Below are 66,879 nucleotides of genomic sequence, written 5' to 3'. Positions count from 1 at the left end.
GGTGGATGGTGGGGTGGGGATTGACTAGAAGGGAGGCATAAGGGAACTTTCAGGCACGGTGGTTATATAACTATGTATATTTGCCAAAACTGAATTGAACTATATACCTTAAAAGGGTAAGTTTTGTTGTATGTAAATTAGACCTCAAGAAACTTTTTTTTAATTCAAAGATTTAAATAATATTTAAAAGATGTGCACAAATATAGACAGGACTGGCAAGAAATTTGGCACAAATGCAAGTGGTTTTATCTTGCTTGGGGCTTGGATGTTACTGTGCGGTGTCACAAGGCCCCATGGTATTTTAGAATCCCTCTTCTGAAGGGTCTCCTGCACGGTCATAAGGACCAGCTTGAGCAAAGATGGGAAGACGAGAGGCGAGGGGCCTGACCCAGCCCGCCTTAGCTGCAGCAGCCCTCGCCTGGTCTGGCAGGCCTTGGCCCCAGAGGGCTCATTCCTGGACGTGGGCCAGCCCAGGCCCTCCTGCGCTCCTGAGCTCCGGCATTTTCCCTCCACGCGCTCCAGCCTCATCGGAGGCTGCCCTCTCCTGTTCACTGCCCGCAGCTGGTACGACTCGGTTAGCCTCCAAGCTCCCGGAACAGAAGGCAGAACCTGATTTTCCCTGGGCTGGGAGGGCTCTGGTCAGTCACTCAAGCAAGACACACTTGAGAAACTCTGAATCTCAGGAGGAGGGGAACTGGGACAAATTCCAAACTTCTGCCACCCTTAGCTCAACTCAGTTTATGACCAACTTCACAGGAAGAGCAGAGAGGTCACAGACTCAGCAAGGCTTGACCAGGAGTCTCTTCTGTGCTGATGTTAACGTCATGCCTCCTCGCCAGGAGGCCCTCTCCTGGAGCCGGGACGCAGGCAGCCAGGCCTCCAGAAGAACAGGAAGTCTTCTTCCCAGGCTCTGCAGCTCCTCCCACACATTGTGTGCATCCCCCCCCCCCCCCCCCAGCAATAACTCTCCAGCTCTAGCACTGGTAACACAGGCCTTTGTCTTTGTGTTTAATGACCCCAAATAGGCTTTATAGTAAGGGTCAGAAATGCCGCATTTTCACATCTGAGCATCACAGACTAAACACAGGCACTACAGACCCAGCCTTTCATGCTTGTCTTGTCCAAGTTGCCCTATACTGAAAAATGCCAGCTCACACTGATGAGAAATGAATATTATCTGGGGCTGGCACCATGGCCTAGTGGTTAAGTTCAGCGCACTCCGCTTTGGCAGCCCAGGTTTGCAGGTTTGGATCCCAGGTGCAGACCTACACCACTTGTCAGCCATGCTGTGGCAGTGACCCACATATAAAAAAATAGAGGAAGATTGGCACAGATATTAGCTCAGGGCTAATCATCCTCAGCAAAAAAAAAAAAAAAAAGAATATTCTTTGTGGCTCCCTAATAGCTCTTTTTGAAATGCTGAGGTTGCAGGTTCTGAACATGAAAGATAAGCTGTCTGGCAGGCCAGGGAAGGCCCTGGTGGAGAGTGCAGCACAGTTTGATTGGTGCTTTCCCACCTAAACTCTTAAAAGGTGGTGACAAAACTCAACACCGAGAAAACAGAAGAGTGCCTTAATCCCCCGCTGCTGATTGAAGCCCTTCTCATAGGCACTTATTTTAGAAATTGTCATTTATCATATTGATCACATGGTCTGTTCAGGTCTTTAATTAAGCAGACATTAGTTCTAGAATCAACGACAGGGTTTTTCCTCTTGTAGAAAAATTGCTGTTTCCTGTAACCCCACATTGTGGAGAATGATTTGACAATGGATTCCTCTCTTCCCTTAGGCCTGCCAATCTTCCAGATAGAACCCCACCCACCCTCTCCCCCAAAGAACACATGCAAAGAAGATGTATCAGCATAAATAATTCATTGCAAACTCTCTAATGTCATACCCTAGTGGCTTGACGATTCACTCAGGAGTGTTAGGGGTGGGGGCAAGGAGGCAGGGCGTGTGATGAAAGCAGAGCACGTGCAGACAGGTAGCGGAGGGGCCGACTGCGCGCCTCGCCTGCTGGTGCCCAGTCTTGGTCAGCTAAGCTCCCTTGGGCAGGAAGAAGCTGGGCCAGACCAGGAATCTTCAGTTCTCCCTTGCTTCCTCATTCATGGCCTTGCGGGGGTGAGGGGGGGGTGGGGAGGTAAGAAGTTTTCTAGCCGCTGGCTTGCGAGTGCTACCAGCTGAGCACGTGGTCCACAGGCTAGATTTGGCTGGGGAAGGCCTCCAAGGACTTGGGCCTTCATTGCATTATCTTCAGACAGGCCGGGATGAGGGCTGGGGCCTTGTCCTTGGGGGGCTGTCCTCCCTCTGGGGCATCCAGGAGCTGCTGCATGTAACAGGAGGTGCCGAGCAGCATGTGGCCTGTGGCCTGCATGCTGAAGAGGGCCCAGCGAAGAGCTTCCCTGGGTGGAATGAGAAGGGACTAGCGTCAAAACAGGAAGAAAACCCCGGCATGCATCCCCCAAAATGCCTCCTCCCCCATGCTCCCTTCATCATCTCATAAACTGTAGAGCGAGGTGCAAACAGGAACAGACGCTGCCTTCCCTCGGCAAACGGGAACAGGTCTACATGCATTACCTGCAATTGTACCTTAATCGAGATGTCCGTAACCTCCTGATTTTCTCGTGCAAAATTCAGGCTCATTTCATGAGGCCTTTTATTTTTGTGATACTGCCATGGACCTGCCAGATTGATCTACACAATATGGCTCTGCCCTTCATGACCTCTGTTCTGGACTCCAAGGCCTGTCTAAGTCATTTGCAGTCTAGCTAATTTTCAGAGTGCTGGATGTGAAGATCTCCATGCCTGGTGTTACAATGTACTGAGAGCAGAGCTTGTGTCCGACAGGCCTGCATTCCCATCCGGTCTCATTAGCTGTGTGAACCTTGGCAAACTGCTATAGATCTGAGCTTCTGCTTCCTCATCTGTAAAATGGGATCCCACCATTTTGATCCTCACAGGGCTAGGAGGTTGAAATAATATAAATCACTTAACATGGGACCTGATGTGGAGAAGAGCAGGAGAAACATCAAGAATAGCTTGTTGGAGGCTTGACTACTTTAACCAAGCTCTTATCCAAATCTGTTTAAAAGAGATTGGTGAGGGTCTCTAGGGGTATCTAGTCCTGGGGGGAACAAAACAAAAATAAAAACTTCATGGCTGGTACTAACCCTTTAGTCCTCTGTTAACCTCCATTCAATAGAGGAACTTACATTATGGTTGACATGGAGGGCGTCAGAAAGATAATTAGAACTATAAACATCTACACAAGAAAATACTTCAAAATTTTAAAGGCTATACCCGAGAAGTATACCCATTTCTCAAGTTAGAGACCTGAGCCTTAAAACCGGCTGTCCATCCATAAATAGGAACGAAATTCTGAGACACGCTATAACATGGATGAACCTTGAAAACATTATGCTAAGTGAAATAAGCCAGATACAAAAGGATAAATATTCCATGATGCCACGTGTATGAAGTAACGAGAACAGTCAGATTCACAGAGACAGAAAGCAGAACAGAGGTTACCAGGCGCTGGATGGGGTGGAGCGTTAGTGTTTAATGGGTACAGAGTTTCATTTTGGGAAGATGAAAACATTCTGGAAATGGATAGTGGCGACGGTTGCACAACATTGTGAATGTAGTTAATGTCGCCGAATTGTACACTTAAAAGTGGTTAAAATGGTAAATTTTACGTTATGTGTATTTTACCACAATTAAAAAAAAAAAAACAAAAAACACCTAGCTAACACCACTCACTCACTACCCTGATTCCAGCTTGCTGTCCTTTTTTTGATACCAGTATGTCTATTGTGTTTAGGTCTGAGAGTCCTATTTCCCCTAAATGGACTGAGTTTAAAGGCTGAAACTTCTTGCTCTAGATTTTGAAATCTGCAAACTGCTGGCAGCAAGCCCAGACCAAGAAGGGCATGACATGGTACAGCAGGAAAATGGAACCTCTAGCCACACCATGAGGCTCAAGCCTGCCACTGAGTGTCGTCTCTGGCAAGCAGAACCCTGCAGCCTCAGGTCCCTCATATGCAGGTTGGGTATTCAGAGAACAAACTCAGAAAGCCAAGAAGGTCTAATATGCTGTAGCTACACACATTCCGGCAGAACTCTGGGGACCCTGAGCAGGATTTCTCAGACGCCCCCTGAGAACGAGTATCACCCGTGTCTCCCTTGGTCCTACAATTGTTTGAACTATTGCTATGTGCCAGCATTAGTCAAGGTACTGGAGGCAAGAGAAATTCTTGCCCTCTTGGAGCTTGTTCTGATCGCTTATCTCTCTATCTTTAGCTTAGAGCATAGGCCAGGCACACACTGGGTGCTCAGGAAACACTAAATGAGGAGGAGTAGGATCTGCCAGAAGAAACTGGTGAGACACCATGCTCGGCTGCTCACTAGCTTTGTGGCTTGGGCTGGCTGGATGCCCCTGCCTCAGTGGCTTCATCCATCTAAAGGGGTGAGAATTCTCTAGAGTCCCACTGGAGCAGCTGAATTGGGGGAAAACTACCATAACAGTACTTGTCTCAGGATTTAACATATTCTCATGCTTGATTATACTTTCAAAAGTAAAGTAGAAAGTTAAAAAAAAAGTTCACTAGACAATACAAATGACTATTGTCATAGACACGCAAATTAATTCTGTCCAGTGGAAGGACAATGATTTCATCCTTCCTGCTCCCTTGGAAAAATCCACTTTTGTGTCTATAGATTTATCTCAGCACTCTCGATGGACTTATATATGGGTGGGATTTTTGAATTCTCCTTTGAACTGACTGCAACCTCTTACTGGTTCTCTCATTAATTAACGAGTTCAATAAAATCTTTGATACATGTTTGCTTTTTAAAAGTCGATTAGAAGACTACTTAGGAAAACTTACTATTTTAGGTGGAAAAAAATTAGCTGTTATAGTGGAAGGTAATTAGAAAAACTAAGTGTATCCCGGTTCCACCAGGAGGAGTATGTGCACCCCTTTGGCATCCACTAGTGTAAGCTGAAGTTCAGTCATAACGTTCTAGACCAATCTAACTGTCATGCTTTGTCAGCATCAACACCAGTCCCAGGCCCTAGAAGGCTGAGGTCCATGTGAGCAAGACAGGGGCTCTCCCATTGCTGGTACCCACCCTGTCCCCAGCTAATCCCAATTCACTCACTTCACGATGCGCTTGGCCCCGTAGCAGTGCAGATCATAGGAAAGGGAGTATGTGCCGTAGAGAGTCGCCTTCACGTTCAGGCAACCAATAAAGTCCTGTGGGTTCAGCTTGTACAGGTCGAAGGTTATGCAGGCCACGTCGATCTTCTTGGCAGGTTTATGGGAGAGAGAGAGTTGGTACCTAGTGCCCTGCATCAAGACAAGCAGGTGTTTGGCACTCCTCAAGGACTTCTCCCAGACTCCCAATGTGCTCTCCCCACAGGTGGGACCTCACCTGCTCTGACGGGGGCTGCCATTTCTGCCCCTTCTGGAGGACCATGAACACTGTGTTGTCCGCCAGGGCTTGGAAATACTCTTCTGTCTCTACAGTTGTGCCATCTTCCTCTAGCACCAGGGAGAAGGGCTTGTCTGCCAGCGTCAGGGTGTCCCGGACCTGGAGGATAAGGGCAGTGATGCTTCTGCCATCCCCCTGCAGCCACAGAACTGGTATGGGGAAGACTCACATCCCACCACCTCAGCTGCCAAGGAAAGAGCAGGTGGGCTGGGATCTATGGGATGGGACTGGAAGCAAGGCTCTTGCTGTGGGATCACCATCCAAAGACTGTCCCATTACGGTACCTCTTGGTACCTGGCTTCATGGTTAATATTCTAGAACAGTGCTGTCCAATAAAAATATAATAGGAGTCACATATGCAATTCTTTAATTAGATAAATAATTGATATATAATTCACATGCTATAAAATTCACCCCTTTAAACTATACAATTCAGTGTTTTTTAGAATATTCACGAAGCTGTACAACTACCACTACTATCTAATTCCAGAACATTTTCATCACCCTAAAAGAAACCCAGTACCCATTAGTAGTCACGCCCCATTCCCAAATCCATGGCAACCTCTACTCTGCTATGAATTTGCCTATTCTGGACATTTCATATAAATGGAATCACACAATATGTGGTCATTTTAGACTGGCTTCTTTTACTTAGTATGTTTGCAAGATTCATCCATGTTGTAGCATGATTCATTCCTTTTTATGGCTGAATAATATTCTATTATATAGATGAACCGCAGTTTTAACCCATTCATCAATAGATAGACATTGGAGTTGTTTCCATTTTTTGAGTATCATGAATAATGCTGTTACGAACATTCACGTACAAGTTTCTGGGTGAACATATATTTTCAGTTTTCCTGCGTATCTAACTAGGAGTGAAATTGCTCAGTCATACAGTTAACTCCATGTTTACCCTTTTGAGGAATGTCCAAACTGTTCTCCAAAGCCGCTGTATTGCTTTCTGTTCCCACCAGCAACATATGAAGATTCCAGTTTCTCCACATTCTCATCAGTGCTGGTTATTGTTTGTCTTTTATTTTAGCCATTCTAGTGGATATGAAGTGATTTCAACTCGCATTTCCCTAATGACTAATGACGTTGAACATCTTTTCATGTGTTATCAGCCATTCGTATATCTTCTTTAGAGAAATGTCTACTCAAATCCCTTGTCCATTTTTAATTGAGTTGTCTTTTTATTGTTGAGTTATGAGTTCTTTATATATTGTTGGTACTTACTCTTATTAGAATGTGATTTACAAATATTTTCTCCCATTCTGTGGGTTGACTTTTCATTTTTAGCTAGTGTCTATTGCTGCACAAAGTTTTTAATATTGATAAAGTCCCTTTTTTTTCCTTTGGTTGCTTGTGCTTTGGTGCCATATGTAAGAAACCAAGGTCACGAAGACTTATATCTATGTTTTCTCCTAAAAGTTTCATAGTTTTAGCTCTACATTTACTCTTTGATCCATTTGACTTAATTTTGTACATGTGAGGTAGGGATCCAACTTTGTTCTTTTGCCTATGGATATCCCATTGTCCCAGCACCATTTGTTGAAAAAAGTATTCTTTCTCCATCGAATAGTCTTGGCAGCCTGTCAAAAATCAATTGATCATAGATACTTGGGTTTATTTCTTGACTTTCAATTCTGTCCCATTGATTCACTTGTGTTATGGGCTGAATTCTATCCCCTCAAAATGAGTATGTTGAAGTCCCAAACCCCAGTACCTCAGAATGTGACTGTATTTGGAGATCAGGTCATTAAAGAGGTAATTAAGTTAAAATGAGCTCATTAGGGTGAGCCCTAATCCAATAAGACTGGTGTCCTTACAAGAAGGGGAGATTAGGACACAGAGACACAGTGGGAAGACCACGTGAACATGAAGATGGCCATCTACAAGCCAAGGAGAGAGGCCTCAGAAAAAACCACTTGGCAACATGTTGATCTTAGACTTTTGGCCTCCAGATTTGAGAGAAAATACATTTCTGTTGTTTAAGTACCAGTCTGCAGTGCTTTGTTATTTTAGCCCTAGCAAACTAATACAGGGTGTCTATCCTTATGTCAATACCACAGAGTCTTGATTACTGTAGTTTTGTAGTAAGTTTTGAAATCAGGAAACGTGAGTCCTCCAACTTTGTCTTTTTTCAAGATTGTGATCGCTATTCTGAGTCTATTGTATTTCTATACAAACTTTAGGATCATCTTGTCAATATCGACATAAAGAGTAGCCGGGATTTTGATGGGGATCGCATTGCAACTGCAGATCAAGTTGGGGAGTATTACCATCCTAACATTAATAAGTCTTCCAATCCCTGAGCACATTTGTCTTTCCGTTATCTAGGTCGTCAATCTAATTTATTTCAACAATGTTAATTTTCAATCTATAAATCTTACATTTTTGTTATATTTATTATTAAATATTTTATTCTTATCGATGCTATTATAAATGGAATTGTTTTAATTTCATTTTCAGATTGTACATGGCCAGTGTACAGAAATACAATTGATTTTTGTCTATTGATCTTATATCTTGAAACCTTGCTGAATTTGCCAATAAGCTCTAATTGTATGTGGGGGGATGTATGTGCGTGTGTATTCCTTAGGGTTTTCTCTGAACAAAACCATGTCATCTGCACATAGAGACAGTTTTACTTCTTCCTTTCCAATCAGGATGCCTTTTATTTTATTTCTTGCCTAATCACCCTGGCTAGAACCTCCAGTACAATGTCGAATAGAAGTGGCAAGAGCAGATATCCTTATCTCATCCCTAATCTTAGGGGAAAAGCTTTCAGAATTTCACCATTAAGTATGATGTTAGCTGTGAGTTTTTCATAGATGCTCTTTAGCACACATAATGTAATTTTAAATTTTCTAATAGTCACATTAAAATAAAAACAGGTGAAATTGCTTATATTTAATTCAATCTAAAATATGATTTCAACTTATTGTCAAGGTAAAATTCATGAGATTTTACTTTTTTTATATAAAGTCTTCAAAATCCTACATGTACTTTATACTTAAGCACATCTCAATTTCAACTAGACATACTTCGAGAGTTCAGTAACCACATTTAACTAGTAGCTACTACATTGGATAGTGCAACTCTAGAGCTAAACAGATCTAGGTTTGAATGCTAGCTCCCCTGCTCCATTATTCTGAATTTAAGCAGGTTATCTCATTTCTCTGAACTAGTTTCATCATCTATAAAGTTGAGGCAAGTACAGTCTTAGAGTCCTCACAATGAGTAAATGCAAAAGTGTATGAGATGACAGCCTGGGTTTAAATCCCAGTGAATAGAGATGGCCTCTGCCTGCAGATAATGGGAATAGCAGTAACTACCTCAAGGTCATGATTATAAGAAATGCTATAAGTCACCTGGCAGAGAACATGGTCCATAGTGTGCGTTTACAGAACTTTATACAATACTGATTAAAATGGAAAGAGAGGGGCTGGCCCCGTGGCCGAGTGGTTAAGTTCGCGCTCTCCGCTGCAGGTGGCCCAGTGTTTCGTTGGTTCCAATCCTGGGCGCGGACATGGCACTGCTCATCAGACCACGCTGAGGCAGCGTCCCACATGCCACAACTAGAAGGACCCACAATGAAGAATATACAACTATGTACCGGGGGGCTTTGGGGAGAAAAAGGAAAAAATAAAATCTTTAAAAACAAAACAAAACAGTGAGGTTATTTAATAAATAAATAAATAAAATTGAAAGAGACCCATGACATGTCATAGAATAAAAGTTCAGGCTATAAACTACATAATCCCATTTAAGTAAGTTATATACAAGGATAGATTATTTAGGACATTCACGACCACATCAATAGTTATCTTGGAATAGTAGAATTCTCATTTTACTTTTTTGCTTGGATTCACTAGAGAACATATTTTCCTGCTTAAAATCCTTCAATAAAGCCCTGAGATGAGCAACACACCAATAGCAATGAACATACCTAGCTCTCAGACCTTGACTTCTGAATAGCATTCTCCATTAAAATGAAGTGGACCTCCTTAGGAAAAACGGCCAACTCAAGGGCCAGGGCAGGAAAAGCACAAGACGAGCCTACAGTACCTGGTTGTGCCCCAAAGTCAGGAAGCACTCAGAGAATCATGGGGACATGGCAAAAGGCCACAGAGGCCGGCCTGAAGGCAGTCCCACTGGCCAAGTCTGGGACAATGTGAGCGTCAGCAAATAATCTGTTACCATCCTTATATCCTATTAAAATAGGAATATTTGGGTCGCTTTCAATATACGTAAACGAATAAATTGAAAGTAAGATACAGAATGACATATTTACTTATTACAAAGTACCTCCCTGGAAAATAAACACAAAGGGAAAAATAACTTTACACAGGGAAGCCTGACTGCACCTCCTTATTCAAACAAAGTTAAACAGTAACGTGACAAATCAAAACTGTATGCAATTTTGCAGTGACAACCTATTTTGATCAGATTCCTGCCAGATACACAACGTGAGTCAAGGAAATAGACAATTGCAAACTGAGGGACGATAAACAAAATAACTGGTTTATAATTTTCAAAAGAGCCAAGGCCATTAAAGTCAAGGAAAATTGATGAACTGTTTTAGACTGAAGGAGACTAGAGAGACGCACAATTAAATAGAACATTTGGTCCTGACCTGGATCCATTTTTTTTTTTAAAGATTGGTGCCTGAGCTAACAACTGTGGCCAATGTTTTTTCCTCTTCTTCTTCTCCCCAAAGCCCCCCAGTACATAGTTGTATATTGTAGTTGTGAGCGCCTCTGGTTGTGTTATGTGGGCTGCCACCCCAGCATGGCCCGACGAGCGGTGCCATGTCTGTCTGTGCCCAGGATCCGAACTAGTGAAACCCCGGGCCACCGAATGGGAGTGTGCAAGCTTAACCACTCGGCCACGGGGCTGGCCCCTGACCTGGATCCTTTTGCCATAAAGGACGTTATGGGGAAAATTGGAAACACTTGAACAGAGTCTCAGGATTAAATCGTCATGTAACACTGTATGTTTCCCAGTTTTGATGGTCGTGTTGTAATTATATAGGAGAATATCCTCGCTTGCAGGAAAGACCACTGAAGTATCCAGGAATGATAGGCATCAGGTTGGCAACTTCCCCCCTCAAGTGACTCAGGAAGGCTTGTGCTGTTCTTGCAACTTTTATTAGTTTGAGATTGTTTCAAAACTAGTTTTTAAAAAAGCCTCCAATGGCTTACTGTTATCTTTTAAAATGAAACCCAATTGTTCCCTGCCGTAGCCAATGCAGAACTTCGTACTCTGATCCCCTGCCAACCACATCACCTCACGCTCTCCCCCTTGCTCTCTCTACTCCTTTCTTTCTGTTACCAAACTTGGAAAAGCAGTCTAGATAGGCTCACGTCCTCCTGTTCTATCGGCAAGATTCACTTCTGGCTGTATTCCGTCTGGGAAAGATGGACCCTCACAGCTGTTCCTCCCGCATCCACTGGAGTTAGGACACTGACTAGGAGTTCCCAGACTCAGTGGCTACGAGAATCTTCTGAAGAATCTGCTAAAAATGACAATTCAATTCCTGGGCCTCACTCATGACCTAATCAGTCTCAGGGGGTTAAGTCTGGGAAGCCAAGCATAACAAGGCCATTTTGATGCAGGAGGTGGTCCCCAGACCTCAGGGTAAAAAGCAGTACTCAGTCTAGACTCGAGTGTGAAAGAGCCCTTTTTTTTTCTTTTTTCTTTTTCTTTCTTTCTTTCTTCTTCTTCTTCTTCTTCTTCTCTCTTTTTTTATTTTTGGTGAGGAAGATTGGCCCTGAGCTAACACCTTTGCCAATCTTCCTCTTTTTTTTTCCTCTCCAAAGCCCCACAGCATAGTCGCATATCCTAATTGTAATATGTGGAATGCTGCCATAGCATGGCTTGATGAGCAGTGCTAGGTCCGCGCCCTGGATCCAAACCAGCAAACCCCAGGCACGAACCTAACCACTATGCCAATGGGCCGGCCCCTGAAAGAGCCCTTTTGATTCAAGGCACAAGAAATGTAGTCAGGCACAGCCAGAAGCCTCACAAGGGATGGGAAATTGGTTCCCGGGAGAAGAACAGACCTAATTCAGAGAAATGGGGCGGAACCAGGAGTAAAGGGTTAGGTCAGCGATGATTTCTATGTTTCCTCCAATAACTGGAAACCTAATGCAAACATTTGATCTGTACCAGGCACTTGGGCTTACAGATGAGCAGGGGTCCCACCTCCTGGAGCTGGTAAACTAATGGGGCAGTGAACCACACGAGTAAGACTCAGCCAGATTAGATGAGGCTGTAGGAGGGGCAGTGGGAGGAGTTACCCCCAACAAGTGCAGAGGGAGCACGGAAACGGGGAAGAGTATCATTCTTGCCTGCTGTTACCAACATCCACAAGAGCTGTGTGTCCTTGGTCTCCTGCTCTGGAAGCTTACCTGATCAATAGTTTGAAGAAAGCCTTCCATAGCTACTAACAAAGCCTTACATGGAAGGCCAGCGTAGGAGACCGACCGGAGGAAAACGGCCCTGGCTGAAGGGAGGAGGTGGGGAAGAAATCTCTAAAATCTTGCCCATTTCCCCAACTTCCCCACGCACTTCTACAAGTTTAAGAACTACTGGAAAAGGGAACCTAAGGGTCCTTTCAGTGAGAAAAATATGCTCTGAAAATACCACTGACCTGTTGTTAGTATAGGATGCCAATATACTGCCCTTCCCCTGTCACCAGACAGAAATCACTAATCCATTGGACAGCACTCCAGCCAAGCGCTACCACCCCAACAGAGCTGGCATGAGAAAAGAAATCTTTTCACCATCCAAGCCATGAACTCCACCCCTGCTGAACTCCCAGCTTGTGACCTGGAGGACAGAGGCAGCCGGCAGGGCCAGTTCTCGGCCAAGTCTCCAGTGGTTGGGCTTGCTGAGGGCGGGCCCGTCCCTCACCTTGTGGAGGAGGTCCTCGAGACTGTGCGCCATGATACCCTTCCTCACACTCCGGTCAGCGGTGCTTACTCTGTAGGGCCGAGTACTGGGGGCGGCTGGGCTGGGCTCGGACAACAGCTGCTGGGTCACCACCGAGGTGCTCACTGCCGTACACCTGGGGGCAGTTTGGAGCATCAGAATGAGCTGTCTGCTCCCTCCAGCCCTCTGTGGGGTAACTCACTCCCCCATCCCTCTAGGCTGAGCTCATCATATTCCTCCTCCCTTACCACCCACCAAGCCTGCTCCAGGTAGTCTTACTCAAAGGCCTGCTAGATCAGTGCATCTCAAACTGTAGCGGGCATGTAAGCCCCCTGGGGATACTGTTAAAATGCGGATTCTGATTCAGTAGGTCTGAGGGGTCTGAGATCCTATATGTCTAATAAGTTCCCAAGTGATGTTGACTCCCTGGTTGACACTGACCACGAGGAGTAGCAAGGTGATAGGAGACCCACCCCACATTTCCCCAGTTACTGCTTTCCTCTCTCGGCCTCACTGTTCTCACCTGCAGAGTGAGACGACGTGGCGAAGCTGAGGTCAATGTAAGGTGGTTTTGAATTCTGACATACCCAGTGTAGAAACAAAGGAGTGGAGGAAGCCTGGGTTTTGGAGTCAGACAGACTCAAGTTTTAATCCTGGCTCCACTACCCATTTGCTAGGTGATTGAGAGTGTCCACTCTGTGCCTCAGTTTCCCCATCTATTAATTTGGTATAATAATCTCCATTTCCCAAAGCTGCGGTGAGGTTTAAAGGAGATCAAGAACAAAAGCATCAAGCACAGTGTCGATCTCTTTCTACTCAACGTGTCATGTTGGTGGAGTGGGTACCATCATTAACACCACCTGAGGACTTGTCAGAAGTGCAAAATCTCACGTCCCACTCCAGACCTCCTGGAGGAGCCTCCACATTTTAACAAGATGCCGAGGTGACTTATGTGCCCATTGAAGTTTGAGAAGGTCAGCCCGACAGCCCACAAGCAGCTCCCTTTCCTTCTGCCCTTGGCTTTCCTCACCTGGAGAGGGACTTGGGGTAGAGAAGGCTGAGAGACTTCATGGCATATTCCATCCTCGTCAGCTGGACCTGGGAAGGAAGCAGAAACAGCTGTCTGGGGTGGGATGGGAGGGTCCCCTCTCTCTCGTCGTTTGACACAAGTCAAACCCTCCCGCACCCAGCAAGCCTCCGGTCTGGTTGCCCCTCTCAGCTCACACACACTTTCCGCAGCCCTTCTTCTGTCCAACCCTGTGCACACCAGCTGGGACCAAGCTGGAGACCCCTCAGTGCCCAGGCTCCGCCCCTCTCAGCAGCTGCTCCTCCCTCCCCAGGACTACTCACTCCATGTTTCTCTGACCCTGGTCTGGTCACACTGGCCAGGGATCCCAAGTCAGGACTGAGGAGGCCCTGCCTGGTTAGTTCCCATCCCTGGGAGCAGAGTCCACTTTATGCTGGCAGGAAGTGAGTCATACCACCTCACACTGCTGGGGACCCTTCCCTCACCTGTCGTCCGGAGACCTCACAGGCCAGGCTCACAAACCACACAGCCCAGTCCAAGCCTGCCCTGTCCTGTGGGTCCTTGAGCCACCCATACCCCTCCTGAGGCTTCCCACTGACCAAAGGGCCTTTCTGCGATGATGGAGACATCCTATATCTGTTCTCTCCAGTACCGGAGTTACTCGCCCCATGTGGCTACTGAGCACTTGAAATGCGGCTAGAACAACTGAGTTGGATTTTTAATTTTGCTTTATGTTAACTAATTTAAATAGCCACTATGGCTTATGGCTACTGGCAAGCACACTGGACAGCACAGCTCTAGCCGACAGCCCTGCGCTCATCGGCCACTTTCTCTCCTAACCCTCTAGGCTCAGCTCCTGCAAGCTCCAGGCCTTTGCGCAGGCAGCTACCTTCACCTTCAACGCCTTCCCCTGGCCCGGGGGAAACGCCAGCAGTCTCCAGGCCCCAGTTTTACTGCTTTCCACTTTTTGGGAAGCCTTCTTAGACGGCTCACAGAATTTCCCCTTCATCCTGTCCTTCCTACTTCCTATCCAAGTGCGCCTGGCTGTCTGTTTCTGCCTTAGGCCCCAATCCCTGGGCGCCTCGCCCTGAGATGTTCTCCCTATTCCCAGCACAGAGCAGCCGGGCACAGAGCAAGGGGCTCAAGGAGCGGTCATGGAACAAAAGCCCCCTCTCCAGGCAGGTAAAACCACTCTCCCCTCCTAACAACCTGAGGGACTCCCCAGCCCAGCCCTATCTGTGAAAGCCCCTCCCTCACTTAGCACTGCTCAAGCCTGCCTGCTTCAACCCCACTCCTCACTCCCTATCTGGAGCAAAACTCGGCCAATGCCTGCCTCATCCTCTCTCCAGGAGCCAAAAAAATCCCCACAACAAAAAACTCCTTACCTCCCCCTCACAGGCTCCTAACCTCCTTATGATCCTGCCTGCTCAGCCCAGCCCTCCCTCCATTTTATTTCCAGCTCCCAGGGAAGCCCCTCCTCCGGCCTCCAGCCCCATCTGGGGAAAAGAGCATGCACAGCGAGAGCGGGGCATGGCCTTTGGGATTTCAAGCCAGCCTCACTTCCAGAAAAAGCCTGAAAGGAGGGGAGGAGGCACGTTTCGAAAGCTCTGGGACAGGGTACGGCCCAGGATGTGCTATCAGGGACAGAGGGCACAGAAAACAGGCAGATGTAGTTGTGGTCCAGCTCCACCCCATGTTCACTGTTTGAATGCAGACAAGTTGTCTAACCTCTGTGACCCCAGTGTCTCTCACCTGTATAACAGGGATGACGAGTCCTGTGTTAAAGGATTGAGGTGAGGATTCACGATAATAAAAGGGCTTTGCAACAGAGACAATATAGAAGTGAATATTGGTGTTATTGATAATATAATCATTTAATAATAGCACAGACCAAGACTAGCTGAAAGGTATAGTGGTTAAGAGTGTCAGATTTAAGACTGAGCAATTCTACTCATAGATATATGTATATATATCTCCACGAGAAATGAAAACATATGTCCACACAAAAGGTCGTAGCATTATTCATAATAGCCAAAATATAGAAACAACCCAAATGTTCATCAACTGATGAATGGATAAAAAATGTGGTAATCCATAAATGGAATATTATTTGTCAATAAAAGGGATATATGCTACTACATGGATGAACTTTGAGAACATCATGCAAAGTGAAAGAAGCCAGTCACAAAAGATCACATACATGTTTGTATGATTCCACTTGTATGAAATGTCCAGAATAGGCAAAATTATAAAGACGGAAAATAAACTAGCGGTTGCTTAGAGCTGGGGCTGGGGAGTGGGAGGAGAATGGGAGTGACTGCTAATGGGCACAGGGTTTCTTTTAGGGGAGACAAAAATGCTCTAATCTATTAACCCAATCACAGTCTATTTTGGTGATGGTTACAACCCTGTAAATATACTATAAACCATTGAGCTGTACACTTGAGTGGGAGAATTGTGTGGTATGTGAATTATATCTCAACAAAGCTGTTTTTTAAAGAAGAATTCGTTTTTCTTTTAGCACAGGATTTTTCACACTAATGTATCAGAATGACTGGGAGGGCTTGTTAAAAATCAGAGTGCAGGGGCCAGCCGGGTGGCAGAATAGTTAGGTTCCTGTACTCCGATTCAGGGGTCTGGGCTTCAAGGGTTGGGATCCCAGCGTGGACCCACCCACTGCTCATCAAGCCATGCTGTGGCAGGGTCCAATACACAAAATGGAGGAAGACTGGCACAGATGTTAGCTCAGGGCCAATCTTCCTCACACACAAAAAAAAAATCAGATTGTAGGGCCTCACTCAAGAGTCTCAGTCTGGGGTGGGCCCTAAGAAAGAGTGTTTCTAACAGATTCCTAGGTGATACTAAAGCTGAGGCTACTTAGGGACTCCACTTTGAAAACCAGCAGTCCAGCACTTGCTGCATGATGTAACTCTTCTAAACCTCACTTGGATCTGACGAATGGGGATTAAAAACAGCTCCCATCCCACTGGGTTATCATGAAGATTAAATGAGATAATCATGAAATGTACTTGCTATAGAGCTTAGTGCATCCTTCAGGCTCAATAAATAGTTATTATTATTATCATCATTAAGATCTAACTCCTTTCCTGGAGGAGCTTCCAGGCAACCATTACTCATTCATTCAGCAAATACTTATTAGGCACTTACTGTGTGTCAGCTCTCCCAGGGGCCAAGAATACAGCAGGAAACAAGACAGCCTTGGCCCACACTTCAGGAGGCTGAGATTCCTGGGGTAGTGGGGAACTGAGACTATGAACAAATATGCAAATAAACAAAGTAATTTCAGATAATGATGTTCTGGGAAGAAAACAAAACAAGGTCATATAACAGCAAACGGCTGGAGAGCTGGATTGACCTGTGGGCTGAGAGGAGGTGAGCTTTCGGCTACACCCTGACCGGTGAGAAGCCAGTCTTTTGAAGTCCTGGAGCGTCTTAGTCTGTTTGGGCTGCTCTAAGAGAAAACCATAGAGCCTGGAGCCTGGAGCCTGGCAAGTCCAAGATCAAGGCACTGGTAGCTTTGGTGTGTGGTGGGGGTCTGCTTCCTGGTTCATAGACACCCATCTTCTCTCTGTGTCCTCACATGGTGGAAGGGGCAAGGGGTCTCTTTTATAAGGACACGAATCCCACCTCCTAAAAACCCCACCTCCAAATACCATCACATTGGGGTTTCAACATATGAATTTTTAGGGGGACATGAACATTCAGTCTATAGCATTCTGCCTGGGACTGGAAGCCAGTCTTTTGAAGTCCTGGGGGGAACATTCAAGGCAAAGGAAACATCAGGGCAAAGGATTTGAGAAGGGAATGAGCAGAGTGAGGAAATAGGAGCACAAATTGCTAAACTTTAAGGCAGTGCAAGAGCCAGAAGAAAAGTACAAACAAATACTTTAGGGAGGAAGTTCTGGGGAAAGGGTTGGGGCCCCTCCCTTGGACATTCACTCCTTAAACATTTACTGAATGTCCAACGTGTGCTTGCTGACCCATGATAGGCCAATGGATGACTCAGAGGCAGCCTGGCCCTGAGGAACTCCCGTGCAGCATGAAAAGCAGACACAGAAAAGACAAAGGTAACCAACCACAAGCTAAAGCTGGAGGGCATAGGCCTGGGTGGAGGACGGCTCAGCGAGCCTGAGGATTCTCATGGTGCTTAGGAGAAGAGGATCCTTCGGGCTCAGTTGGAACTTATTTATTCAACAAGCATTTCTTGAGCTTTTACATTCCGCCAGGCATTATTGGGTTGCTGGGGACACAGGTGACTCCTTTCTTGTCCCTCTCTTTAGGGAGTTCACATTCCAGTGGGAGACGCAGATGTCTGAGTACGGTTCTCAAACTCTGAAGTGCATAAAAATCATTTGAGGGCCGGCCTGGTGGTTCAGTGGTTAAGTGCGCATGTTCCACTTTGGTGGCCCCGGGTCTGCCAGTTCGGATCCCGGGTGCGGACATGGCACCACTTGTCAAGCCATGCTGTGGTAGGCATCCCACATAGAAAGTAGAGGAAGATGGGCACAGATGTTAGCTCAGGGCCAGTCTTCCTCAGCAAAAAGAGGAGGATTGGTGGCAGATGTTAGCTCAGGGCTAATCTTCCTCAAAAAAAAAAAAAATCATTTGAGACACCTTAGAGTGGAGAAGGACTCTAGCTGTGATTCAAAATTGAGAAGCCAAAAAAAGAAAATATTACACATTTAACTACATAAAAAAATATTCTGTGTGTTAAATTTGTAATACCATGAGCAAAGTCAAAAGACATACAATAAATAGGAAGAGTACACCTCAACTAATATCATAGACAGGAGCCAATCTCCTCTCGGTCTCTGTCTCTGTCTGCCATTCCCTTTCTCCTTCTCTATCTGCATATAAATTAAGACAAACAACACAGTAGAAAAATGAGCAAAGAATATGAACATAGGTCAGGGAAATGAAATACAAACGACCCCTAAACATGGGAAAAGATGCTTAATCTCGCTTATAGAAATAGAAATGCATCTTAAACTACACTAAGATGCCAATCTTCACCCACCAAACTAGCAAACGTTGGCAAAGCTGTGAGTAAACAGGGAGTCGGACACAGCCACACACTGCTGGTGAGAAGGTAATTGAGATAACCCCTGTGGAAGGCAATTTGGCCACATCTATCAAAATTACAAATACTATCTATTTTTTTTTCCAGCTTTATTGAGATGTAACTGACATATAACATTGCATAAATTTAGGGTGTAGAATGTAGTGAATTTATATATGTATTGCAAAATGATTACCACAATAAGGTTATTTAACATGTCCATCACCTCACATAGTTACAATTTGAGGGGACAAATCTACTCTCTAAGTAGATTAATTAGAGAGTAGTTACAAATCTACTCTCTAAGTAACTTTCAAATATGCAATACAGTATTGTCACTATAGTCACCATGTTGTACATTACATCCCCAGAACTTATTCATCTTATAACTGGACGTTTGTACCCTGCAACCACCTTCATTCGTTTCTCCCATTCCTCACCCCCGACAACCACCAATCTGTTCTGTTTTTATGAGTTTCATTTTTTTAGATTCCACATATAAGTGAGATTATATAGTATTCGTTATTCTCTGACTTCTTTTGCTAACATAATGCCATCAAGGTTCATCCCTATTGTCACAAATGGCAAGATTTCCGTCATTTTTATGGTTGAATAATATTCCATTGTGTGTGTATATATGTATATGTGTGTATATATATATCACATTTTCTTTATTCATCCATCAATAGACATTTAGGTCTTTTTCATGTTTTGACTATTGTAAGTAATGCTGCTGTAGATATAGGGGTGCAGATCTCTTTGAAATAGTGATTTCATTTCCTTCAGATATACACCCTGGAAAGGAATTGATTACATGGTAGTTCTATTTTTAATTTTTTGAGGAACTTCCATATTGTTTTCCATAGTGGCTGAACCAATTTACATTTCCGCTAACGTGCACAAGGATTCCCTTTCCTCCACATCCTCACCAATACTTGCTGTTATCTTTTTGATAACAACCATTCTAACAGATGTGAGGTGATATCTCATTGTGGTTTTGATTTGCATTTCCCTGCTGATTAGTGATGTTGAGGACCTTTTCATGTACCTGTTGGTCATTTGAATATCTTTGGAAAAATGTCCATTCAGGTCCTTTAGCCATTTCTAATCAGATTATTTGTTTCTTTGCTATTGAGTTGTATCAGTTCCTTGTATATTTTGGATATTAACCCCTTATCAGATATGTGGTTTGCAAATATTTTCTCCTTTTTAAAAGGAGTTGCCTTTTCATGTTGTTGATTGTTTCTTTTGCTGTGCAGAAGCTTTTTAGTTTCATCTAATTCCACCTATTTATTTTTACTCTTGTTGCTTGTGCTTTCGGTGTCCTACCCATAAAATCAGTGCCAAGACCAATGTCAAAGAAGTTTTTCCCATGTTTTTTTTTTTTTTTTTGTAAGCAAAAATATCTATAATTATTAGTAGGTTTAGCAAAATCTTCAAGTACATAAAGTTGTATATTTAAAAAAATTGCCCATGCCTATTAACCACAGAAAGCATATTACAAATTCTGATTTTATCCAAAAATCTATGAGAAGACAGCCACCAGAAATGGATGGTAGTGGGCAAATAACAGGAAGCCCAGAGCTTAATTCTCTCCTAAATACTATCTATTTTTTGATCCAGCAATACCACTCCTGGGAGTCTAGACTATAGATCTACTTGCCCATGAGTGAGATGGTATCTGTACAAGGTTACCCACTGAAGCTACGTTTGTAATAGCAAAATAGTAGAAATGATCCAAAAGTCCTACAGGAGGGGCAGGTGAAATGAATTATGTTATATTCACATAATGGACTAGCACTAGGAAGCTACAAAAATATAAGTGAGGATGCTCTTTATGTATTGATCTGGGGAAAACCAACAAGATATATTGTAAGTTAAAACAAGAAGCAAAGTCTTTAATTGTGTATAATACACTACCCTCTGTATTTCAAAAAAAGGAAATTAACATAACATCTGCTTGTATGTGCTTAAAGATACTCTGAAAATATATACAACATTTTAAAAAGTGTTTCCCTGGTTGGGTGGAATGGGGTGGACTGGGTGGACACTAGAATGTCTCTCAATTCAAGTTTGTCCTCTGTTCATGATTAGATTCAGGTTAAGCATCTTTGGCAGGAATATCACATAAGTGATGCTGTGTCCTCAGTGCATCAGCATGCAAGAAGTGTCAAGTTGGTCTTCTTAGTGGTCAAGTTAACGTTAATTACTTTAAGGGGATGCGCACCAGACTTCACTGTAAAGTTACCGTTTTCTCTTTGCAATGATTAAGCAATCCATGGGGACAAACCTCGAGACTGTGTGAATGATGTGTGCTCTTGGGAAAATCACAGGACCCTTCCAAGCATCAGTTTCTCCATCTGTCAATTGGGCACAGCAGCATTTTAAACGCGTATTAGAGTTAAAGAAAGTGAAAGCGCTCCAGAGAATCGGTCCCGCACAGACGGCAAAAAGACGCCACCGCCGCGGATTAATTTCTCCCACACTCCAAAGCGGGAGAGGCGGGACAAGGTGGGGCCAAAAGCAGGAGAGCGCGCAAGTGCGCGTGCGCGACCACAGAGTCGGTCCTCCCGAGACAGAGAGGCCGGAAGTTGTCGCAGAACCGCGCGGCTGGGAGGTTGGCGGAACTGAGGCGGCGCGAACGGGGTTGGGGGCAGTTTGGCGCGGTAGTAGCTTCGGGGGGTCTGCGAGAGGGGCTGCGGGGTTCTGGGCGGGGACAATGGCATCTAGGGCGGGCCCGCGAGCGGCCGGCACCGACGGCAGCGACTTTCAGCATCGGGAGCGCGTCGCCATGCACTACCAGATGAGGTATGACTCGAGGCGAGGAGCACTGAGGCGTCCTCGGCCGGAGCCTGGGGGGCTCGGAGAGCGACGCCGGCCCGGCCTCGCGCGCTCCCTCCCCAGCCGGGCCCCGCATATGCCGAGTCCCCTCCTCCCGTGGCGGCCCGGGGCCTGTGCCCATCCCTGGGAAGCCGGGTCGCCCCCGTGCGCTCCACTCTTTGACCCGCCCGGTGCCCCGAGGGGTCCGGCCCTGCCCGGCTCCGGAGTCGCGGCGATGCTGGCCCTCGGGAGCCTCATTGCTGGTTGAGCCCCGGTTTCCTCATCTGCAAAGGGAAACGTAATCCACCTTTTAGGTTTTGATGAAGAATGAGTGAGCTAAAAATTTGTGTAGAGGACGTAGCGTAAGATCGAGCACAGAATAGGAGTCTGCCCGGTACGTGGTAGCTGTTACATTTATATTTTGGACCCTAAAGTCCAGCCTTTCCCTACCTAGAGTGAATTTTATGACCACCCCCACGTAAGGGGTATTTCTGCATTCATTTATTCGCTCAACAGATATTTACTGAGCTGCTACCCATCACGCATTGTGCTAGGCCCTGAGGATACGATAATGAGCAAAAGCAGACCTGGTCTTTGTATGCACGTTTTACCTTCAATAAAAAAGTTTGTTAACAAACAAAACTGGTCCCTGCCTTCATGGAGCTGGAAGTCGAGAGGCGACTCATTTTTCTCCTACCTGCCGTTCCACGCTTTCTATAATGAATATTTTTAAAGTAAAAATTAAAAAGATTTTCCTTCCTTAAATCCATTGGACTCTCCCAGAATGTTTTTCACATCTTTCTCTCCAGAGTTTTAAAGAATGACAAGCCCTTTGGACCCTCACTTCATTTTTATCCTTAGATCCCTGCCTAAGGGGACCTCACAACCCAAGCAAGAGTTGTCATGCCTGTCCAGAGCAGGAACTCTGCCCTCGGGGTGTGAAGAGGATCCATTCGGGACCTGAGAATTGGAAGAATAAGAGAAACACATGCATCCTTTAGATGACAAATCTGTAGCTGGAGAAGTGTGAGCAGCCTGAGCTTATTTCCTGGCTGCCAGTGCCTGTTTCCACGAGGCTGGACTCCTATGGGGCAAAGTCATTTTTCTAAACACAGCTCTGAGATACTCTTCTGCCTTTAAACAGACACTTTCTTACTCTTTACAGCTTCATATCCCACTGCTCCCGTCCCCCTACCATGTATTCCTGCCACACTCACCCGCTTGCTTTCCTGGAACACGAGTGCTTTTGCCTTTTTGCCTGCATACTGTTACCTCTGCTTAGAATGCCCGTCTCCACCCACCCCTCAGAGCCTAGCTCAAATATCACCCTCCTCTGGGTAGCTTTCTCAGACATCCCATCCGCAGAATTGATGACTCCTTCCTGTGATCCATGTATTTTGCGACACATATTTACTAGAGCTTTTCCAATCTGTTTTCTAATTATATTTTCTTCCTCTGTTCCTTGTGCCCAGCCTCCAGGCAGGGGCTGTGTCGTATTCACGTTTGTATCCCATTGTCCAGTGTAGTTGCCTGGCATATAGTTGGTGGTCAGAAAATTTTGAATGAAAGGTACTTCTCCCTCTGCTCTGCCCCACAGTGTGACCCTCAAGTTTGAAATCAAGAAGCTGATCTACGTGCATCTGGTCATATGGCTGCTGCTGGTTGCCAAGATGAGCGTGGGACACCTGAGGCTGTTGTCACATGATCAGGTGGCCATGCCCTATCAGTGGGAGTACCCGTATTTGCTGAGCGTTGTGCCCTCTCTCTTGGGCCTCCTCTCCTTCCCCCGTAACAACATTAGCTACTTGGTGCTCTCCATGATCAGCATGGGGCTCTTTTCCATCGCTCCCCTCATTTATGGCAGCATGGAGATGTTCCCTGCCGCACAACAGCTGTACCGCCATGGCAAGGCCTACCGCTTCCTCTTTGGTTTTTCTGCTGTCTCTGTGATGTACCTGGTGTTGGTGCTGGCAGTCCAAGTGCATGCCTGGCAGTTATACTACAGCAAGAAGCTCCTAGACTCTTGGTTCACCAGCACACAGGAGAAGAAGCGTAAATGAAGCCTGCTTGATGGACTGCTCTGGGGTGACACCTGGGCCTCCCGTTGGGTGGAGTGAGGGTAGAGGAGCTGTTCTGAAATCTTTGGTGATTTTGGCAGCTGTGCTGTTGGCAACTAGTGCAACCTAGGGCCAAGTTCTGGAAAACCCCTCCTGTTGGCCATCAGCTGAGGCGGAAAAACTATTTTATTCCTAGTTGGCTGGAACTGGGTGATCAACAGCTATAAAACAAACTTAAGTTGGTTGAAGTGAGGTCCTTCGGGGTTTTTATTTTAAGACCAAGCCTCATCCTTGCCTCTTTTTGGTCATTCTCTCCACTTCCATCCATCACCCCTTAGCCACCGAGACTGAAGGAGAAATGGAATAAATCAAATTCTACTTCAATCTCTAGGTCATGGGGCAGGAACCATTTGGGAGGCTGCTCCCCCTGCAGGCTGTGGTCTCTACTGCGAAGCATTTTAATTACAAAGAACCTCAATAAAGTTAAAACTGCCCTGTCCACCCTGTGCCTTGTGTTTGGGATTTGATAGTGTGTAAGAGGTGCGTTGCTTGAGTGGCCTTAAACACCAGGAGGTAGGTAGAAGCGCCCGGGGAAACCTGGCAGTGGCCTTAGAGAGCTGAACTGGGCACAGGAAACCCCAGTCAGTTGCAACCCTACAGCTGATTGGCAGAAACTACCATGGGCCACACACTTAATCTCTCGACCTGTAAAATGATCCGTTCGCGTCCATGCAGCTTGGGTCTGGCCTCTTTTGGTTGGATATTCATGTTTATCCTTCAGTGTTAACAGTGTCAGTTATGTGTCTAATACTGTATGACAGTGTCCAAAAGGACTTTTTTTTTTATTTGGCACCTGACTAACAACTGTTGCCAATCTCCTTTTTCCCCCCACATCCCCCCAGTACACAGTTGTGTATTTTAGTTGTGGGTCCTTCTAGTTGTGGGATGTGGGACACCGCCTCAGCATGGCCTGACAAGCAGTGCCATGTCCGCGCTCAGGATCCGAACTGGCGAGGCCCTGGACAGCTGAAGCAGAACGTGCGGACTTAACTATTTGGCCATGGGGTCGGCCCCCAAAAGAATTTTAAAGTACCCCTGCATACGGGGGATTTGCAATCCGGGTGACACATGATAGAGGTGTGACACAACTGATGAATATAGAATGTAGTGGTGTGGAGCAAATATGTTAAAAATAGAAGTGGGAAAGAGATCTGAACTAAAGGCTCTTTCACACCTGCAAGTATGACAACAGTAAATATTTGTTGTGTGAAAGATGTGTGTCTTTTTGCTCTTACCCACTTGACGTTATTTTCTCTGGATGATGCCCAGATCGCTGCCCTCTTCAGAATTACAGTCATTTTTTTTGTTCTATAAACATTAAGTATGTACTCAGTCACCCTTGGGTACTGGCAGTACTTCTAACTGCAAAACCTCTTCCTCTAGATGTTCTGATTATCATCTCAGATTCAGTGTATCCCAAACTTAACTCTTTGCCTTCTACCTCATATCCATTCCTCTTCCCACATCCCTGTATGCAAGCGAGTAAACCAAGAACGTAGCTCTGGATCATCAAGTCCCTACTACTGCCATTATTTTTTGTACAAATACAATTCCTTAATCTCTTTCAGACATTTCCAAAGTGTGATCCCAATGTACCAGCCCTGCCTTATCTCCCAGTACTCTCACTCACACACTATCTCAGTCAGCAGAACCTCTCATGAATCCCCACATTGGTTCTATGTTCCCAGTTTGCTTAAAAATTTCCCTTTGTATTTTTATACTCCTTTCTTGCTTATCCTTCAAGACTAAGGTCATATGGTAATTCTGGGGCCTTCTGGTTCCTTCAAGTAGTGAGAGTTCTTTCTTTGATTTCAGGTGGCATTTTTATTTTGCCTCTTTTATTGACAGAATTATTAGTCTGCATATCTTTTCCTCACCCCTTGCTCAGTGCCTAACATGTAGTGTACACTATGAACTTAGTGAATGAAGTAACTTGTCCTACTGTACACTACAGTCGGGATGTATTTCACCGAGAAAAGACGTAGACTGAAGCAGAGGTAGGATTGAGAGAGCAGAGAGGAGCAGGTGGAAATGCCTGGGTGATGGAGTTAGTGCACCAGGCACGGGTTGTTAATTTTCGAAGAATTGAGATGCCAATAATTATTACACACAAAAAAGTTAAAAATTTTTTTGACTTTTTTTTTTAAAGATTGGCACCTGAGCTAACAACTGCTGCCAATCCTTTTTTTTCTTCTCCCCAAAGTCCCCCAGTACATAGTTGTATATTCTAATTGTGAATGCCTCTGGCTGTGCCATGTGGGATGCCACCTCAGCATGGGTACCATGTCCGCACCCAGGATCCAAACCGGCAAAACCCTGGGCCGCTGAAATGGAGTGTGCAAACTTAACCACTTGGCCCCAGGGCTGACCCCCAAAATTTCTCATTATTAGAATCATACTTTACAATCTTGGAGTTCTTTTAAAGACCTTTAAATTATGAAAATTCTTGTCAACACACATACAAACAAACCATTTGGTATATTTTAGTTGTCTGCTTCTTGGGTTGTTGAGAGTCCTCTTTTCTGGGTTTTTCCAAACATTTTTTCTGGCCTCGTGATTGTAGCATTCCCTGAAGCAAACAAGATCCCCTTTGATAAAGTGGGAAGAATACTGTATTTGGATTAGAAGTCTGGGGTTCAGGTACCAACGTGATCATGTGCCTAAGATCATATGGCCAAGATCAAACCTGCCTATTTCATAGGATTGTTTTGAAGATCCAATAAGGTGAAGTATTGTGAAGGTGCTTTGTGAATTATGTAAAACTAGATAAATGTGAGAAATGGTTATTACTCCCTGAAGCTTACAGAAGTGGAGAATGAAGGTGTTGGAGGGACCCTTAGCATCTAGTCCATGAGAAAGGCGGTATGGTGGAACGAACACAGCTCCTGATATCAGACTGACTTAGGTTGGAATTCTAGCCAGGCATTTTGCTACCTTCTGTCTTGAGCAAGACACTTGAGCCTCTGTTTTTGGTCTGACACGTGGGGATCATGGTAGCTACCACCCAGGCTTCTCGTGAGGATTAAACAAAATAATGTACATGAACAGTCTAGTACACAGTTGGTGCTTACTATCAAAAACCTTTCCGTTGATGAGCAGTGTTGGCATCCCCCCCTCAGATTAGGGTTCCCTTTCTCTTAGGCATAATTTCTTGCCTCAGAATTCTGGAGATTGATCTCTTTTGGAAGAGCAGAAATGAGGAAGGGATACTTGTCTACTCTTAGTTTACACTGGGCTGATTGGTTGGACCTTCCTGCTCAGGGTGCCCTAACAATAGCCACAGTTGCCCATCAGACCTTAGGACTCGGCCATTACAGGCAGAGCCTGGCGATGCTGCACGGTCTGAGCAGGGTCTGTGCATGGGTAAGGCTCGGACAAGAAGAACGGCTGCCCAAGGCCCCCACCGTGTACTCTGTACCTGAGCATGTGCAGGGAGACTTGCCAAGACCTCCTGAGCTCCTGGCTTGGTCCCCAAGTAAAGGTTATTAGAGCATGGAGTCTGGGTCAGCTCATTCACACACAAACCACAAGTGAGACAGGCCTTAGTCACCTTTCAAGAGGGCAGGGCCTCTGTGCTGCAGGCCTGCCACACACCTCTGTTGCCTTTACTCCAGTTGGCCACCTCCTATTCCAGCCACAGAGTTACTCCCACCTTGTCAACGCTTGCCAAACAATCTCTGCTCTCCTAGAAGTCCAACCACTGAAAAACTCACTTTCAGAAGACCTACTTTCCTCTGTTCTTTCCAACTTCCAATTTCTTTCTCCACATTGTTCACCCTACCAGCTACATCACACCACTACATCTAGTACTTCTTTTTTTCTTTTTCCTTGAGGAAGATTAGCCCTGAGCTAACTACTGCCAGTCCTCTTTTTGCTGAGGAAGACTGGCCCTGAGCTAACATCTGTGCCCATCTTCCTCTACTTTATACGTGGGACACCTACCACAGCATGGCTTTTGCCAAGTGGTGCCATGTCCACACCCGGGATCTGAACTGGCAAACCCCGGGCCACTGAGAAGGGGAACGTGCGCACTTAACCACTGCACCACCGGGCCGGCCCGTAAATCTAGCACTTCTGTGGACCACCAGAAGCCCTCTGACTTCCCACAGATCTTCCCAAGCAGTGTGTTCTGGCAGAGAGCCAGAAAGACATGGGAGTGAATCCTAGCTCTTGATTATCATGTTTGGATAAGTTACTTAATCTTCCTAGAGTTTCCTAGACTGTAAAATGGTTTAATAAGACCTCTAGGGTTGTAGTACTAACAGAATGAGATACTGTGGGCAAAGCACATGGCCAGAGCCTGAGAGCAGGAGCTCAGCAAATGTTGATTTGATGCCCTCCCCTTCCCCAGGGTGTGCTGGAGTTCGCCTGCCCTGCTTTTTACTGTAAATCCTTTTTGGAACAGGCTCCACAATAAATAAGTAAACCAGCCAGACAATAAATAAAACACAGACCTCCTTTTCTCTCCTTTCCCTCTTTCTTCCTCATCTTTCTTCCTTTTCCTTTTCTACAGGCTCCTTTTCTTCCCTTTCTATTCTTATTATTCTTTTCTTTGTGTGTGTGCATCTCTCTATTTGTTTCTTTCCTGCTTCTCCTACCATACCTTAGCCAGGGTCAGGGAGCAATTAATCAAATATTTTCACTGTGAGAGTCAGATCAGAAGATGTAAGCAGTCAAGAAAGAGGAGTGTTGAATGGAACCAAGTTTCTCGCTTCATGCCCCCAGTTTTGGAGAATGCATGATCTGTTTAGATCTAAACCGCTGTGGGTTAGGTAAAAATCTGGGGGAAGACTCCCTAACCTATCTTTAGTATGGCCAAACCACCCTTTACTCCCTTCACACCTTACTGGTTTGTTTTCAGTGACGCGCTCCAAGGCCAAAAGACAACTGTGTCAGGCTGGCTTTTTTGGGTTCCCAGGAGCAGAGGGAGATGAGGCAGTGGGAGGAGAGACCTTAAGAGAATTGAACTGTGAGAGGCTAGCAGAAGTGGAGTTTCCTGGGCTAGAGACCTTGACCTTGGCCAAATCATCTTCCTCTCTGCTTCCTTATTTCTTTTTCTTTTCTTTTCTTCTTCTTTTTTTTTTTTTTTTTTTTTTTGAGGAAGATTAGCCCTGAGCTAACATCTGCCACCAATCCTCCTCTTTTTGCTGAGGAAGATTGGCCCCGAGCTAACACCCGTGCCCATGTTCCTCTACTTTATATGTGGGACATCTGCCACAGCATGGCTTGATAAGTGGTGTGTAGGTCCACACCCAGGATCCAAACCGGCGAACCCTGGGCCTTTGAAGCAGAGCACACAAACTCAAGCACTATGCCACCGGGCCAGCACCTGCTTCCTTGTTTCTTTGTGAAATGAAAACAATAATTCTCACCCGTCTCACAAGGTGGTTGGGAGGATCAAATACGAAAGTGCTTGGTGAAATGTGAAACAGATAAACTGCTACTTAGATGGAAATTATTATAATTTATATTTATTCAATTACAGAGCACTTATTTCATGACGTTCACCCCTAGCTATTGGAGAAACATCAGGAAATAGAAAGGGTCCGTATCTTCTAAGGAAGTCAAAAGCTAGAGGGTATTTTTAGGATAATGGGTAGGATGGGGTCTTCAGACAGTGGCCTGAAGACTTGGGAACTAGAACTGAGCTAAAGAAGGCTAAGGTCAGGCTGCTGGAAAGTGCAGATGGACAATGACCGTCTCAAGATGCCTCCGCCTGGTAGGTGTGCACCAGATTTCCTACTGTGTGTGTCGCCAAGGTGAGAGCTGAAGCAGCTCAAGTGCTCCATGAGCAGGAGGAAGCTGTGGGATGATGGGGAGGGTCCCCACAAAGACTGGAGCCTCGTCAGCATCGGAAACCACAGGAAACCAGGTCAGTGCGTGGGGCCCGCTCCCTCAGCTTCAGGGTTCAGCTATGAGCTCTGGGGCTTCTTGAGCAGACTGTACTGGTCCTCGAAGCTGGAGGCCCCCTTAGCATGGAGCCCTTTGCCTAGAAGAGCTGGAACTGGCCAATGGTTAGAGAGAGGAAGGCTGAGCTATAGTCCTGAGAGCAGCCAGATGGGGAACTGGGATGCATATGGGGGCATGTGAGGTTTATGTGCATCCTATAGTGCTTTCTTGTTGTTCTGCCCGACTTTAAACGGTGCCTCAGTCACCTCTGTCTCCAGCACCCAATACAGGGTAGTGCTTAACGGCTCTGTTAACTCTCTAAGTGAGGAGATGAAGCATGTGTCCAGGGGAGACCCAAGTCCAAGAGCAGGTTAACGGGCATGTCAGATCTGCACGGTGTTGCAGGAGGAGGAGGGGTTAAGAAATGGGTGCAGCCCGCCATCCCCCGAACCCAGTGCTGGCCTCTTTCCTGTTATTTCTCTGCCAGAGCAGAAGCCCCTCGCCCACCAGGTGGGGCCAGTAGGGTTTTCTGGGGGGCAAGCGTCCCTCAGTCCCTCCGCTTGAAGGAGAAGGAATGCGGCCTGGCAGGCTGGTTAGGATCGAGGAGGAGCTTTAGGGCAGGGCGGGGCAGGGGCAGGCTGAAGCGAGGACTCCTGCTGGTACTGCGCTCCCTGCTGCTGCACAGCAAGGCTCTGCCGCCCACCTTCAGGCCGTGCAGCCATGTTCTGGGTGCCCTGACCCCACGGAAGCCCATGGGGAGCCCCGGACTGGCTGCCCTGCTCCTGCCTCTCCTCCTGCTGCTCACTGGCCTCTCTGCCTGCCCTGGGATTGCCTGCCCCTCCCTGTCCCACTGGAGCACCCGCTGTCTGCTGGCCTCCCACATGGTAAGGCCCCGCCGCCGAGTGGGAACACCTTCCTGGCACGGGCTGGTAAAGCTCCCCACTCTCCTGCCTGTCCTTCCCTACCTCTCCAGTCCCTGTGCTCTGGGGGCAGCCTCAGTGTGTCCTCTACACGGTCTCAAAGGGGTAGCCAAGGTCTTGGTGCACTGAGAGCCTGGGTAAGGTGGAACTGGGAAGAAAAGAGCCAGAGGGGTTGGGCTATTAGCTTATGGGCCTCGGAATTAGATGATTTGCGAGACCTCCTTATGAGAATCCCTACTAATTATACTTCTCTCCTTTCTTTTCCCTGCTGGGCCCTGTGCCTTCAGGATGACAAGTTCACTGGTGAGTCTCATTGTTTGCCTCATTCCTCTTTTCCACATCCCTTTTGTTCCAGATCCCCAGGGAGCCTTCCATTCTAATTTTTGGTTCCCAACCTGGGAAGTAGCATAGTATCAAGGAAAAAGCATGGGGTTTAGAATCAAGGCAAACCTGGATTTGCATTAGAATTCTGCCACATACTGCCCGTGTGGCTTCTGCACTTAACCCCTCCGACCCTCAGTTTCTGAGGGTATAGCAGCGCAGTGGAGATGATTGCACGATGAAGACTGTTGCTGCTGAGCTGTGGGGAGGGTTAAATTAGAGGCGCAGGTAAATCTCCAGGCACTCCCCCTAACTGGTCCCTCACTCCTGTCAGTAACACAACAATGATCCTTCATATTTTATGGTGCATTCTACTCTATAAAGCATCTTCCCACACGTTATCTTACTTGATCTTGACAGCAGCCCCACTTTATGAATGAGTAAGCTGAGGTTTAGAGAGGTCTGTAACTTGCCCACGGTCACATGGCCAGGATGTAAGTGGCAGAGTTCAGCCTCAAGTCCAACTTGTCTGAGGCAGGAGGGACCTCCTTGGACCCTACCATTTGATTTCCTTTTCATCTTTCACAGGAAGGGCTGCCTATATTCCTTGCCGTATCCGGTTGGCCCTCCCCGTCTCTCGAAAGCCTTTGTGTGCTGGACTCTGGCACTGCGCCTACTGTTTGTGCCTGCGTCTGGTGTCAGATCTTTCAGGTTTGAGAAACAGCTCTTTGGGCCATTCTCAGTGGAGATGTGAATTCAGGGGCATTTTGGGGGGGGGGGGGGGGGGGGGGAACCAGGCTCAGGCAAACTGGGACTTATACCAGAACAGATGTTTTTCCTGTTGTCAGTCTCAGCAGAGACTCAGGTCATCCTCATGTAGCACACCGTGACTGACAGTCGTGAGTTCAGTCATATCATTCTGTGATGGTGTTTCTCATTTCAGCTGGTATACCAATTCTTGGGATCAAAATGTTTTAGTTCTACAAATTTACTATTATTATCTTCTATTTGTAAAGTAAGATCTTTCTTATTCAACTCTGTATTTTCATTGCCTAGCTCAGTGCCTGCCCATACACTGCTTAAAAGTTGGCAGTTTCTAATTTTTCACTGTTACAAATAGTGGTACAATGAACGTCTTTGTGTATATATAGATATACATATAGCTTTGTCTTTACTTAAGAAATTAATCCTTTTTTTGATTGTATCGCGACTTTCAGGACTAAAGAAGTTTGATGTCATTACCCTCCTTGATCTAAAATGACTTGCTCGCCAACATTAGGCCACATCTCCAGGTAGGGGAGTGGCAATGAAGGTAAATGTGTCCTCTTCTGCGCAGGCCGTCAGTGGGGCTGGTTCCACCTCCTGGTGCAGAATTCCCACAAGTCTTACAAGTTCCAGTTCTGTAGGAGACACAAGATGCTGGTATCTGCTCAGGTACCCTTCCAGCCTGGATCAGCCCTGCCCTACACCCTATGGCCCTCTCCTGTCTGGCCTCTCATTTTATTCTCCAGTCACACGAGAGAGATAGAAACTGTGGAGATGAAGTAGATTGTTCTGTCTGTTACAGAGGTAGGGAAACTCAGGCCTAAACGTTGAGCAATTTGCCTGTGGAGCCCCAGCTTCCAGAAACAGGAATAGAAGGCAGAGTTCCTGATTCCTGGCCTAAGGCCAACCTTGATCTCTGCCTACAGAGGGAGCTGCTGAGTAGCTGTTGCCTGTCTAAGAAGGGCCATCACACCTCCGGCCCCTCCCCAGATACATCCCACAAGGGGCTGCGCTCCAAAAGGACCCAACCTTCGGATCCAGAGGCAGTGGAAGGTCTCCCCAGACCCGGCTCACAGAGGCATGGAGGTAGGCATGGGGTGTGATGGGGGTTGGGTGCAGCCAAGTAGTGGCGCCTGCGCTAAGCCTGAGAGACAAGGCCACCAAGTCCCCCTTCTCCCCAGGGCCCGAGTTCTCCTTTGACTTGCTACCTGAGGCACGGGCTATTCAAGTGACCATTCCTCCAGGCCCTGAGGTCAGCGTGCGTCTTTGTCACCAGTGGGCACTGGAGTGCGAAGAGCTGAGCAGTCCCTTCGATGCCAAGGTATGGAGTGCCATCTCCCTGTAAAAAGCCAAATCACAGAGCGCTAGAGCAGAAAGAACCTACCCATTGAACAGATGGGGAAACTGAGGCCCAGAGAGAGATGGGAGTTGTCCAAGCCCTCCTTACGAGTCTGAAGTGCCTCGCATTAAGACTTCTTTGGACTAGACAGAAAACGCAAGGGGTCTTGTCCCCTAGGAGGAGAGGAGAGGCAGGGGCAGGCAGAGACCTGGAGCAACGCTGAATGCCTAGCAGAGAAATGAATACAGCACTTCCCCCTGTGAGAGGACCCTCAGTGAGATTCAGCTTGCATTAAGAAGCCTTTTCAGTTCCCCCAAGAGGTTCTTCTCTTTGAGAAAATGAAGTGGTCACATCTGTCTTGGTTCCTTTCCATCTCCTCCCTTTGTTGCTGCCCCTCAGAGAATGAGATGTCCCCCATGCTCCCAGTCCAGGCTCTGACACCCCACTGTAACCTCCAGTTGTCACAGATGCCCGTAACAGTTGGTACCGTTGGCAGGGACTGCTGCTGTGCCCAAGGCCCTCAGCTCTCTTCATTTACAAAATGGTGATAATACTGCCCAAGATCACTCTGGTGCTAGCATTTAATTAATTGAGTTAATGCTTCTAGAACCTAGCACCCTACCTGGCATACAGTAGGGGCTCAATAAATGTATATTCCTTTCCCTATCTCCTCCCTCCCCCCCCCAACTCCATATAATATGGAGACATTTAGAGCAAATAGTGAGACTATAGAGCAGAGACCCCCTGAGAGGAAATTTCTTAGCAAGAGAAATAAGTCTCATGTAAGAGGTGGCTGTACCCTTTCTCAGGCATCTCTTCTCTCCCTTTGCTGCTTCATCAACAGAAAATTGTGTCCGGGGGCCATGCTGTAGACCTGCCTTATGAATTCCTTCTGCCCTGTCTGTGCATAGAGGTGAGCAGAGGAAAAGCTGTGGGTTGTCCATGCTGCACCCCTAGGCCCCCAGATAGGGAGGTTTGTCAAGCATATCTCCAGTAAGTCAGGTTTAAAAAGAATTGGGTATTAACGAGATGCTTGGGAAGACTGATGCCAGCTTGGCTGTGGTCAGAGATGGAAGGGTCCTCCTGAATATGGGACATAATTGGGGGTGATTCCAACCTCAGCCCCATCCAAACCCAGCTTCCCTTGGTTCAGACTTGGCCTCAGCCCACAGAGGCAGAATAGACAACTGCCTTCAATGTGTGTTCTGAGGAGTCACAATGGGGGCACGTGGCCACTGCAAAGTTCTACATGGCCCCCAAAATCTTGACTCCCCCCTAGCCTTCCATGGCAGTCCTCCTTCTCTCCTTATAAGTCTGAGATGCCTGGCTTTAAGACTTCTTTAGATAGAAAAGGCAGGAGGCCTTGTCACCGAGGAGGAGACAAAAGAGAGGGTTCAGGTAGAGCTCTGGAATTGGTTCTACGAATTTACTATTATTATCTTCTATTTGTAAAGTAAGATCTTTCTTATTCAACTCTGTATTTTCATTGAGATCTGGAGGAACAAGCACCTGCCAGGGTGGACGACCATTGGGCATTTGGGCAGTCCTGGGGAAGGGGCCCACACAGGGCACTGGGCACCCTGGGAATCGCTGAGACTGGAGGCTAGGGAAGCCAAAATTTGAGGAATGTGGATTTCACGATCTCCCTCTTTCCGGGGATAGGTTCTCCTCTCCAGGGAGAAAAGGACTCAGCTTCTCCCTTACTGATCTCGCTCCTAAACTCTGGAGTCCCTCCTCCAAGTGTCAAGCAGCACCCATCCTTGCCCACACCTCACACTGCTCCCCCTCCTCAGTGCCCTGCCAGCTCAGGCAGCGTGCATCTGGGTAAGGTCAAGTCAGAATGAGTTTCAGGTCTGAGTGATATAGGAAAAGCCATTCCTCTGACCCTCCGTGCCCGCTCCCCTGTCCCCCCAGGCATCCTACCTGCAAGAGGACACCGTGAGACGCAAAAAATGTCCCTTCCAGAGCTGGCCTGAAGCCTGTGAGTGCTGCTCGTATGCATTCTTGTGCATGCACAGCCTATCCCTGTCTCTCTCTTACACACATACATGCACACACACTTCACACCCGTGTCGGAGGAAGCCCCAGAAGGCATGTAGGCACTTTCCCTGGAGTCAGTGGGTGAACAGGGCTACTGTATCTACCGACCAGTCTGCCAATAGATCAGTATTGAACATTGTACAGAAATATGAGACCCAAGAGGTAGTGTCCTATGAGAATGGACCAGAAGACCTGGGGTCACATCCCAGCTCTGCCACTGATTCTTCTCTGAGCCTCAGTTTCCCCATCTGTAAAATAATGATACTTGCACTGCCTTACTTTCCAACTGTTTATGAAGCTTGAATTCAGTATTATCTGTGAAAGTAGTTGATGACATCTAAAGTGCTGTACGCACATCATTGTCCCCAAGTTGAAGAGACTGGCTGCTCGAACATGACAAACGAGTAGCACAAACGCGGCCTGCAGCCCAGGGCAGGGTTGTAATTAAGGACTCGGCTGTAGGGCAGGAACTCAGGAGAGGGAGAAGCCCGTGAGGGCTGTCGTGAGCAGAGAAGGTCTCTTAGAGGGGGTGGCACCTGAGCTGGGCTCAGAAAATGGGTAGGATTTAGAAAGTGGAGAAGGGAAGGGACGGCATTCCTGGTTCTGTGAAGAACCTAAGCAAAGGTATGAACGTTTCAAGTTTGGGGAGCAGCAAGGAAGTGGCCAGAATGGAGCCCAGGAAGGGGAGGAGACAGCTAAATAAAAGAGGTAATAAAACGGGCTGGGGAAGGCACATATGTTTATTGGGCACCTAGAAGGCCAGCAAGTACCTGGAAGGTGTGGGGCACCTTCACAGAGTTGTCTCTTGATGCCCTGGAGATGGGGGTGGCAAAGTGAGGCTTCCCCGAGGCAGGGCTCAGGCCTCCCCAGGCCTCACTCTCTGTCCTGCCTCCTGCCCAGACGGCTCGGATTTCTGGAAGTCAGTGCAATTTACTGACTACAGCCAGCACAGTCAGATGGTCATGGCCCTCACACTGCGCTGCCCCCTGAAGCTGGAGGCCTCCCTCTGCCAGAGGCAGGGCCGGCGCACTCTCTGCGAAGACCTCCCCAATGCCACGGCTCAAGAGTCTGAGGGGGTGAGACAGGCCTCCCCAGGGCCTGGGTGGGTGGCACTGGGGCCCAGGGCCCTGCTGCCTCACTGACTCCCTTCTCCCACCACAGTGGTATGTTTTGGAGAAGGTGGACTTGCACCCCCAGCTCTGCTTCAAGGTACGAGCATGGGCAAGAGGGGATGGGTAGGGGTATGGATGGCGCCTGGAGCTTGCTCACTTGCCATTCTTGGATTTCTCAGTTCTCTTTTGGAAACAGCAGCCACGTTGAATGCCCCCACCGGACTGGTAAGCCAAAAAGTGACCCCAGCTGGGACCCCTTCCCACCATCTCACCCTCACCCAACTGTGACCGAGCCAGACTCTAGCCCTGCCCTGACTTCTCTGTCAACTGCAGCCCAGCTCCTATTACCTCCCACAAGCAGGATCTCTCACATGATGCCCTTTCCCACTCCCTGGCAGCCCCATCCTGGAATGTGAGCATGGATACCCAAGCCCAGCAGCTGATCCTTCACTTCTCCTCGAGGACGCATGCCACCTTCAGTGCTGCTTGGAGCCACCCAGGCTTGGGGCAGAATGGCTTGCTGCCCCCTGTGTACAGCATCAGCCAGGTATGGCCTAGCCAGGACTTGGCCCCCACTTGGTCCTGTTACTCAGAGCACAGCAGGTGCAGGCAAACAACTCTCTGACTTCACAGCATCTGGTTATTCCTTGACTGGATCTGCCTTTGTTCACTGGCTCCTCTGCCAGTCAGTGGGGTCTTTGCTGGAGCAGTTTCGAATTCCTTTTAGTTTCTGAACTTACAGGGATAAACAGAGATAAGTGACTGGTCCTCCCACATCCAGCTGTTCTCTGGCCCCCCAGAACTGCTGCCACGTATTACCTTGATGCCCTCTCTTGAACTGAGCTGTCCCCTCCCACCATGCTCCTGTCTGCCTCCACAAGGCACCTGGCAGAAGTTCTCTGACCGTCTTGGGAGGCAGAGCCCCTAGAAGCTGAAGTGCTCTTTGCACAATACTGTAAACGACTGACAGATTTAAGTCTATCATGTGAACTAAGAACACTTTGACTAGCAGACTCTCTTCCGTGTATCTGATATAAACCCACAAACATGTCCACAAACCCACAGCACCAAGCTAAGCATGACTAGCTCTTTTCACTTTTTTCTTAAATGCTCACTTGCAGCTTATTTGTTTTGCATTCCCTGAGGCTCCCAAGCAGGGGTGGTAGCAAATGCTTAAGATTTAAGACAAAGTCATGTGGGATAACCTAAAATTGAGAGCTAAATCCGTGGACTCCTTCGTTTGTGTAGCTGGGAGAAGACCACCTCCACTGAGTTCAGCCATGATTTGAGAGCCACTGCGTCAGCACCTGCTCACAGTGGGCTGGAGAACGGGGTCTGGGACGGGGTGGGGTAGTGCTAGGGGATGGAGGGTGTTCCCAAGGATGGAGACTCTGATCACCTCCCTAACCAGCACCCAGAACAAAGGGTGGAGCCGCATTCTGCCTGTAGACAGATGGCAATCAATTCTGTCCAATTCAGCATGCATTTATTGAGTGCCTACTCGGTGCTTCCCCTGTATTAGGCCCTGGGAGATACAAGAAAAGTATATAACACAGTCTTTGCCCCTAAGGAGTCCACAATGTGAGAATAGCTACTACTACTAAATGAATACACGCTGCACTGTGTATTACAAAGGGTGTTCACATGCGTGTTCCCATGTGATGCTCTCAATAACCCAGTAAAGTAAGGATTATTATCTCATATACAAATGAAGAAACTGAGCTCAGGGAGGAAGGTAACCTATCTCTACGCAAAGATCACACACCCAGGACCACAAAGGCAATAGTTAAGCCTGACTTTATTAACCGTGGTCTCTTGACTCCACAACTTAGATTCTTTCCAATGGACAAGCCACCCCTTCGGATGTGCAGGACAGAGAAGGGAGGCAGCGTATAATTAGCCTCCCTGGTTTGTGAGCTGCTGGAGGCCAGAGACGACGTCTGCGCCCGCCTTCTTTCCTCAGGGCTTGGCCCAGAGTAGGCGCCCAGAGTATGTTTGTTGATGAGTGTCTGATTGCCTGATTAATGTGTATCTGTGCAGCAGTTCAGACCTGGGAATGATCAGCAGGATCTGGGAATGAAGCCAGGGAAGGCTTCAGGAGTGGCCTTGGCCTTCAGCCTGGGTAGGATTTTGGTGGGGGTGGGGGGTAGAAAGGAGGAACAGCATGAACAAAGACTCAGAGGCTCGACCGAGCCAGATTTGCTCTATGGGGACGGTCATTCTGTTGTTTGTTCCAACAGACTCAAGGCTCAAGCCCAGTGACACTAGACCTCATCATCCCCTCCCTGAGGCCGGGGGGCTGTGTCCTGGTAAGGACTCCTGCCCTCAGTCTGTACACACTCCCCTAGCATCCACTCCACAGGCGGGAAATCCAGTCTGCAAAAACGTTTGGTTCGGCCTGCATGGTGTTTGAAATTGGAATTGTTTGCCACCATTTAAATACTGGGAGATGTCATATTTTAAAAAGCTGATTTCTCGCTTCTCTTGAAAAATCAGAAAACCTGGTGTTCTGTGTTTGCACTCAGGCATGGTGACAGTGGGCTGGAGCTCAGTGGTGGCTGATTACCTCAGTCGGGGCCTGTTCCCGCCGGGTCCTCATGGACACCGTGGCCAACTCTGAGTTTACTTTTGGGGTTTGCCACTCTTGACTTGTTCTGTGCCCAGCCAGACCTGCACCAGATGCAAACCCTGTGCTGGAGAAATTCCCTATCCGGGGGGCCTCCCCTTCTCATCCCCAAGCCTCTTTCAACTTCCCCTGTGAGGAGAGGCTACCCTGGCTCACAGGGGTGGGGCACTCTGTGCCCTCAGGTGTGGAGGTCAGATGTGCAGTTTGCCTGGAAGCGCCTCTTATGTCCAGATGGTGAGTTCTTGAGGGGGGAGGGCACTTAGGGCAGAGGTTGGGCGCCGGGGAGCCTGGCTTGGCCTCACCCTGCTTGACTCAGTCTCTCATAGACGCCTGGGACTCTTGATCTTGGCACTGCTGGTCCTCACCACCCTATTGGGCGTTGTTCTGGTCCTCACCCACCGGCGCCCACTGTCAGGTAAGCTCACTTGGGGAAACCTGCTGGATTCAGCCCAGCTCCTAGGCTAGTTGCCCCCCACCGCTCCCGTGCCCAGGCTCCCTGTGACTGCACCCAGCTCTCTGCTACCCCCAGGGCTGAGCCTCAGGCCCCCTAGTGGGCAGGAATGGTTAAGGCAGGGCAAAGGTCCCTCTGTGCAGGTGTTTTACTATACTGTCTCTGGGCAAGAGGCTAGTGTGGGGCGGAAATCCAGACTGCACCGCACCTGCCAAGCCTAGCGCCCTGGCCCTCACCCCTTCCGGGGCGCCTTTATCTAATTAGCCCAAAGGCACCTTACAGGCTAAAACTGCTTGGATACCCACCTCCAGCACAGATCCAGAACTGCGGCGGGCCCCCTATGATGTAGCCCCAGGGCCGGGGAGGAGAGGGCTGGGCTGTCCCTTAGCCCCGACCCTGTTCATCTGTGGCTCCCGCCCCCAGGCCCGGGCCGAGCGCGGCCGGTGCTGCTGCTGCACGCGGCGGACTCAGAGGCACAGCGGCGCCTGGTGGGAGCACTGGCTGAACTGCTGCGGGCAGCGCTGGGCGGCGGGCGCGACGTGATCGTGGACCTGTGGGAGGGGACGCGCGTGGCACGCGTGGGTCCACTGCCGTGGCTGTGGGCGGCGCGGGCGCGCGTGGCACGGGAGCGGGGCACCGTGCTGCTGCTGTGGAGTAGCGCCGGCCCCCGCCCGGCCCGTGGCCCGGATCCCCGCGCCGCGCCCCTGCGCGCCCTGCTTCGCGCCGCCCCGCGCCCGCTGCTGCTGCTCGCTTACTTCAGTCGCCTCTGCGCCAAGGGCGACATTCCCGCGCCGCTGCGCGCCCTGCCGCGCTACCGCCTGCTGCGCGACCTCCCACGCCTGCTGCGGGCGCTGGACGCGCGGCCTTCCACCGAAGCCATCAGCTGGGGCCGCCTTGGGGCTGGGCCGTGCCTGCGTGGTCGCCTGGAGCTGTGCCGCCGGCTGGAACGCGAGGCCGCCAAGCTTGCTCACCAAGGCTGAGCAGAGCCCCGCCACACCGGAGGATGTCCACGGCCGCAAGCCTAGGGCCTCTACCCTGGAATCCTCGGGGTGACCCCTCAGGACTGGCCAAAAAGACTTACTTTCTGCCTCCCAGCCTGGGGGCAGAGCACCTCACTCACTGTCCCAGCCGGTCCCCACGTGTGTCCCGCTTCCTCCTCGTGCTTACCCTGCCTCTCAGAACCCTCAGGGAGAGAGCTACTCTCTACTGAGACCTTCTCTGCCCCTAGTCCTGTTGGGGGTGGGGGATCTTCCCACTTCCTCTCTCCCAAGTTCCAGAAAGAGAGTGATCTGCACGTGCTCCAGTCCAGGTTGGAGAGGTAGCGGAGGTAGGAGCTCTGGCAGTTCTGAGCCGGGGGTGGCTCCAGGTTGTGGGGGAAAACCCCTTTGGGAGCCAGGGATCCCCCTTTCCCAGACCTGGGACCTGCCCAGAGGAGGAGGGAGGGAGGGCTCAGGACCCTGGGAAAGAGGCTTTGGCCCTGGGCAAAAGTGGGACAGTGGAGACCAAGATGGGAGAAAGATGAATAAAGATAACCATGAGGGCTAAACTAAGAAACGCAGCGTGCTTCTCTGGTATGCCTGGGGTGCTGAACTGGGGGAAGGGTCAGTACCACCCTGCCTGGGGTTGTTATGCATCAGTGTGTGGGCTCGAATCCTCCATGTCCACATCCACATCTGTCATGTTCTCACCAGCAATGCCTCTGAAAAGGCAAAGGAGGATCTTGATCCTCACCGTGACTCATCGAGAGAAGAGAGGAAAAAGCAGGTTCAGAAACGTGCTGTGTGTCCATCATCACACAGCCAACCCGTGGCAACAGCAGAGAGGGGACCCCTGTCTGCCTGGCTCTGGTCCTGCGTTCCTTCCTCCTATACCACATTTAAGCGTAGGCCAGGAAGTGGTGAAAAGCCCACTTTATGGTGCCCATTGTCACTGCCTGTAGAGCTCCTCTCCCACTGAGGGTCACTGAGGCCCAGGGAGTATGTGTGAAGGGACCTGGGGTGCCCAGTAAGAGGGGACCCAGTGAGCCCTAGGATCCCAGAACCTGTGTCAAAGGGTCACGTGGAAAGCAGAAATGCCCCAGGATTGCCCAGGCCCGGGGGTGCACTCGTCAGAGCCCTCCTCCTAGGGACTCCCAGGGTGAGTAAGAGCTCCCTTACTCAGCCATGTTGCTGCCACCCACTCCAGGGGCCCCTCCCAGTCAGATGTCAGCAGAGGAGGAGGAGGAGGAGAGGGAGTAAAGGAGGAGGTGAGACTATCACCCCAGTCCAAGGCTGCTGGCTCCCAGGCCTGGTGTTGGTGGGAGGGACAGGGCGGGGCAGGAACAGCCGGCTTCGTGCCCAGAGCCAAAACGAAAGCACTCGGCTGGGACTGGGACGGCAGTCAGGATTCCCAGGAAAGGGAGCGCGCAAGCTAGCCAGCCCTGGGACCCTGAGGCTGGGGACGGATTCCCGCCCCTCTTTCCTACAGGTGGGCGGGCGGGGCTGAGTGGGAGTAGAGGTGGGCTGTCTGCCCCCCCCTCCGGGGGGGCAGGACACAGCCTCAGGCCTGGGTGCCGCCCGGCACCTAGAAGATGCCCATGCCCTGGTTCCTGCTGTCCTTGGCACTGGGCCGAAGCCCTGTGGTCCTCTCTCTGGAGCGGCTTGAGGGGCTTCAGGACGCTGCCCGCTGCTCTCCGGTGAGTCTGGGCCCTGGGAGTGTTGGGGAAGGCTCAGGGTTCAGTCTGCGGCCCATCAAGGCCCCAGCCTGGCTCCTGTCACTGCCACTGCCGCCAGAACCGCCCTGGCTGGTCTGTCTGGTGCTGATGGGGTGAGAGAAGAATGGGCAGGGGGCAAGAGCTGGGTCTGTCTCCTTCTTGGAGGGGCTTGGAATAGTGAGCCCAGAAAGACGTGGGTGGGGGTCTCGGGAGGGAAAGATGGTTAGATTTGGGGGCACAAACTGACTCTCTTTTACCTCCTTCCTAGGGCCTCTCCTGCCACCTCTGGGGTGAGTAGCCCTACTTTTAGAGAGAAAAGAACTTCCTTGGTCGGTGGAAGGGAGGAGGGCTGCCCCAGTCCCATGTTCTCACCACCCACCCTCAGCTCAGGAAAAGCCCAAAGATCTTTGGTCCTCTGGGGTGTCAGGTGCAACCAAACTCTGGGTTCAGAGCAGCCTCAGCTCCTACCTTGCCCTTCATGCACAGATGGTGACGTGGTCTGCCTACCTGGGAGCATAGTGTCTGCCCCAGGCCCAGTGCTGGTGCCCACAAGCCTGCAGACTGAACTGGTGCGGAGGTGCTACCAGGAGACCGACTGCGACCTCTGTGTGCGTGTGGCTGTCCACTTGGCTGTGCATGGTGAGCATGTCATCCTGTGACAGTACATATACACATGTGAATGTGTCTTAGATGGGCCTGAGGACCAGGGAGTCTGTCACGCAGCACTGGGCATTCTCAGTGTTCTCCTGGAGGACACTGGCCGAAGGACCCCCAGGGTCAGCCTGGTCTCCCTGTCCACCCCCGAGACCCCAGGCCTGGCCTCTGCTTGCATGCCCCTTTCTGGAAGGAAGCCAAGCCCCAAGCCAGCCCAGGGCAGGGGGCTTCACCTGGGCCTTGCTCTTGGGTCCTTCCAGGGCACTGGGAAAAACCTGAAGATGAGGAAAAATTGGGAAGAGCAGCTGATCCAGAACCTGAGGAGCCTAGGAATGGTGAGGAGAATCTGGCTGGCCCAGCCGCGCCTCGCCAGGGCCTTGCCTGCAGCCCCTGGGCCTGACTGACCCTCTGCCCTGTTGCTCACAGCCTCTCTCCAGGCCCAAGTGGTACTCTCCTTCCAGGCCTACCCCACTGCCCGCTGCGTCCTGCTGGAGGTGCAAGTGCCTGCTGCCCTCGTGCAGCCCGGTCAGTCTGTGGTATGTGAACTAATAACAATACCAATAACAATACCCACCTCCTAAACTTGGCATCTATAAAGTGCTTTCCCGTGCATTATCTCTTTAATCCTGATTCTGCCAGGGCTGTGAGCAAGTTCTTTCAGCCCTTTTTGCCTCAGTTTTCCTGTCTGTAAAGTGGGAATAAGAATAGCCCTACCTCATATGGCTGTTGTGAGAATAAAAGGAGTTGATACGTGTAAAACGCCTGGTGTCATGCCCGGCCCTGAAAGGTCTCAGGAAGTTTCATTTTTCCTTTCTTTCATAATCCTCAAAACTACCCTATGAACTAGGCATTATGACCCTCATTTTCCAGACAGAGAAGCTGAGGCGTGGAGAGGGGAAGTCTGTGGGCTGGATCCACTTCTCCGGACTTCCTGCCATGGCACGTCTGCCCCATGTACACACCACGGTGCAGGGGGTGGGGCTTCTCCCTACCTCAGGAGGCCATATGTGGTTGGAAGATGTACTTCCGCTCGGGCCAAATCACTCAAACCCTTTGACTTCCCCTCTGGCCCCCAGCTCCTGGCCACTTTTCTCTCATCTGGAAAACCGTAGAATGGGAGAGCATCAGCTGGCCTACCTCACAGGGCAACTGTGAGGACCACTGAGGCACCAGGTAGAAGAACCACTTCTGTGAGAGGGGACATCCCACATTTACAGTGGGGTCACACCTGAGCTTAGCCACATGACCCAGGACAGCAGGGGTAGGGGCAGGGACTCAAACATCTAGGGCCCTGTCCCTGCCTTGCTGACGCACCCACTGAGGGTGTGTACTTTAGAGCTGGGGGCCCCTGAAGGACACGTTAATGGCAGAATTTCAGGTCACACAGTATAAACAGTCATTGGTTGTGATATGGGAGCCGGTGAGCAGAGTGGTCCAGGCAGAGGACCCCAGAGCCCTTGGCCTAGAATCTGAGCCCTATGCCACCAGCCTCCCGCCACGCCTTTCCTCACAGGGCTCTGTAGTGTTTGACTGCTTCGAGGCTGCTCTGGGGACTGAGGTGCAAATCTGGTCCTACACTCAGCCCAGGTACCAGAAGGAACTCAACCTCACACGGCAGCTGCCTGGTAAGTGGCCTCAGAGCCTCAGGGGCCCCAAGTCCTGGTCTCCCTGGTCTTTCTCCCCTCTGGCCACTTCCCTTCTGCTTTCACCCCCTTCCCAGACCCATCCCCTCTCAGGCAAGGGTGTGAGCTACACTCCTCCCCAGAGTCAGTCCCCGTGCCTCCTCTCCCCGGGTGACATTGCTTTCCAGTGCTTGGGAAGGTGCTTTGGGCACTGGATAGATGTGGGTGGTATCTAGGGGACAGGGAGCCCTTCCCAGTGCTCCCCATGGGTCGGACTGCTCCCCTTCTTTCTTTGGCCCCCGGTCCCACTGGAGGCTTTTCTGTGATCTCTCCCCAGACTGCAGGGGGCTGGAAGTCCAGGACAGCATCCAGAGCTGCCGGGGTAGGGGCTAGGGCAGCGGGGCTGGGAGAAGGGAGGGCGGGGTCTGGAGCGTGAGGGACCCCTGGAGTCAGCTTCAGGTCTGGGTGCCACAGCCCAAAAGTTCCGAGAGCACATTCATTCATTCACTCATCACACACGAACTGCAGTAGCTCCTACTCTGTGCCAGGCACCGGGAATATAAAGTGGATCTCTCACTCCTTATAACAAAAACTTGTTAGTAACAGGGGCATCAAGAGGCCCAAGGCATTGTCGAGATTATGGCGCACCCCCAATATACCAAAATAAAAATAATATTAGACCATAAAATAAAGGGTAAGAAAGTGAAGGTTTTGATGATTTTTCCCATACGCTGTTTGGACTTTGTTTTTGCTTTATTTTTTGTTTTGTATTTTCTTTTTTATTGTGGTATAACATACAGAAAAGTGTGTAAAGTGCACTCGTTTTGCTGTCCAGTTCAGTTAATTTTTACCTATGTATACACTGCATGGCTACCACCCAGATCAAGATAGAAACACTGTGATATTATTATTATTATTATTTTTAAAGATTGGCACCTGAGCTAACAACTGTTGCCAATCTTTTTTTTTTTTCTGCTTTTTTCTCCCCAAATCCCCCCAGTATATAGTTGTATGTTTTAGTTGTGGGTCCTTCTAGTTGTGGCATGTGGGACGCCTGATGGCCTGATGAGCAGTGCCATGTCCATGTCCAGGATCTGAACCCGGCAAAACCCTGGGCCGCCGAAGCGGAGCCCGCGGACTTAACCACTGGGCCATGGGGCCGGCCCCATATTTTTTGAACTCTTAAATGATTTCAGCTTCATTTTCCTTTGGCTGCCTTAAACTTAGGCTTGGCCTGCCTCTTTGGTGATTCATTTAAGACTACTCAGCACCAGAACTTTGAGGACACAGATATCCGTCATTGATTTCATGTCGTCATTCATTCAGTAGATGTTGATTCACTTATTCAACAGATGCTTATTGAGTAATGACTTTGCCTAAGGCATAGCCCTCAGCACTGGAGATAAATCAATAAACAAAACTGATGAAAATCCCTGCCCTCACCGAGCTGAGGGTTCTGGCTGGGAGTCAGGGTCTGGGGGGTTGATGGAGGACACGGTAAATACATGGGGATGTGCAATATGCAATCACTAACAATGTGATTAGTGCTATGGGGAAAATGCAGGGAAGGGGGATAGGGAGGTTGGGAGTTGCAGGGGTCAGGGATGGCCTCACTCTAGTGAGCGAAGACCTGAAGGAGATGAGGGAGGAGCCATGTAGGTATCTGAGGGAAGTGGGAGCTGCCAGGGCAAAGGGACTGAGGCAGGAGTGTGTCTGGTGTGTTTCAGCATTAGTAAGGAGGCCAGTGTGTCTGCAGCAGATTAATTGAGGACGAGAGTGCTAGGAAATGAGTTAGAGTGGTCATGGCAGCCAGATTGGGTAGGGCCTTGCAAGCCATTGTAAGGACTCTGGCTTTCACTTCGGGAGGAATATGGGGGGCCGTCAGAGGGTTCTAAGCAGAGGAGAATGATTTATTTTACAGTGGTTACGGGATCTTTCAAATGGCTGCAGAGGGAGAAGCAGGGAGAAGAGTTTCTCATGACCATATAGTGGGGCCTCTGTGGCCGCCTATGTACAGCAGCCCCTGGGACGGCTTCTGGGGACAAAGTCTGGTCTGAGACGGGGACACAGGCCCTGCCTTGCAGGATCCTCCCAATCTAAGGCATTTAAAGGAACTCCAAAGGGTCACTCGGCGGGTATGGCCCAGGCTTGGGTGTGCAGAAGAGGTGGAGGAAGTCACTCTCTCTTTGCTTCCCCCGCAGCCCTGCCCTGGCTCAGCGTGACTGCAGATGGCGACAACGTGCACCTGGTGCTGGATGTCTCTGAGGAGCAGAGCTTCGGCCTCTCCCTCTACTGGAACCAGGTCCAGGGCCCTGTAAAACCGTGGTGGCATAGAAACCTGGTGAGGCCTCTCCCGCCCCAAGTCCATTCCCACTCTAGGACGATGCTCATGCTAAGGGTGTGAGCGCATTATCCAAGGGGACCTTGGAGAGGACGTAGCGACTCACACCTAAAGCGAGGAACATTGCTGGGGGAACCACCGCCTGCCTGTCTTCCTCAACTTTGCCCTCCAGCCTTCCTCCTCCTCATCTTCCCCAACTTCTCCCCTTGTGCTTGTCCCACAGACTGGGCCGCAGACCATTCCCTTGAACCAGACAGACATAGTTCCCTGCCTCTGTGTTCAGGTAGGAGCAGAGTCCAGCTGGGGGCCAGGGGAAGGGGTCTGGGGAGTTGGTGAGGGGGATGGCCCTCACCTTCTTGGTCTCACCATCCTCCACACTCCTCTTTGAAGTGGAAACTCTGGCTCCTTAGGGTGCCTGGCCCTCCCTTGACCTTTGGTGTCCTATGCCTTCTGGCTGTTGCATGCCCCAAATGCTCTTCCTGTCCTCTATCCACTTATGGACCCCTATTTATGCTTCATGGCCTCGTTCAGATGTCATCTCCTCCCCGAAGCCTTCCTCTACTCCTCCAATGCCCTCTTTGTGCTCCCCTGAGGGTAGACCGAGTGCTGTGAACTCAGACTGGTTTGAATCCTGACTCTTGCTATTTGCTACCTGTGTGAACTTGGGCAAGTCACTTCACCTCTCTGAGCCTGTTTCCCATCTGTAAAATGGGAAGAATAACAGTACCAGCCTTATAGCGCTGTTTAAGGAAGTGTGCCACATTCAGGCTCATATATGGTAGCTCTTTCCTCTCCCTCCAATTGCACATAATTAGTCATCAGGTTCCATCTATTTTACCTTTGACATTAATGTTTCTCATTCTCTTTCCCTCTCCTTTCCATCTCAGCCCAGTTTGGGCTTCTATCATCTCTCCTCTAGACCATTTCAATAACTTCTGGCCCCACCTCCTTTCCCGTAACTTCCCTGGCAATCTGGGCCCATATTCTGACCCCCAACTGAATCTTTCCCACTGTATCTTTCCCATGATTCCCCTCTATGGGAATTTTGTTACATCCAGATAGAGCTACTTATCAAGATTCACTCACCTCCACTTTTGCTCAGGCGGTTCCAACTTCCTGAAATGCCCTCGCTTCTTTTCTATACGACCAAATCCTTCCAGCTCAAATGTCACCTCTTCCTCAAAGCTTTTCCCCAACCTCCTGGCCTCTCTTATCTCCAAATCCCCTTGCGCTTCTGTCCTTCCTTGTCCATTTATCACTTCCTTTTTAATTTGGGCACTTATCTCATTTCTTCTTGTACACAACAATTGCTCGATAAATGAGTGAAAATTTATTAATTTATATACATGTTTTATCCACTGTGAATCTATTTCCTTGAAGGCAAGAAAATAATGTCTAATTCAAATTTAGTAACCCCCCCTAGATCTTTGCACAATGCCTGTCACATAGTAGGTGCTCTTAATTAAAGTCTCGCTGAATAAATTAATATATTATCTCTAGTGCTAAGCACATTATAGGTGGACTTTAAAAGTCTATTGAAAGAATAAACGAATGTATCCTTAACACTAGCACAGTGCCTGGCACATAGTAGGTTTTCACAAAGTGATTGTGGATTTCATTATTGGGTCCCTAGTGCCAACCATAGTGCTAAGACATATAGAAGGTACTCATTAAGAATTTGTTAAATGGGGGCCCACCAGGTGACAATGGTTGAGTTCCTGCCCTCTCCTTCTGTGGACTGGGGTTTGCTCATTTGGATCATGGGCCTGGACCTACACACTGCTCATCAAGCCATTCTGTGGAGGAGTCACACATGCAAGTGGAGGAAGATTGGCACAGATGTTAGCTCAGGGACAATATTTTTTACCAAAAAGAAAAGAGTTTGTTAAATGAAGATGTTGCCAGATGTTGGCATAGGATTTGCTGGAAGAATAAATGTGTGCACCTCTAGGGCCTTGCAAAGGGTGAAAAGACCAGGCAAGTGTTTGTGAAACATAGGCTGAATGGATGCATCCCAGGTGCCCAACAGAGGCCCCAGCACATGCTCCTGGAGGGTTGAACTGAACTTTGGAACTTGTTTCTTTTCCAGGCGTGGCCTCTGGAGCCCGACTCCGTCAGGACAAGCATCTGCCCCTTCACGGAGGGTGAGCAGACCGGCCAGGGCCAGGGTGGGCATGGTGCAGGCCAGTGAGGGCCGGGCGCCCAGTGACTGGCCCCTCTCTGCAGACCCACGGGCACACCGGAACCTCTGGCGGGCTGCCCGGCTGCAGCTGCTGCCCCCGCGGGGCTGGCGGCTGGACGCACCGTGCTCCCTCCACGCCCAGGCCACACTGTGCTGGCAGGCACCCGGCAGGGGCCCCTGCCAGCCTCTCGTCCCGCCGTTGCCCAGAGAGAATGTCACTGTGAACGTAAGTGAGGCGGCGGCTCCCGGGGTTGTGGAAGTTAGGGGAGGCGAGAGGGGGAACCTATCCGTTCCCCTCTTTCCACAGATGGCCCTTGAATTCCCATTGCTGAAAGGCCACCCCAACCTCTGTGTCCAGGTAAGAAGGGGACACCAGAGTGCTGGGCTGGGGGCAGGACCCGGCGCAGACCCCCAGAGAAGTCACAGTGCTCTGGACCCAGTTTATCCTCGGGTCCCTGGAGCAAAGTGGTTGCCGGCTTCCTCTTTAGGAGTTCCACTGCGTCTTTACTCTAACAGTGCATGGGACCCTGGGCAGGTCAGTCCCCCTCTCTGACGGTCAGTCTCATCTGTGTGATGAGGATGATAATAGTAACTACTTCAGAGAGTGGTACTGAAGATTAAACAAGGGAAGTGCTTCACCAAGGGACTGGTACAGACTAGATGTTCAACAAATGCCAGCTAGCAGCTTTCGTCATTGCTATCGTCATCCAATTTCCCTACCTGTGGGACGGGTTGCTCTCCAGCTTCAAAGGGTGATTATAAACATATTTGTTCAAGATTTATTGAGCTTCTGCCATGTGCCAGGCACTGTTTTAGGCACTTGGGATACATATGTCAGTTAACAAAATCAATAAATGTTCCCACCCTTATAGAGTTTATGTGCTAATGGAGAAAGGCAGACAATAGGTATAATAAGTAAATTGTTACAGGATGTTAAAACTGTATATAAACACTATGGGAAAAGGTGGGGGAGGATAAGGGAGAATGGGGTGGCAATTGCAAGTGGGGTGGTCAGGTGAGGCCTCTTCGAGAAGTGGTTAGATGAGAAGGGAATGTATGAAGTGCTTGGTCAGACATGAAAAGAGCTAATTTAGGGTCGTAAGGCCCCTTGGCTCAGATGACCTCACAAGGCTGAGACTGAGAAAGATAGAGTGACTCCTAATCACCCAAGCTTGAAGCCAGATCTGCCTAATGTCAGGTCCAGAGTGTAGAACCCCCAGCCCGAGAGGCCTCCCCTTACCTGTCCCTTCTCTTCTGCTCTTTCTGCCCTTGACTCTGGCTTTTCCTTGTGTCCCTAACCCTGGCCCCCTCCAAGCAGGTGAGCAGCTGGGAGAAGCTGCAGCTGCAGGAGTGCTTGTGGGCTGGTGAGTGGGGCCTGGGGGACACTGGGGCAGGGCCGTTGCAATAGGGGTAAACCCCAGAAATGCCAGCTCCTGGGGGTGAATGTAAGGCAAGGAGGAGGGGAGCAAGTGGCAGCCCCAAGCAAGGTTGGGTCTCACTCAGAGTGGGCTCTCACCCCTTCCAGACTCCCTAGGGCCCCTCAAGGATGACATGCTGCTGGTGGAGGCACGAGGTCCCCAGGACAACAGATCATTCTGTGCCTTGGAACCCAGTGGCTGCACCCCACTGCTCAGCAGGGCCTCCACGGTGAGCGCTGGGGGACCCTCCTGCTTGTACCTACCTCCTCAGCTCCATCTCAAACCTGGCCTCAAGTTTTCCCTTTATTCAACTTTTCCCCTCCTCTGTGCCAGGCCCTGTGCTGGTTCTCAGTGGCCTCTCAAAAATCTCCCAGCCTCCCCCCACCCCCCACTGACTACTATTCTGCCAGCTGCAGCCTGGTGGTCGCCTAGGTGTGGTGCCCTAGGTGACAGCCCCCTACTCCTTGGCTTGGCAGAGGGCAGCTCGCCTTGGAGAGCAGTTACTACAAGACCTGCACTCGGGCCAGTGTCTGCAGGTGAGTAGGTGGCAGGAAGGCCCTGCCCCAATACCCAAGGGCAATGGCCCTCAAACTCTGTCTTCGGCCTCTTCCTCCTCTTCCCGAGACTAACAGAAAGCACCAGGAAAACTCTCGCTCTTCCTAGGCAGGGGCCACGTCACTGTCCCTCCAGCACCCACCCACTATCTATTTGTGTTTATTTCGTGTCCAGCCTTGGGGAAGTTAAGAGTTGAAGACACATAGTACCTGTCCCTGAGTTGCTCACTGCTGGCCAGAAACCAGTCAACAGAAAACCACATTCCCATGTGCTAAGCATGGGGTTCCAGGGAGAGCTTCAAGGGGCTCTTCATGTAGGCTGGATCTGGCATGGAGGAAGGCACCAATCAGCAGTAGGCACAGCATAAGCAAAGACAGAGCGGCTTGCAGGAGCCTCCTGTGTGTTTGGGGAAAGAGGCACAGTGGAGGCTGGGAATTTGGAGATCAGGCCAGCCAGAACTCAGTGGATGTTGAACACCAAGCTGGGGGCTCTGGGCTTCGTTTTGTTTGTGTCTTACAGCTGTGGGATGATGACCTGGGAGCCCTGTGGGCCTGCCCAATGGACAAGTGTGAGTATTACAAGAACTGCCTTTCCTCTCTGTACCAGGAGCTGGCATCTTGACAGGGAGCACTCACGGGGGCAGCACAAGCAATGGCCTCGTCCTTCACTGGCTAAGATCAATCAGAGGGTCATTCCTTCACTCAAAAACCATAATGAGAGTTTGCAGGGATCCCAGCATCACCAAAAAGACACAGTCCACGCCCCGACTCAGCCATAGAAGGCTGGAAAGACATTAGCCAAAAATCACTTACATTTAGTAAGTGTGAGCTACTGAAGCACTCACTAGAAAGTAAAAGTGTCCAAATCCATGAATGCATACAGTGTGGACCCAACCTCGGTGGGCTGAGGAGTTCGGGGGAAAGGTTCCAGCTGAACTCTGAAGGCTGATCTAGGTGAGGGGGGTAGAGAAGCATTTTTATGAAAATGGGGTGCTTTTTGAGGAACTCCAAGGTAGCCAGTGTGGCCCAAGGGTTTTGGGAAGCAGACGTTGTCATGAGATGAGGATGCAAGGGCCATGTAGGGCTTTGGGAGGCAATGTGAGGAATTTGGATTTTATCTTAACAGTAGCAGGATCTTACCAAAGGGCCATAATCAAATTTGTGTTTTTAGAAGATCTCTGGGGCTGCCATGTGGTGAATGGATTGGAGGCAAAAAAGAGGTCAGGGACACCAGTTAGAAGGCTGCTGCAATCATCCAAGAGAGAAGTCAGGGGCCCAGCAACCCTAGGCTTAGGGGACAATAATATCAGCTGACATTTGAGCACTTAATACCCCCAGCATGGTGGTTTTTTGTGTATTAATATATTTAGTCCTCACAACGACCCTATATAGTAGCTACTATTGTTATCCCAATTTTATAGAGGTGAAAACTGAGGCAGAAGGTGAAGTCACTTATCCAAGGTCACCCAAGCAGATGGATCTAAATTCATATACTGGCTCTGCCACTATGTGCTGTGGACTTTGGGCAAATCACATCATTTCTCTGAGCCTCAGTTTATCTCCTTCGTGAAGTGGGGTGAAAGTGTAAGGGCTCTAATTATCCTGTCTTCTCCCCTGGGTCTAGACATCCACCAGCGCTGGGTCCTCGTGTGGCTCGCCTGCCTACTCTTTGCCGCTGCGCTTTTTCTTCTCTTCCTTCTCAAAAAGGACCACGTGAAAGGTGAGCGCTTCCTGGCTCCCCATTCCCCAGGGGTAGCCTGGGAGTTTGCCAAGAGAAGGCGGCGGCTGAGCTCACCGGCTGCCTCCGCCCCTCTCCCCAAACAGGGTGGCTGAGGCTCTTGAAGGAGGACATCCGCGCGGGGGGTGAGTGTGAGCGAGCGCGGGCGGGGGCCGCCCCCGCGGGCTGGGCCTCGGCCCTCTGACGTCTTGCCCCCTCTGTTCTCTCTGGCAGCGGCCGCCAGGGGCCGCGCGGCTCTGCTCCTCTACTCCGCCGACGACGCCGGCTTCGAGCGCTTGGTGGGCGCCCTGGCGTCGGCGCTGTGCCAGGTGCCGCTGCGCGTGGCCGTGGACCTGTGGAGCCGCCGTGAGCTGAGCGCGCAGGGGCCCCTGGCCTGGTTCCACGCGCAGCGGCGCCGGACCGTGCAGGAGGGCGGCCTGGTGGTGCTGATCTTCTCGCCCGGGGCCGTGGCGCTGTGCCGCGAGTGGCTGCAGGACGCGGGGCCCGCGCCGGGGGCGCACGGCCCGCACGACGCCTTCGCCGCCTCGCTCAGCTGCGTGCTGCCCGACTTCCTGCAGGGCCGGGCGCCCGGCCGCTACGTGGGGGCCTACTTCGACGGGCTGCTGCACGCGGACGCCGTGCCCGCCCTCTTCCGCGCCGTGCCGGTCTTCCCCCTGCCCTCACAGCTGCCCGCCTTCCTGGGCAGCCTGCAGGGGCCCCGCGGCCCGCGCCCCGGGCGGCTGGGCGAGAGGGCGGAACAAGTGGCCCGGGCTCTGCAGCCCGCCCTGGACAGCTGCCTCCGGCCCCCGGGGACCGCGGGGATGGGACGCGGGATGGGACCGGAGGCAGGGGACAGGACTTGAATAAAGGCAGACGCTATTTTTCTATCCGTGTCTCCCACACGTCTCTGTGAGCGAGCAGCTCGCCTGACCAGCGGCCCGCGTCGCGCATCCCCGCGCCCCTTTAACGCCCAAACAGGTGCAGCCCGGCGCCGCCTCCGGTTGGCTGGGGTGGGGTGACGCAATCGCACATGGCCCGCCACCATTGGCTGTGGCGTGGGCTCCGCCCCCCGGGCTGCGGAGCTGGCGGAGGTTGCACGTCTGACGCAGGCAGCGGCCGCTGCGGGCCCGGCGGCGTTGGGAAGGCTGAGCCGTCGGCGCTCGCGGGCTGGCTTGGTCGTCGCTTCCTCCCTCGCGGCCTCCGCGGACCTGGATCCTCCCCTGCAGGCTCGTGGGCCACGCCTTTGCCGCCTGCCGGCCCCGAACCTGACCCCTTCTCTTCATATCCGGATCCGGGCTCCTCCCCCAAGACCGCCCATCCGGCCTCTTCTCCCCAATACTTGGAATTTGACCCATTCTCCCTAATTCCGCTGATCCGGCCCCTAATAACCCATATTCAGACCCTCAAACAATAAGCTGACCGCTGGCCCCTGGTAAAGGATCCAGGCCGCCTCCTCCACGGTGACGAAGATAACTTATTCCCGTCCTGGCACTGCCGAATAGTCTCCCTTCCCACCATCACTCCTCCCCCCGGCTGTGCCCCAGTCTAGCCTCCTTTTCGAATAATAACACAGATCTGGGCTCCCAGACCCGCGGCACCTCAGAACCGACCCTTTTCTTTCTCGCTTGGCTCCTCGAGCGAACCCTCTGCATGCCCTCTATCTACAGGTCCCTAGCCTGGGAAAAGATGGCCCCACGGCCCGGCAGGGACCTGGTCCCACCTCTGCTCTGGAGCCTGAGCGTCTTCCTAAGCCTCCCAGGCCCTGTCTGGCTCCAGCCCTCTCCGCCTCCCCAGGCTTCTCCCCCGACGGAGCCCCATCCGTGTCATACCTGCCGGGGACTGGTTGACAGCTTCAACAAGGTGGGTGCACCAGCAGCCTCGTGGGAGGGGTCCAGCTACTATAGCACAGGGATTGAGAGTAGGGAGCTCCGGGATGCAAGTCTGCGTGGATTCAAGTCCCAACGTGGTTACTTACTAGTTGTATGGCCTTGATCAGGTTGCCTCTCTGTGCCTCAGTTTCCTGGTCAGTGAAATACTGAAGTGCTAGAATGTGCCGGGCACTGTACTTAGCTATTGCCACTTTTCTCCATTTCCAGGGCCTGGAGAGAACCATCCGGGACAACTTTGGAGGTGGAAACACGGCCTGGGAGGAAGAAAAGTTGTCCAAATACAAAGACAGGTAAGCGGCTGGAGGTGTAGGTTTGTATACCTCACTTCCCGAGCTCTGCTCTGCTTGTGCACCTAGAGACTCTTGGGGAGCGCTCATTCAACAAATATCAGCAAACATTTATAGTACAGCAGTAAACAAGGCAAGCAAACTCATCTTCAGGGAGCTTACATTCTAGTAAAGGAGACAGACACTGAGTAAGTAACCAATGTCCTATCAGGTGAGGAACAGTCAAGCAAGGAGGACTACAGAATGGTGGGAGGCATGGTGTTCAAGGTATGACGTTCGAACAGAGACCTGAAGTGAAGAAGCAAGCTGTGTGACAGTCAGGGAAGGGATTTGGACAGAGTGGGACTGACCTTGGTGTATTTGAGAAGTGGCTGGGTTTGGAGTGAGCAGATGGGAGAGTGGCAGAAGGTGAAGGCAGAGGGCCCTGAGGCCGCAGAAAGGGGCTGAGATTTCATTGTGAGCGAAGTGGGAAACCACTGGAAGGTTTGGAGCAGAGAAGTGATGTGGTCTGTTTTGTACCTTTAAAAGATCACTCACACTGTTGTGTAGCAAACAGACTGTGGGGCCCAGGGTGGAGCACGCAGGGAGACCAGCCCGGACGCTAGTGCACGGTCCAGGCGTGAAGGCGGCTTGAGCGAGTGTGGTGTCTCGTGGTGCACATGGAGAGAAGGACTCAAATTCTGGGCGTGTTTTGCAGTTAGAGTGATATGACTTGATGATGGATTCATTACGGGGTATGAGAGAAGAAGAAGAAAAGATGCTTGCTAGGTTTTGGACCTGAGCAGCTAGGTGACTAGTGAGGCTGTTTTCCGAGATGGGAGAACTGAGGAAGGAAGGGGAAGATGTGGGGGAGGGCTGGAATCAGGCACTTCTGTGAACCTGTTGGGATGAGACGGCCATTAAATAGCCAGGCGGAGTTAGGGTTAGGAGTCCGGAGTTCAGGAGAGAAGTAGGAACTGGGATCATGAGTTTGGGAGTCAGCAGCATGTAGTTGGTCTAAAAGGCCATGGGTCGAGATGGGGTTATATGGAGAGGGCTTTGAGAGAGGAGAGGCCAAGTCCCAGGCCCTCCAGCTTTTCACAGTCAAATCGAGGAGAAGGAATCAGCAAAGACTTGGAGTTAGACAGACCTGGCATGACCCTTTGTCCCCTGAGGAAGGTCACTTAACCTCTCTGAGCCTCAGGTTCCTCACTGGAAATGGGGACATTAATACCTGCTTTGCCTATTTCATAGGATTGTGGTAAGGATTAAACTGTGATGCCCACTAGAAATAAAAGGTTTTGTTATTATGTAACATTGGTCATTTTCCTTCTCCTCACTGGGCCTCAGTTTCCTCATTTGGGAATGAGGGGATTGGCCAAAATAACCCTAAGGACACTTGCAGCTCTTTAGTGGCTCCTGTTTGTGTTTTTTTTTTTTTTAAATCACTTCTTCCTGTATGCCAGACACTGTGCTAGCCCCTTTAAATACATAATTAATACATTATATGTATAAAAAATTTTTTATTGTGTTAGAATACGCATAACATAAACTTTACTATTAGAGACATTTAGTACATCCACAATGTTGTGCAACCTTTACCACTGTCTAGTTCCAGAACATTTTCATCACCCCGAAAAGAAACTCTATACCCATTAAGCAGTCACTCCCCAAGCTCCCCCACCCCCTCCCCAGCTCCTGGCAACCACTAATCTGCTTTCTGTCTCTATGGATTTTCTGATTCCATTGCAATCATACAATATGTGGCCTTTCGTGTCTGGCTTCTTTCCTGAGCATAATGTTTTCAAGGTTCATCTACGTTGTAGCATATATCTATACTTCTTTCCTTTTTAAGGCCTAATAATATTCCTGTGTGTGGATATACCACCTTTTGTTTATCCATTCATCACTTAATGGACATTTGAGTTGTTTCTCCCTTTTGGCTATTGTATATAGTATTGCTGTGAACATTTGCATACAAGGTTTTGTTTGAAAACCTGTTTTCCATTCTTTTGGATATATACTCAGGAGTGGAATTCCTGAGTCATGTGGTGATCCCATGTTTACCTTATTGAGGAGCTGCCACACTGTTTTCCATAGTAACTGCACCATTTTTCATTCCCACCTGCAGTGTAGGAGGGTTCCAATTTCTCCACATCCTCGCCAGTACTTGTTATGTGGTATGTTTTTCCTCACATCTCCCCAGCAAAGGGTGTTATGTTCCATTGTGCAGGTGCAGGATGTATCTTAGAACTGCAGGGGAAGTATTGTCCCCATTTTACAGATAAGAAAACAGAGGTGTGAGAGAGGTTGAGAGACTTGCCCAAGGTCACACAACTAGAGTTGAACCCCTCATTTGGGAGGTCTGACTCTCAAAACCAATACCTCTTCCATTACCCCCATGGCCTTTCTTTTGACATTGTCTTGGCCCCAGGAGGGGTGGGAGAGGGGGAGAGGAGACCTTAAGGAGGGTGGTGGGTGGAGTGGAGCGTGTTCCCACCACCCCCGCCCTCTCTGGTCAGTGAGACCCGCCTGGTAGAGGTGCTTGAGAGCGTGTGCAGCAAGTCGGACTTCGAGTGCCATCGCCTGCTGGAGCTGAGTGAGGAGCTGGTGGAGAGCTGGTGGTTTCACAAGTGAGCTATGTGGGGGCCTTCCCGGGGAGGGGGCCACAGCAGGGCCTGGTGGTAAAGCAGGGGGTCACATGCTAGGGGCCATGTCCTGGTTTGGTTCCTTCTCCCAAACCCGGATCTGCTAAGGACTTGCTGGGGGACCCAAGCTCTCACTCTGAGCTTGTTTCCCCCTCTGCCAAATGGGGAAAGGGCATTGGTCAGGTGGCCTTGCGGTCTTATGCCCAAGATGGGTTGTATCACAGATTCTGTGGGAGGTTGCGGGGGGCAGCACCTCTGCCAGTGTCTCAGCCCCCCTCACTCTCACTTCCCCCCGCCTCAGGCAGCAGGAAGCTCCAGACCTCTTCCAGTGGCTCTGCTCTGATTCCCTGAAGCTCTGCTGCCCCTCAGGCACCTTTGGGCCCTCCTGCGTTCGTGAGTTTTTCAGGTTCCTCTTAAGGGATGAGAGGGGACTGCTGAGGCCAGGGATCCAGTCCTGGCTCTGCTGCTAGCTGGCTGCGTGAGCTCAGGCTGCTCAGATAGCTTCTCTGGACCTCAGTTCTTGCCTGCACACAGAGCTAGTGAGATGAGTGAATCAGTGGGAAAGGGCTCTGAGAAAAGATAAGGGGCTAGACTGAGTCAGATGTGGTAGTGGTTTTATCATATATTTGAGAAGTGCCCCCCCCCCCCCGCCCCCAGTGCCCATGCCTGTATCAGACCAGACCCCACCTCCTGGACTAAGGTGGGATCCTAGGGATGGGCGGGTGCTGCCCTGCAGCCCCATTGTCACCACCGTTTTCTGCACATAGTCTTGAGGCAGGAGCTGGACTTACTACCAACCGTTTTTAGAAAAATCTCTCCAGAAGCTGCAGATAAAGAGTTAGCAACAAAGATGGTCAGTTCAGTCTTTATAAAAGATTTGTAAATAACCTAATTGTTCCACAGTGGGGTACTGGTTAAGTAAATTTCATACCGTTTTATGACAAAATATTATGTTGCCATTAAAATTGTTTTCTCTCCAAAAATGTTTAACGACATGGGGAAAATATTCTCTCTGTACAAGATTGTATTTACGATCTCACCTGGTTTGGTGTCTGCCCACAGCCTGTCCTGGGGGCGCAGAGAGGCCCTGTGGCGGCTACGGGAAGTGTGAAGGGGAAGGGACTCGAGGGGGCAGCGGGCACTGTGACTGCCAGGCCGGCTACGGGGGTGAGGCCTGTGGCCAGTGCGGCCTCGGCTACTTTGAGGCGGAGCGCAACGCCAGCCATCTGGTATGTTCGGGTAGGTAGCCAAGGGGCACGGTGCTGGGCAGGGGAGTGGGGTGCCTGCTTGCCCATCCTCATCCTTCCCCATTCCACTCAGCTTGTTTTGGCCCCTGCGCCCGCTGCTCGGGACCTGAGGAATCAAACTGTTTACAATGCAAGAAGGGCTGGGTCCTGCATCACCTCAAGTGTGTAGGTAAGTGGGGCCCTGCCCTAGGTCTGGGGAGGTGGGCAGGGGCCTGGGCTTGGTCCCCCATCAACACACGCATCTCTGGGCTAGACCAAAACAGTCCCCATCTTCATGGAGATCTCAGCCTGGTTGGGAAGGTAGAAGGTAACCAAGGGCTTACAGTACAGACTGATCTTTACACAGTGAGATGTCCCTGCTCCAACTCGGTGGTGGGGAGTCAGGAAAGACTTCTTTGAGGAGGTGTCTCTTAGACCACACCTAGAATATTGAGGAAGGGTTAGCCAGGGGAATGAGGACGCCATTTATATAGATCAGGGTCAAGGCCAAGCTGCTGTAACAAAAAGATTTGCAAAGACTGTGGCTTAAAGAATAGAGAGGTTTATTTTTATCTCACATCACAGTTTCAAAGCGTGGTCTGGGCTGGCAGGGAAGCTCTGCTTGTCACAATCATCCAAGGACGCAGATTCCTTCTATGTTCCTGTGCAGTCATCTCCTTGGATGTTGTCTTCATGGTTGAGGCTGGGTCACGGGCACCTCCGTGTTCCATGACCTGGCACTCGGGAAGTAAGAAAGGGAATAAGTGCATGGGAGAGTCCAAGGCCGTTGTTCTAAGGCCAAGCTAAAAGTGGAGCACATCACTTCTGTTTACATCCTGTTGGCCCGAACTCAGTCAAAGGCCACCCTTAGCTGCAAGGCAGATTGTCAAATGGAGGCTGTAGCTGGGCAGCCCGGAGTCCCGCTGCACCTCTGCATCCGTGTGGGTGGACAGCCTGCAGTCTCTGCCACACCCTGGGGGCCTGGGCAAGTCCATTCCCCAACAGCTCTGGCCTCAGCTTCCCTGTTAGTGAATCACGGATTGAAATCCCCATCCCGCTGGCCTCTCCGCAGACATCGACGAGTGTGGCACAGAGCGAGCCAGCTGTGGAGCTGACCAGTTCTGTGTGAACACGGAGGGCTCCTACGAATGCCGAGGTGAGCGTGCACTCCTGCAGAAGAGGGGGTGTGGGGAGGGCAGGAGGAGCTGCTCCACACCTCTCCCCCCAAACCTGTGCCTTCTCAGGCACCAGAATCCCCCCAGGCAGCTTCTGGAGCAGGGCTTCTTCCTGGACCTAAGGGCAGCCCTTGCCCTTGTCTCCTCTCCCTTCTCCAGATTGTGCCAAGGCCTGCCTGGGCTGCATGGGCGCAGGGCCAGGCCGCTGCAAGAAGTGTAGCCCTGGCTACCAGCAGGTGGGCTCCAAGTGTCTCGGTGAGTTTCCTGCCACTGGGCCCAGGCAAACTTGGAGTGCCTTGCCCACCATGAATTGAGAGGGGCTGGAATCTGGCCAGGGCAGAGAAAGGAAGGGGAGGTGGAATGTTGCCTGGGCCAGGGCAGAGGGGAGTGTCAGGATGTTGGCAGGATGGAGTCAGGGGTGCTGCAGGTGCTTCCCTGGCAGTCAGGGCTCTGACCCCACCCTCACTCCCTCAAGATGTGGACGAGTGTGAGACCAAGGTATGTCCAGGAGAGAACGAGCAGTGTGAGAACATTGAGGGCAGTTACCGCTGCGTCTGTACCCAGGGCTACAAACAGATTGAAGGTGTCTGTGTGAAGGAGCAGATCCCAGGTGAGCCCCCTCATGGCCCCCAGAACCCTGGAGAAGGGAGGTCCTCATCCGGGGGAGGGCCAGCAAGCCCCTTCTCCAGTTAGCTGCAGGCCCGGCCCCCGGCCACCAGCCCCCATGAGGCTGCACTGAGACCCAGACCTGACACCTGATCTCCAAGCTGGCTTTTGGTAGCCTCACACATCCTGGGGTATAAAGGAAATCAGACTTGGTGTCAAATCACTCTGCACCCTGAAGCCTCTTTCCCTATGTGTCCAGTGGGACCAGTCCTTGCCCTGGGCCACAGACTATTGTAAGCCAGGGGTTTGGAGAGACGAAGGACAATCACAGTGATGACAAGAGTGACTACTTCCACAGCTCTTACCGTGTGTCAGACACTGTTCCAAGCATGTTGCACGTATTAACACATTTCACCCCTAAAACAAATCCAATTCTGTGGGTACTGTTCTCATCCCCATTTTATACAGTGGAAACGGATGCAGAGGGATGAAGCGGCTTGCCCAGGGCCATGTGGCAAGCAGGTTGCAGAGCTGGGAGTCGAACTCAGGCAGCCGGGCTCTAGAGCTGAGCTAGTCCACGTAACACGCTCTGTCCCGACTCGCCTACCTCGTGGCCTTGGGCAAACCTCTTCACCTCTCTGAGCCTCAGTTTCCCATTTAGTGAGACAGGGATAATAACAGCCCCTCTTGGAGTTGTTCTCAGTAGTAAATGACATCGCATGCTGGCATGCGGGGGGATGCCCAGGTGTGTGGGAGGCTCCAGGAACGGTGGGGAGTGACAGGTGCTTCCCTGGCTCCTCAGAGTCGGCAGGCTTCTTCTCGGAGATGACAGAGGATGAGCTGGTGGTGCTGCAGCAGATGTTCTTCGGCGTCATCATCTGCGCACTGGCCACGCTGGCCGCCAAGGGCGACTTGGTCTTCACGGCCATCTTCATCGGGGCTGTGGCGGCCATGACTGGCTACTGGTTGTCAGAGCGCAGTGACCGTGTGCTGGAGGGCTTCATCAAGGGCAGATAATCCTGCCACACCTGCAGGCTCTCCTCCCACCCAGGCTGCCCCCGAGGTCGGGCCTCTCTCCAGCCTGGACACTTGGGGCAGCTTGCTTTATTGTTGAGAGTGGGGTAAGCACCCACTACCCACCTTCTGGAGCAGCCCAGGCCCCCAGGCCTGGGCAGGTGAGGCCCCTGGTGTGAGAAAGGAGCCCTAAAGGTGGATGTCGTGAGATCTAGGCCTGGTGGCATGTGGCAGGCTTCCCACTGTGTGTGAATTTTTAAAAAGAAAAGTGTCTCTTTGTGGTGGCTGCTCATGAGCTTTGGCCCCTGCCCAGGATGAGGGGGGTCCCTGCTGGGGTGGGCCCATTACAGCCCCTCCTGCCAGCTGCATGCCACCAGCTCCTGTTCTGAACTCCCTGCCCCCCCAGCCACCAATTTATTTATTCATCTCAGGAAATAAAGGTCTTGGAAAATGGAGAAGCTTGTCTGACTAGCCCCCTCCCAACCCCAGGGGCTGGGCTAAGCTCCTGAGAGGTCCGCCTACTGCCCCCTTGGGGAAGTTTTCTGAAACCCTGGGAAATTGGGGGCTACCCTGAGGGAGGAGCAGTAGAGGGCAGAGGAGAGGCGTGGCCCTGAAGCAGTGTCAGGAGAAGGGGAATGGAGGAACCAGGCTTAGGAGTGGGACTTTCTGGGTTCAGTACCAGCTATCATTTGTCAAAGGATCCTGGACAAATGACTTCCGTCTCTGAACTTCATTCTTCTCTTGTCTAAAATGGCCACGAAAATGCTTCCCACTCAGGCTTAATATGAGAACTAAGTAAACTGATGAATGTGAAGAGCCGAAGACAGTGCACAACAGATAAATGTTCCATAAAATATTTCTAACGCCGCCAAGGGTTGAGTGCCCTTTCCTTTGGAAGTCCTGCCTCCCCTAAAGACACAGGACTTGGAATCCTTGTGGGGCGGGGCCTCCTGCCTCTCCGCTGAGCAGGATCCTGGCGTGGCCAGAGGGAGGCAGGAGCCAAGTCCTAAGGGTTTATTTCTTTGGCACAAAGAGGACGGTCAGTCTGGACAAGCGAGCCTTCTCTCTCCACACGACGGAGTCTGGAGGGGTGTTGGGGCACCTGAATCTCGCTCCCCATACCCAAATCTGTGCATGTCCACCCTGTATTCCGCGTAAGTCACGGCCTCTGTGCAAAATACCCGCTGAAAAAAATAGATATTTAAAAAACAAAAAACAGAGTGGGTTCACGCCCGGCTGTCTCCGGGGCTGGAGTCAGGCGGAAGCCCGGGAATGCCAGTTTTTCAAGGTCCCAGTCGGCCATGCCCTACAGGCATCGGGGGCGGGGCCTTGGCCCCGGACCCCTCAGAGCTCGATGGTGTCACTGGAGGCGCTGCGGGAGTCCCCGGGCTTGCAGCGAGGCTGGATCTCAGTCGGGGGTTCCCCAGGCGGGGCGGGAGCAGGGGCGGGGGCAGGCAGTAGGTGCACCGTGCTGGGCAGCTCCTCCAAGGGCAGACTGTCCAACGACGACAGACCGTGGCGCCACGGGTTCCAGCTGATCTTGAGCGAGCCCCGGGAGAAGCTGTCCGCGGAGCTGCCGGAGGCCCCCGCGTCGGGCTCGTCCGCTACGTGTGGTGGGACCGGCCCGCGCACGCGCACGTCGCTGAGCGACCGGCAGCGGCCGCGGAGGAGCGCGGAGCCCGCGCCGTCGAGCTCGGCGTCGGGGTGGCTGCCCCGGCGCGGCCGCAGCACGCTCCCGGGCGGCGGGGAGGCCAGGCCGCGCAGGCCGCAGCGCCGGAACACGCTGTCTCGCACCAAGTGCTCTCGGAAGAGCGCGGCGTCGATGCTGCGGCTCAGGTTGATGGGCGACGGCGGCCGCAGGTCCAGCTCGCTCATCGACGGCGCCGGCCCCACGCTGCTGCGGGACAGTCCCGGGCCACCCTGGGCACCGCGGCCCAGCGACGCAGCCGAGCCCCAGGCGGCCGAACTGGGCGTGGCCGGCGGCCCCCCCTCCGCTGGGTTGCGGATGAGGCTCTTGCTGATGTCCAAGCTGCCTGCGCCGACGCCACTGGGTCCCGCATAGCAGTTGTTGGGTCGCTCGGGCACCTCGCTCTTGCCTGAGGGCGTGGGGCACGCCAGGCGCAGCAGCTTAGCCCAGCAAGCGTGCTCCGTGGGCGGCCTGGGCCGCGCGGCGGCCACGGCGGCCAGCGCCAAGGCGAGCGCCCACGTCAGCTCCAGCAGGCGCAGCCAGAAGTGGACGCCCCACCAGGCCCAGGAGAAGCGGCCCACCCGGCCTGGGCCCGGGTACAGCCAGAGCGCGGCCGCCAGCTGCAAGCCGCTGGCCAGCAGCCCCAGAGCGCCCGCCACGGCCAACAGCCGCGGACCCGGGCTGGCATCCCAGCCCCGCGGCCCGTCCAGCAGGCGGCGACGGCACAGGCAGAGCGTGCCCAGAGCCACCGTCGCGCCCCAGGCGCACGATAAGCCCTGGGCCAGGAGGTTGAACGCAGGCCTCGCGGACAGCAGGTCTGTGGTGAGCAAGCCCACACCGTGTGCCAAGGCCAGCGCTCCCAGCAGGACCGGGTTCTGTAGCTGCGGTGGCAGCCCGGCGCCCAGGCCGAGCAGGGTCAGGGCGGCCAGCGCGGTGAGCAGCAAGGGGAAGGGCAGGTTGTAGAGCACCAGGCCGGCGCGTAAGCCCAGCCGTGCCTGCGAGCCGTACGGGTCAGCGAGCATGTAGGCGGATCGCAGCCCCGACGCCACGAGCACCAGCACCGCCGCCACCAGGGCTAGCCGGGGGCCTGCAGGGGCGGCTGCCAGCGAGGCCAGTGCCAACAAAGCGGGCAGCAGGAAGAGCACCCCCACCCCATAGACGTGCAGCTCCCAGGAAAAGCTCAGCACCCGCCGCAGGGGACCCCAGCGCAGGGGGGGTGCGGTGGCGTTGGCCGGGGGGCTGGAGGCTGGGGCTGATGCCATGGAGCTGGCTGAGGGCTCCGGAGGGGGTGGCTGGCCCAGGGCCCGCTGCGTGGTAACCCGAATGAGGCCCCGGCGTGACGTCGAGGGGGCCTGGACTGGGGGTGCTGGGGGATGGCTTTGGGGGCGCCCGGGCCACTCCTCGGCTTCATCTGCAATAATAACAATATTAAAATCGCCCTTGGAAAAGTGTTTTTGATTTTCCATCATTCTCTAGTGTGGTGGGCCAGTTATTTAACTTTCCCAAGCGCGTCTGTAAAATGGGGATGGTAGCAGCACATACCTGACCGGGCTGTGATGAGGATTAAATGTTTAGCATAGCGCCCAACACCCGATAAGCGTTACATGGATGTGAGCTATCATTTTTATTAATAATGTAGCAGCAGTTCTCAATGTGGGCTGCGTATCAATCACCTGGAGACCAGCGGAATCAGAATTCCTTGGGATGGGGTCTGGGCCTTGGGATTTTTAAAAAGCTCCTCCAGTGATCCGTGGCAGTTGGAGAATCACTGCACTAAATATACCCATGATACACTGAAGAACATTCTAGCCCCAAAAGGGCAAATGACTTCTCCTAGAGTACCCAGTGAGTATTCGTTTATTATCCTAAGTGGTTTGAAGGAGGTCCTGGCTAATTCCTTTAAGAAGGTGTTTGTCTCCATTCACTCCCCGTGCCCATAGACACCTCACACAGGTTCTTAGTTCTTAGAGTACCCGCTCTCCCCAAACCCCCAGCCATGCCCTCACCTGGCTGCAGGGCCCCCATGGGGCTCTCTGTTCGGTTGGTAGCTGGGCCAGGGTCCGAGGGGTCAGGGATGAGGGACTTGGGGGTACCTGGGGCCTCCACTGCTCCTCTCACCCGCTGGGGGGAGATGGGGTCTGCTCCGTTCATTGCTGCTATCGCTGAAATAACAAAAGCAGTCATCACTTTGCCTGATCCTCCAGCAGTCCCCAAAGTCTAATCCCCCAGGAGGGAGGCCCCAGCACCCTCATTTCCTCAGAATGAGGAAAACGGGACCCAGAGGGACCAGAGGTCACACAGAAGCTGAGGCATGCAGCTGCCCTGGACCACTGCCTCCTCCCAGCCCCGCTCGGCACTCTCACTTTGATACCCACCTGGCTTGGGCTGACCATCGGGAGTCTCTGAGGCTGGGGGATCTGAGGGCTTGGGTCCTGGTGAGCCCGTGACATCAGGGAGGTCAGCCTGCTTGGGCGAGGGACTTGGAAAACCGACTTCCCAGGTCTCCTCACCTCCAGCCTTCTTGGGGAGCTCAACTGGCAGCTCCTCATTAGGAGGAAGGCTTTTGGCCACTGCCAGGTCTGGCTGGGACCCAGGCTCCTGAGAAGATGCCACCTCAACTGGGGATACTGAGCCAACATCAGAGGCTGCTGGATCCTGCTGGCTGAAGAGGGGACCTCGAGCTGCCTCCTGGAAGTCCTCCTCTCCCTCACCCTGTTCTTCCAGCACCGGCCTCCTGATGGTGCCCAAGTGGGGCACGAGAGTGTGGAGAGGGCCCTGGGAGTCCAAGGGGGACATCTCTGAGAGCCGAGTCTTGGCTTTGGCCACCAGACCCTCATCTCTAGGGGGCTGCCTTCCCAATTGGCCCCCAGGCCCCCCTGGGGAGGGAGGAACTGTGGCTACCCCAAGTTGGAGTCTGGGAGTTGTGGAGATGAAAGTAAGATGGGGGGGGCCCACTGGGTGGGGGGCTGGTGCTTCCTGCTCCATAGGCTCCTGTGAGTCAGGAGGTCCTGTCCAGCCCTGAGAACTTGGCCCTCGAGCCATCTGGAGGTCATCAGTTAGTGGGAGTCCTTCTCTCTGAGCCCCTTCGGCTGCTTTAGGTCCGTGCAGGGCTGGGCCAAGGGGAGAGTCTGCAGGCCGCTCAGGCGCCTCCTCAGCAGTGACCTGGGGGATACTGGAGTCCCAGGGGCTCTCAACTCTGGGCTTCTCCCAGAGGAAGTTGAAGGCCTGGGGCTCTGTGCCAGCAGGACCCTTGGGGTGGGCTCCTGGGATCAGCTGTGGTTCCAAGTCCTCAAGTGGCCTGGGAAGGCCCCGGCCCAGGGCAGGGCCAGCGCCCAGGGACAGCAGAAGCAACAGTAGCAGGAGGCCACATACACGGCCCCACGGGCTGGGGGCCATGGTCCACTCTGATGCCTGGGCCATGAGCCCTCAACTTCCAGTCCTCACTGGATGAGCCTAAAAAAAGGAGAGGCGGGATGACATGTGAGGGCAGGGGGCTCCCCTGGCTGCCCCAAGGGGGCTGGTGGGAAAGAGAGAAGAGCCCTTCCCTGCCCCTTCCTGTTCAACCTCTTCCTGCTGCCCAGAGTGACCTTTTAAAACTGCATCTCTGGTCATGCCATTTGCCCTGCTTTGAAACCTTCAACGGCTCTCCAGGCCCTCAGGAGAGAATAAAAGCTCCTCTCCGGCCTTTCCAAGGCCACACCAGGCTGCTCACCTGTCCTCCAACCCCTCTGGACTGTCCGACACCCCAGGCCTTTGCTGCTGCTGTTCCCTCAGCCTGGAATGCCCTCTCCTTTCTTCTTCACTTGCTGAAACCCTATTCTTGAAGGCCCAGCTCAAATGTCAGAGGGGGAGAGAGAGAGGCCACTGCCTTTGAGGAGGGACCAGCCTTGCCATTTCCTGGGTGAGTCACTTTACCTCCCTCTCCGCCTCGTGGTTTCCCATCAGTAGAATGGGTCTAAGGGTACTCCACTCAAAGGGGCTCTTATAAGGCCCTGAGGAGAAAGCAGTGAGCAAGACTGACAAGATTCCTGCCCTCACGGAGCTGGCATTCACGTAAGAGACAGACAGTGACTACTTTTAAATAACGTGAGCTATGAAGATGACAAAACAGGTTAAGACATAGAGGGACGGGGGCTACTTTACACAGGGGGGCCAGGAAGGCCTTTCTGAGCTGACATTTAAGCTAAAGGCTGAATGAGAAGAAGGAGCCAGACACCCGAAGATACGGGGGACAAGCATTTGGCAGA

The 66,879-nt window shown here is 51.1% G+C and overlaps 6 protein-coding genes across 20 annotated transcripts; 4 read left to right on the top strand and 2 right to left on the bottom strand.

Annotated features, from left to right (window-relative positions):
• Window positions 1-1,869: 1,869 nt before the first annotated feature.
• On the bottom strand, window positions 1,870-14,921 carry CIDEC (cell death inducing DFFA like effector c). The gene is made up of 6 exons (XM_046683458.1): window positions 14,847-14,921; window positions 13,465-13,532; window positions 12,417-12,570; window positions 5,433-5,591; window positions 5,160-5,347; window positions 1,870-2,401 (listed from the first exon to the last, which is right to left on the bottom strand). Exons 2-6 carry the CDS (start codon window positions 13,515-13,517, stop codon window positions 2,239-2,241), a joined length of 717 nt encoding a protein of 238 aa, XP_046539414.1. The 5' UTR covers window positions 13,518-13,532; window positions 14,847-14,921; the 3' UTR covers window positions 1,870-2,238.
• Window positions 14,922-21,168: 6,247 nt separating this feature from the next.
• On the top strand, window positions 21,169-23,917 carry JAGN1 (jagunal homolog 1). Its single transcript, XM_046654897.1, has 2 exons — window positions 21,169-21,349; window positions 22,959-23,917. Exons 1-2 carry the CDS (start codon window positions 21,261-21,263, stop codon window positions 23,419-23,421), a joined length of 552 nt encoding a protein of 183 aa, XP_046510853.1. The 5' UTR covers window positions 21,169-21,260; the 3' UTR covers window positions 23,422-23,917.
• Window positions 23,918-30,004: 6,087 nt separating this feature from the next.
• Window positions 30,005-41,191, top strand: IL17RE (interleukin 17 receptor E). 2 transcript variants are annotated; one of them, XM_046654406.1, is made up of 16 exons: window positions 30,005-30,251; window positions 30,575-30,590; window positions 31,197-31,319; window positions 31,945-32,042; window positions 32,300-32,459; window positions 32,555-32,694; window positions 33,557-33,625; window positions 34,627-34,693; window positions 35,653-35,828; window positions 35,914-35,961; window positions 36,044-36,089; window positions 36,263-36,411; window positions 38,105-38,173; window positions 38,529-38,724; window positions 38,807-38,905; window positions 39,365-41,191. In XM_046654406.1, the coding sequence occupies exons 1-16, from the start codon at window positions 30,120-30,122 to the stop codon at window positions 39,919-39,921; spliced, it is 2,145 nt and encodes a 714-aa protein (XP_046510362.1). In that variant the 5' UTR covers window positions 30,005-30,119; the 3' UTR covers window positions 39,922-41,191. The 2 variants fall into 2 exon arrangements, with proteins under 2 accessions (XP_046510362.1, XP_046510439.1); XM_046654483.1 differs by having other exon boundaries at window positions 30,006-30,251; window positions 38,673-38,724; window positions 39,365-41,187.
• Window positions 41,192-41,299: 108 nt separating this feature from the next.
• IL17RC (interleukin 17 receptor C) lies at window positions 41,300-53,008 on the top strand. Of its 12 annotated transcripts, none has more exons than XM_046653612.1 (19): window positions 41,300-41,615; window positions 41,902-41,923; window positions 42,120-42,272; window positions 42,548-42,622; window positions 42,714-42,823; window positions 43,801-43,912; window positions 44,247-44,291; window positions 46,111-46,211; window positions 46,474-46,533; window positions 48,340-48,394; window positions 48,477-48,658; window positions 48,740-48,790; window positions 49,748-49,796; window positions 49,958-50,079; window positions 50,327-50,386; window positions 50,925-50,973; window positions 52,029-52,124; window positions 52,229-52,267; window positions 52,356-53,008. In XM_046653612.1, exons 1-19 carry the CDS (start codon window positions 41,511-41,513, stop codon window positions 52,982-52,984), a joined length of 2,115 nt encoding a protein of 704 aa, XP_046509568.1. In that variant the 5' UTR covers window positions 41,300-41,510; the 3' UTR covers window positions 52,985-53,008. The 12 variants fall into 12 exon arrangements, with proteins under 12 accessions (XP_046509568.1, XP_046509993.1, XP_046509900.1 ...); XM_046653340.1 differs by having other exon boundaries at window positions 41,301-41,615; window positions 46,111-46,250; XM_046653433.1 differs by having other exon boundaries at window positions 41,302-41,615; window positions 46,111-46,250; window positions 49,751-49,796.
• A 165-nt stretch (window positions 53,009-53,173) lies between these two features.
• CRELD1 (cysteine rich with EGF like domains 1) lies at window positions 53,174-61,354 on the top strand. Of its 3 annotated transcripts, none has more exons than XM_046654768.1 (11): window positions 53,174-53,581; window positions 53,789-53,981; window positions 54,218-54,300; window positions 56,799-56,909; window positions 57,226-57,317; window positions 57,987-58,163; window positions 58,245-58,340; window positions 59,223-59,306; window positions 59,485-59,580; window positions 59,801-59,935; window positions 60,734-61,354. In XM_046654768.1, exons 2-11 carry the CDS (start codon window positions 53,808-53,810, stop codon window positions 60,946-60,948), a joined length of 1,263 nt encoding a protein of 420 aa, XP_046510724.1. In that variant the 5' UTR covers window positions 53,174-53,581; window positions 53,789-53,807; the 3' UTR covers window positions 60,949-61,354. The 3 variants fall into 3 exon arrangements, with proteins under 3 accessions (XP_046510724.1, XP_046510561.1, XP_046510643.1); XM_046654687.1 differs by having other exon boundaries at window positions 53,177-53,347; window positions 60,734-61,351; XM_046654605.1 differs by having other exon boundaries at window positions 53,175-53,981; window positions 60,734-61,353.
• A 191-nt stretch (window positions 61,355-61,545) lies between these two features.
• On the bottom strand, window positions 61,546-66,028 carry PRRT3 (proline rich transmembrane protein 3). Its single transcript, XM_046653208.1, has 3 exons — window positions 65,008-66,028; window positions 64,639-64,794; window positions 61,546-64,043 (listed from the first exon to the last, which is right to left on the bottom strand). Exons 1-3 carry the CDS (start codon window positions 66,026-66,028, stop codon window positions 62,290-62,292), a joined length of 2,931 nt encoding a protein of 976 aa, XP_046509164.1. The 3' UTR covers window positions 61,546-62,289.
• Between the last annotated feature and the right edge of the window lie 851 nt (window positions 66,029-66,879).

This window comes from Equus quagga, chromosome 1 (assembly GCF_021613505.1).
Source record: "Equus quagga isolate Etosha38 chromosome 1, UCLA_HA_Equagga_1.0, whole genome shotgun sequence".
Taxonomy (NCBI): Eukaryota; Metazoa; Chordata; class Mammalia; order Perissodactyla; family Equidae; genus Equus; species Equus quagga.
The sequence above is the reverse complement of the archived record's forward strand: the minus strand, read 5'-3'. Positions and strand labels throughout refer to the sequence as shown.

Coding starts and splice junctions, on each gene's coding strand:
- CIDEC (XM_046683458.1), bottom strand. CDS start 13,517: ATGGAATATGCCATGAAGTCTCTCAGCCTTCTCTACCCCAAGTCCCTC. Junction 12,571..13,464: donor TACCCCAAGTCCCTCTCCAG/GTGAGGAAAGCC, acceptor AACTGCCCCCAG/GTGTACGGCAGTGAGCACCT. Junction 5,348..5,432: donor GGCAGCCCCCGTCAGAGCAG/GTGAGGTCCCAC, acceptor GTCTTGATGCAG/GGCACTAGGTACCAACTCTC.
- JAGN1 (XM_046654897.1), top strand. CDS start 21,261: ATGGCATCTAGGGCGGGCCCGCGAGCGGCCGGCACCGACGGCAGCGAC. Junction 21,350..22,958: donor GCCATGCACTACCAGATGAG/GTATGACTCGAG, acceptor TCTGCCCCACAG/TGTGACCCTCAAGTTTGAAA.
- IL17RE (XM_046654406.1), top strand. CDS start 30,120: ATGGGGAGCCCCGGACTGGCTGCCCTGCTCCTGCCTCTCCTCCTGCTG. Junction 35,962..36,043: donor ACCCCCAGCTCTGCTTCAAG/GTACGAGCATGG, acceptor TGGATTTCTCAG/TTCTCTTTTGGAAACAGCAG. Junction 38,906..39,364: donor CCACCGGCGCCCACTGTCAG/GTAAGCTCACTT, acceptor TCCCGCCCCCAG/GCCCGGGCCGAGCGCGGCCG.
- IL17RC (XM_046653340.1), top strand. CDS start 41,511: ATGCCCATGCCCTGGTTCCTGCTGTCCTTGGCACTGGGCCGAAGCCCT. Junction 48,791..49,747: donor ACCCCAACCTCTGTGTCCAG/GTAAGAAGGGGA, acceptor GCCCCCTCCAAG/CAGGTGAGCAGCTGGGAGAA. Junction 50,387..50,924: donor ACTCGGGCCAGTGTCTGCAG/GTGAGTAGGTGG, acceptor TGTGTCTTACAG/CTGTGGGATGATGACCTGGG.
- CRELD1 (XM_046654605.1), top strand. CDS start 53,772: ATGCCCTCTATCTACAGGTCCCTAGCCTGGGAAAAGATGGCCCCACGG. Junction 57,318..57,986: donor CTTTGGGCCCTCCTGCGTTC/GTGAGTTTTTCA, acceptor GTCTGCCCACAG/CCTGTCCTGGGGGCGCAGAG. Junction 59,307..59,484: donor GGGCTCCTACGAATGCCGAG/GTGAGCGTGCAC, acceptor TCCCTTCTCCAG/ATTGTGCCAAGGCCTGCCTG.
- PRRT3 (XM_046653208.1), bottom strand. CDS start 66,028: ATGGCCCCCAGCCCGTGGGGCCGTGTATGTGGCCTCCTGCTACTGTTG. Junction 64,795..65,007: donor CGATGGTCAGCCCAAGCCAG/GTGGGTATCAAA, acceptor TTGTTATTTCAG/CGATAGCAGCAATGAACGGA. Junction 64,044..64,638: donor CATGGGGGCCCTGCAGCCAG/GTGAGGGCATGG, acceptor TTATTATTGCAG/ATGAAGCCGAGGAGTGGCCC.